Raw genomic sequence first — 72089 nt, forward strand, 5'->3', positions numbered from 1 at the left:
TCCGTCACATGAAACATCATTATTGGGCTCGCATGCATGTCAACAAAGCAAAAATGAAGATTTTGAAAAGGAGGTTGAGCCAAGCACTAAAACGGTGAAAGAGGTTGGATCCACTTCGAGTTTTGGCCAAATATTCTCTAGCTGAGCATAAAACATGATGGAGGGCCTTCACTCCAAATTTGAGCGAATTCGGAGAAATTTTTGTCATTTTGAAATTTTGGTCCCAAAAATAGGTTTTTTTGGCTATACGCGCAGTGTGCCTGCGTGCTCGCTTTTGATTGGGACACTTGCTGGAGGAAAACTTTGTATTTTTGGGTTTTTCATGGTAAGTTACGCATTCTCCGCTATTGCCAAAGCATTTCATCAAGTTCTGGATGGTCAAAAGGCCCAAAAACACCATGAAAACCACCTTGCTGCCACCTTTTGCCACAGCAGGAAGTACCTCTGGGAGAATGCAATTTTGAGGGGGAAAATGAGCTCCAAATTGAAACATTCCACTTGGGTTGGAAAGTAGACTCAAAGACCTTTCCAACGAGCTATCGTGAGATCAATTTGGATGCCGGGAAGTGCCTCAAAATTAGCCTGAAAAGTGCGCTGCGCATAGAGATCAGGGCGCTACGCATAGAGATTTTTTATCCAGTTTTCATCCTCCAGCTCAGGAATTCGACCAGTTATGACCAGTTTCACCTCTTTATGTAATTTTTGGTTTGTCTTGATGTAATTTAATGTACATGATGTAAATTTGGTACTTATTTACCTATTCTAGATGATTCATTCACAAAATAGCAAAAATTTAATGAATGAATCAGTTTCCTAGCATATAGGGGTTAGTTGTTTGACTACCTAGTTTTCAGTTCCTTGTTTAGAATTGGTTGAAATAGCTCCTAGAAGGAGGAGCTAGACCCCTAGAGGTTAGGTAATAGGCTGGCATGATCTATATGATGTAAATTTTCAGTCAGTAGCAGGGTTGGACTCTTGGGAAGATTTTGGCACACTATTGTACATATTTTTCATATTTTGGCTAAGGAAAGATCAGAGATTTTGCAGCACCTGTTGGGATTCTTGTGGCTTTTAGCTCTTGACGGTGTTTTTTTCTCTGTTATTGTAAGTTTATTCATGTTTACATGTATGCCATTCCTTCTTATTCTTCTGAAACTAAATGATTGAGTAAGTGAGGTTGAATTCATTGTTCACAGTGCTCTTCCTTTAAAACTTGTTTAGTTTTACATGTTTTCGTCAGTTTGGAGAGGATCCATGTTCTCCTTTGCCCTCTTCAGCTCCTTGTCATTCTGATCCATTCATACACCTGATCAAAGGCATCAAGACTATTGCCTACCTCGCCCCAACTCGATTTCTGCAAAAATCTTACCTCAATCCCCGCACCCAAAATTGGTTTTCCCATTTCTCCAACAAAAAACTCAAAAATCTAAAACAAACTTTCCTATCTCTTTACTAGCCTAAAATCAGTATTAATTGTGAGTCTTCTCAGCCTCTTTGAAGATCTTTTGCTGAGATAGACCCGGAGAGAGCCCTCTCCTGTCCTCGTAGGGTTAGCTACGAGGCTGAGCTTGGTTTGATGTGGCCTTGAGTTTTGCCTTCCTCAGCCTGAGGCAGATTTGAGCGCTAACATAGTGGCGACCATACTGGGGACAACAAATGGTTTGCTTGTTGATGTCATTTGTTTTATAAGCTACAGACGGAGCCTGAAGTTATTCCAGGTAGCCTTCGAAATGCTTTTGCTTTGCATTAGCGGAAGTAGATAAACGCTGCTTCAGTCAATCTTCGGTCTAGCTTGTAATCGTGACATTTAACTTGTTAATTACCCCAGTACATGTATCAAGTTCAGATCTGATTGTTGATGGTGGACAACGATCAGACACTGGCAAGGATGAAATCATTCACCTGGCGACTCTAAATCATTTTCGAGATCAGATCCAAAGACTCCACTGGAGGATGATCTCGACCAGCAAAAACATGAAAGGACAACATGGACAGATCAGGTATTCAAGTTCGAATTTCATCCAAGACATTTTGTTCTTTGTCATAAATTATTTCTTCTCTTTTCCCAAGAATGTCAAGAAGGCTTTGCAAAATATATTGTATTTGAGAAGAGATCCTCGGCCTGCAGTTGATTCTTTCCCTTTGAAGATTGTGAATACTAAAGATTTGCATGCCTTTGAGCTTGATCAGGATCCTTTTTCTGAATCTTGTGATGACCATCTTCAAATTGATGAACCTCAAGAGACCAAGACTGATTCTATACCTGCTATACATACCCTTACACCTTGTAAAATTCCAGATCGGTATAAACCTCTTGTTTTACCTTCTTTTCTTCATGCTTTCCCCAAAAACTATGATCTCTACTTGCCGAGGTTTGATGGCGAAAGTAAGAATGTCAACGCTGAACAACATGTGAACAATTTTGAGTCTTTTCTAGATATTTTTGAAGTTGATGCAGAAGATGTCAGTATTAGGCTTTTTGCTCTTTCTTTGCAAGCTAAAGTGAAGAGTTGGTTCAAAGCCCTGCCTGATACGAGCATCTCAAATTTCCGGTAGTTCGTCAAAGTTTTTCTTGATAGGTGGATGATCGGACATAACCTTTTATTGATTGTAGAAGAGTATAACCAGCTGAAAAGACTACCAGGGGAGACAGTACAACAGTTTTCGGCCAGATTTAATCAAGTTTATTATTCAATGCTAGTTGAGATAAGGCCTACTCCTAGATCTGCTCTCTTGCACTATCCGGGTGCCTTTGATCTAGAGATGGAGTTTCAGCTGAGAGAAAGGGATATTGCAACACTTCACGAGATGCAAAACAATGCAGTAAATGTAGAGGGCATCGCTGATCCAACGGGCAAGGTTGAAAGAAGAAGAGATGAAAAACATAGATCCGGTCAAATCAACATCTCTAGAGGTAAAGCTTGACATTTTGTAGGTGTAGTAGAAGAGATGATGCAAAGGATCACCCCAAGGAATGATTATGATGTTCAAGCTCATGGCTCACTGATTGAAGAAGAACAAGTTGCTGATCCAAAACATTTTGTTTCTTATCCTAGTTGTCATAGATCTGATAATGATTGTTTTGTAGATCACCGTGGCGAAGAAAGAACTGTTGATATGACCTGCATGCTTGATGATATGTTTTATACCGATGATTTGCCTCAATTTGATCAGTATGATGATGATTATGTTCTCCAAACAGAAGCTAATCTTACAACAAATCAACAGCTAGTTTGTGGGAGGAAGAAGTTCATTTTCAGCAGCTTGAATACAATGTTCAGCCATCACATATCAGCTATGACAGTGACGAGGAAAGTGCAGAAAATTTTGAAGTAAGTGAAGGATCTTTTCCTTTTTGTTTTGATTCATGTCAGTTCATCAAATCCAATTTCCATGCAATCAGAAATCAGCTGTCAACAAGTTTTGACTTGGACCATCTTGAGAGCAATGAAAACCTTGTTCAAGACTTGTCATATCCAGAATTGCAGCCCCCGAATGCCTTTGATTGTCAAGTTGCATATGAAGGCATGGAAGTTGACACATATGATCAAATTATACAAGAAGGTTACCTACCTTTCTGTTTTGAATCATTTCAGCTTTTGAAGGGAAATTTGCATAGTACATCCCCAGTGAAGAATGAGCAGCATGTAGGCAATCATGTAATCACATTGGAACCAATAGAAAATGGTTTGCAGCAGTCTTTTCAAGTTTTTCATGATCCAATAGCTGATGTTTTGGATGAGGTTTGTAGTCAAAGTCTTTCTCCATTGACTATATGTGAGCTTGAAATGTGTATTGATACAAACTTGATCCGGAAGCCGGTTTCTTTGTCATTTTCAGCAGAGGTCTCGTCACAAGGCTCAGATCAAAGTTTGCATTTATGGTATGAGGAAAAGAGAAGTAATCCATTGGATGAGCTAAGTTCCAGTGTGGTTGAATTTCAAGATCCTTATGCAGTGTTTTTGGAGGCGGATAGAGAATTCATATCATTCAACGGATCTGTTTCTAAGTTAACATGGGAGTTGCCTTTCAGTAGTTCTCTCTTGTTGTTCATAAGTGAGCACTTGCGGAAAATTCGAACAGCAGATGGAATACTTACTTGGTTGCACTGGTTGTTTCATTTCACTTGATCAGGTGATGAATGAAACTGTTAGAGTAGGTTTTGATGAATAAGCTCCCCTTTGAGCATAATTTTCAGTTTGTTGGTTGTGTTTAAGTATCGCGTCAGTTTTTAGTTGAGTCATGAGTTATTTGTGAATCAATTTTTAGTTTTGTTCTTAAGTTAGTTTGTCATCAGTTTTCAGTCATGCATTTCAGCTTGAGTTTTTGACTCCATTGACCAATGGATGAAGGCACTGGTCTGCTCTCCCAAAGATCTGCAATTCTTGGCACCTCCAAGGAGCTACAATCCCCATTGGAGCCAATGTTAGTGTTAGCCTTTGTAGCCTTCCTCCAGTGATCAAATATGCTCTTACAAAGTGATTTTAAGGTGTCAAGGTCAATTTTGTCATTTCAAAGAGTCTTCAAACAAAATTTGGTCACTAAGCATTAGGTCTAGGGTTTGTTTTCACTCTTTTCAAAGTTGTCCAAATGTTAGTCTATGTCACTATTCAGCTGAGTCTATCATCATTCATATGGTTGTCATCATCATGTCAAGTTCCATTGGGTCATTTTACAGTGCATTCATGCTTCAATTGCGCCCAAGCAAGTTTTATTTCCCTCTCCTAAGGTTTTGGAGGTAATTTCTCTTGGATGGCAAAATCATCATAAAAACTTGTATCCTGATTTTCATACACCTTCCCCTATCCTTAATGTACCTTATTAAACATTTCCCATCACTGAGATTCCCCAAACTCCTCATGTTGGAGAGGTAAATCCCCTCTACGGATAGAGGCGATCCCTACTAGCCCAGCAAGGGTCTAGCAACAATCACACAATGCTGCCATGCATGTTCCTAATTACAATTAAACAAGAGGTAAAGAGCACCTACTTGGATTCCAGCGCTGTCGTTTGACGAAGAAATGCTGCCTTCGCTCCTTCGCTTTGGCTGGTCACAATCCTCCGCGATCCCCGCGAATGGACACCTGCACACACGAAGAGGAAACAAACGCAAGCGTGAAATCTAATAAAAGCAACCATACATCAGTCAGAAAAGGTGTAATTCACATTTAACCATTGCATGTACAAATGAGAATGGAACAATAATAGCAGTCATCTATTATTAATCAAGACAGAGAAGAGTACAACCAAATGTTCTGACGTCGGTATCCTTCTCAGGAGGGGCCAGTCAGCAAGCGTCTCAAGCATTCACCTTTGGAAATGATTCTCCCAAGACAAGAAACTCTCTCTCACACAAGCAACACAAAAGAACCTTCCCTAAGCTACCAATCACTCCCACACCTAGCACACCAAATACCTATAGTAGCAGCAATCTGAGCACTATAAGCTCTATACAATCCAAGCTATTCCAAAACTAGTTGCTCATGGTAATGGTGGAAGTTTATATAGGAGAAGAAGCCTCCTAAAAAGGTGGGAGGATGAGCTTATCCTTGAGGGAAGTGGTTGCAAAGAGTCGAACAGACATGCCATAGAAGGGAGTCGATACTCACAAGGCCAACAACCAAACCTGGAGTGATCTGGAAGGCTGGCTGTTGGAACAAATTCGCCCAAACAGGATCAGCGCAGATTATAAGGCGACTGACGCGCTGATGTCGCGCCTCAATAACTGGGAAAGTCACGTCAGCGCGACTCAATACAAAGGAGAGATGCGCTGGCTCATAAAATGCGACCAGCGCAGAAAAGTGATGTGCTTCCGCGCTGGCAGCGCATTGAATACACTAAGAGCCGCCGGTCAGCGCGGATATTTTAGAAACAGACGCGCTGATGAGGAAAACTTTGGAAAAGTGGGTTTTGGGCCAGTTCAGAAGGCATGGACTTGATTATTGTGAATCCTTCACACAGTAGGGTGACTAACAGGGAGACAATGACAAATTACTGTGTAACAGATGCCCCCTAAAGCATGAAGACCGAGAGAGTGGGAGGGGTGAAATGCTTTACAACGCTTTGCCGAACTGGAACACCACCAGGAAGGACCGAATATCTCTGATAATCAAGTACATGCAGTCTAGGTATGGGCGCAGCCATCCAAAAGACATGCGAAAAGGTCTGTGGAATGGACGCAACCACCCAGCTAAAGAGACCAGAATAATGATAAGGTATGGTCGCAGCCATCCATGAAGACTCAGGTATGGGCACAGCCATCCATCAATGAGTCATGTAATGATCATCCACAAAATCGCAACCTGGACCATAACAGACAGGGATCCAGGGTCTTGCGCTCCGTCTCGACCCGAACAAAGTACAAGTTCAAGCATGCGAATACATGAGTTGAAGTCGAACATGCACGAACATCGTCTGATTACCAGCCAATGATGAAAACTGTTAACAGACGCGAGAGGTACCACCAATAATGACAATGGCCCTCAAGGTACTATAGGTACAATCCGTGGCATGTGAATCAATGAGCCGGTGTCGAACACCCACGGAATCATTCGATCGGAGGTCAATGATGTAAACCTCACGTCGAACACGAAGAACCTGCCATTAGGGCATGCAGGCTCTAAGGCACCTGAAGGGAGTCTCTAAGTCACCTTCCTGGATAATGAGCTGAAGTCGACAGGAAGTGACCTTGATCGAAGGTGGGCCATAGTGATTCCCACATCATCGACACGAGACAGAGGTCAAAATAATTCGTGTGAGACAGCAGATGAGGTTGTACCATTGCAGAGGTCAACTTCTCTTGAACATATCGGCGGCACCATAATGGATTTGGTAGTATTTGACATCGAATGAGCGGAGGGTATGGTGATGATGGCAATGAGCAGATGAGAGGTCAAATAGGATAACCCAAACCCACGGAGGCCAGCGAAAAACAAGATGAGATGGTCCCACCCAGACACGAAGCAGAGGAGTGCCATGTTCAAGAGCGACATACTGCCGACGCAACTATGATTACAGTTCCATTTTCCCCACCATTTCTGGTAGGTACCCCAGTTATTTTTTGATGACAAGCTTGACGGGGATAGCATATGCTTGAAGAGTGTCATTTCGACAATGCCCGATGTCATCAAGTGTTTAACGAGCCTGACAAAGGAAAAACTCGACGTCTTTTCTTGTTTAGAGTGTCTGAAAAGACAGCGGAAAAGGAGACTCCAAGGGGGTCCTTTTTCGTACAGTTGTGTCTCTCGAGCCCGAAAAAGTATAAAACAATGCTCGAAAGAACCGCCCGACCATTACGATCGAGGAGTACTTTTCATAAGTAGTGACTTCGACCCGAAAAAGTAGAAAAGTGGTCAGAAGTACGTCGTTTTGGAGCCAAATAACGAGTTCGAAACGACAAACACCCGACAATCTTTTTAAGTTAAACGGTCGAAAAAAGAGCTTTAAAAGTGACCACCTCTCATTTTTTTAACAAGTCGAGAGGGGGACTCGACAATCTTTTCATCTTTAAACGGTCAGAAAAGAGCTGAAAGCAGACCTCCATTTTTATTCTTTTTAACGAGTCAAAAAGGGAAAAATACTCGGCAATCTTTTCACATTTTACGAGTCAGAAAAGAGCTTAAAGAAGACTCATCCTAGAGGAACGAGTGGTATAAAGGGTAGCAACTGGTTCCGGTAATGGTGGAACTGTTCAAAACATGTAATGGTCAAGAGGCTGGCTAATAAAACCACTCATCGCTGCGGTTCCTCAGGAAAGGATAAACAACCAAGTGAGAGCATATGATCGGCCAAAGAGATGGTAGCAATGGAATGAAACAACCAAGGCTCATCTAGCAGAATTCAGCAGATAAAAATGGCAATCACAAGATGTAAATCGGGTATGGGTTCATTTTTACACAAGCTTGAACCATGGAGAACTCTGCTTGGATTCGGTTTCATGTTTACACAAGCTTGAAACGAAAAACTATGCTTGTTATAAGTTCGCATGCCCCCAGCATAATAACGCAAAATGAGGTACATGCCCCCCAAGCTTCATTGCATTCAACAAAGTGGATGGAATGAAGGTTCACTCTCGAGATCGATGAAAGACTCGACTTGTATTTTACGAGATCTTAATCAAAAGACTCGATGTTGAAAGGGAGGTGTTTCATTTTTTAATGAGGTTGACACAGTAAAAGAACTATCCTCATAACCCTTGTTTTATGTTTTAACGAGCTTGACACAAGATCAGGAACTATGCTCGGACCAGACCCAATTTCATTTTTTAAGGAGCTTGACATCGGAAAGGAACTATGCTCCAACCAGACCTAGTTTCATTTTTTAAGGAGCTTGACACAGGAAAGGAACTATGCTCCATCCAGACTTCATCATAATGAACGGGAAGTGGAGCCCCCCAAGAAAGTGGCTCCGGAGGGAAGGCCGACATCTCGAAAATCAGGACCTAATGCCCCCAGGACACGATGCACGATGGTGTCATCACTGGGTATGGGCACGGGGTAGGTGGCCACGTAGTTGATTTGCGGCGAGGCAGATGCAACTTGTGGATGAAATCCAGGAGGGAAGGACGAGTGCGCCGGAGGGGCTTGTGGACGAACAAACGATAATTGATCGAACGTCACGATTCTTCCATCGTGTGGAAAACAAACCACACGGAAAAGTGAAGAAACAAGGGCTCCCATGGCATACACATAATCACGGCCAAGGAGAAGACTGAAGTCTAAAGAACCTTGGGTAACTGAGATGTCTATATAGACAGTCTTGCCCCCCAAAGTAATAGGAAACTTCGGGAGGATCCCTAATGGCTGACTCGTTCCTCCATCAAACGCGGTGAGATGCGGTGCAACAGGTACAAGCGATGGGGAACCCAAAGCTCGCCAAGTAGTAACGGGCATGAGACTGACCGACGCTCCTTCGTCTAACACAGTGCCGGGCAGCGCCTTATTGCAAGCATAGGCGGTGACCCAGAAAGGCACATGGGACGGAAGGGGAGGGGCAGTCAAACGACTCCAATCAAAGGAGATGACCGAACTACTTGGTGGGGGAACCATATGGTTGCCCCCCTGCTCGGAAAGAACCGAATCTAAATTCTCCAGAGAGGTTTCAGGAGAACCTTTATCAAGCTCAAGAGAATCTGAGGAGACGAGAAGAACATGAGAATTTTTCTCTTCCTGAACAGAGTGCTTGAGAGGAGATGAACTCGAATCAACACCCTTTCCGACCAATGACGGGTCTGGAACAGGCTGGGAACAGCCAGGTTCGGGAAGAGGGGCCCGGACAAAAGAGGAATCTGAAGCAATCTCTTTGTCAACAGGGGCGCGATCTACAGCTGTAGAAAGACGTTGATAACCAGCGGGAAATGGATTCGGAGGAGCAGCAAGACTTTCCAACACAGCAGAGGCTTTATCCATGAGTGGACAAAGGTGAAGGGGATGTTTGCCTTCACAAAGTCGATAGGGGATTCGAAGCTTCCCTTTCTCCTTACCATTCCCAACTGATGAGGTAGCATCGCCATGATCATTAGTGGACGATGAAGGGCGGGCCGGATCGTGGGACCAAACTTCTAATACCCTGGGAATGCCAGGACAATCACGAAGCAGATGGTCCTCCCTGCATAATCGACAGGGAAACTTAACCTTCCGCGGAGGAGCAGAAGGTGACCCGACTTCAGGTGTACTGGAGTGGATAGCTGGACTCGAGAGGGGGACTTTGTGCGTAGGCTCTCCCTTAGGGGACTTCTTCTTCTTGGTCTTCCTCTTCTTCTTCTTAGCCACCTGGTTATTCACATCGAGAATTTCACCAGGCGAAGTACAAGAGGACGACGTAGAAGTAGGCGTCGAAGGGGAGAGATCCACCTTAGGATCAACATGACGTTGTTCAGGTGGAGGGACTGATGGACTAACAGCCGATACGGTAGGGACCAAAGAGGTTGAAAACAACCACACAGGCAACCCGACAGTTAACCCTGGTAGGGACAATGTCGCCATATACGGAGCACCAACATTCCCAAGAGGAGGGAATTGCCCTGGGTTCCCATCGGAGGGGGAACCTGGGTTAGTGAAACCTGGAAAAGTTGCCATAGCAAACGAAAACGAAACCTACTCAAGCTACACAAGATCTAACCAGGTGATGTTATCGTGGCCGAATAAATTTTAAGACACAAGAACCAAACTTGACCTTTTCATGTTTCGAGAGTCGAGAAAAGGACGAAAAGATGACTCCAGTCTCCTTCGAATGTTTAATGAGCACGAAGTGACAAGACGCTCACAGGCACCTTTTCATTTAGGGAGTCCGAAAAGGATCAAAAGTGACTGCTCTGGAGACTCTAGGTATAAGGTTTACCAAGCGACCCGTAAAACTGCTTATACACCTCAGCAATCATATGAGAGCCAAGGACTTTCCGTACTGCAGTCAATCTTCCCGAATGCTGTGTTCGGTGTGTTACGGTTCACAAGGCGGCAGACTCAGCTTCCTATGGATAAAGGATAAAAGCCTAGTGGGGTCTCCCTATATACGCGACGGTACGTGGGAGCGCAGTCCGTGTTAGACCACTATCGAGTCACAGAAGGAGGAATCACCCAACCATAATGTGAAACAACAGTGACTATGTTTAAAGACGCTGGAACACGTCTCTAACCTAGACCTCTAGATATTTGCGTTTAGTTCCAATGCGTTTTTAGATTTATTCAGTTTATTTTATGGTTGATCTTGAAATTAAGTTTCGATTTCAGGCCCTATCGTATGGTCTCTCACAATTACTTAGATGCAAACTACATGCCAAAGAATACCATTTCGTTCGATGAAGTCTAGCTATGAGAAGGTTAAGAGTTTTCGATCAAACAAAATGAACGCAAGCAATCAAACAATCTAATGCAGCTAAAGGCAAGGAAACGAAACTTTTCTTTTGAAAATGCGAATCAATGAAATGTTCTTTTCCTTTTCAATTCTCGAAAGCAAAGCTACTAGTTTGATTTTATTTCAATGGCACAAAGCATCCAAATGAATTTTGAGGAACAGGAACACCAAGCAAATCACTTAATGAAAGCACACAAAGTTCCCAAGACACCAAAACAATTTCTCCAAATCAAAGGAAAAACAAAGGCTTGTACGAGCTATGTGATCTAAGCCCGACAAGGAAAGCAAGGATTGCAAGCAAAGAGGAAGCGAAAACCACTCGGAAACACAACCCAAAACACTTCAACAATCACTGAACAAGTGCATAAACAAATCTGAAGTTGGCTGGTCAAACAAGAAAACAAGATCCCTAAGGAAGGCTTGACACACACACGGCCACTAGATGCCCTAGGGCTAGAGTGCGAAATCAATGGAGAAAAGCAAACACCCGAAGGATGAGAGTTACAACCAGTCAATTAGAAACTCAACACAATCCAGCAACTGTAAAGGTGATGGTGTGAACACAAATCAAGCAGCGAAAGCAAAGAGGAAGGTATTTGCAAAATCAAAAAAATGAGCAAAAAGAAACCCTGTGGAACAAGACTTCGCAAGCAAGCAGCTCAGAGTTCAAATAGTGAAAAACAAGCCACAAACCAAGTGGAGAGAAGAGGGGAAAGCTAAAGGAACAGGTTCAGGAGGCTGATCTGGACAAAATCAGGTTTTACAGGATCAGCGCGGGTGGCCTTCAGCAACTCGGCGCTGACAGGAGGTGTCCCGTAGCAACTTTGCGACGTCAGCGCGGAAATACACCGGTAAAGCGCGCTGTCTCAGAAAAACGAGGTCAGCGCGACTATTAATCACACAGACGCGATGACAGGGAGGACAAAGAAGCAAGTGTGCGACGTCAGCGCGGAAGAACACGGATAAAGCGCACTGTCTCTGAAAACGAGGTCAGCGCGACTATTGATGATACAGGCGCGATGACAAGGACAACACAAAAGAAGGGACGCGACGTCAGCGCGTCTGTTTTGAATTAAAGCGCGCTGAGGGTAAAAAGCCAGTAAAACCAAAGCGAAAACTTCCCAAACCAAAGATAAAGACCTTTTAATAGTTAAAACACTTCTCAGATGCACCCAGAAAGTTTACAAGCAGAGAAGCAATCCCAGAATCTCGACAAGAGAGAACAATCAAATTCAAACACAAAGATGGACTCAAGAGACAAAAAAGGCTGATCCCCAGCGGAGTCGCCAAATTGTTGGAGAGGTAAATCCCCTCTACGGATAGAGGCGATCCCTACTAGCCCAGCAAGGGTCTAGCAACAATCACACAATGCTGCCATGCATGTTCCTAATTACAATTAAACAAGAGGTAAAGAGCACCTACTTGGATTCCAGCGCTGTCGTTTGACGAAGAGATGCTGCCTTCGCTTTGGATGGTCACAATCCTCCGTGATCCCCGCGAATGGACACCTGCACACACGAAGAGGAAACAAACGCAAGTGTGAAATCTAATAAAAGCAACCATACATCAGTCAAAAAAGGTGTAATTCACATTTAACCATTGCATGTACAAATGAGAATGGAACAATAATAGCAGTCATCTATTATTAATCAAGACAGAGAAGAGTACAACCAAATGTTCTGACGTCGGTATCCTTCTCAGGAGGGGCCAGTCAGCAAGCGTCTCAAGCATTCACCTTTGGAAATGATTCTCCCAAGACAAGAAACTCTCTCTCACACAAGCAACACAAAATAACCTTCCCTAAGCTACCAATCACTCCCACACCTAGCACACCAAATACCTATAGTAGCAGCAATCTGAGCACTATAAGCTCTATACAATCCAAGCTATTCCAAAACTAGCTGCTCATGGTAATGGTGGAAGTTTATATAGGAGAAGAAGCCTCCTAAAAAGGTGGGAGGATGAGCTTATCCTTGAGGGAAGTGGTTGCAAAGAGTCGAACAGACATGCCATAGAACGGAGTCGATACTCGCAAGGCCAACAACCAAACCTGGAGTGATCTGGAAGGCTGGCTGTTGGAACAAATTCGCCCAAACAAATCAGCGCGGATTATAAGGCGACTGACGCGCTGACGTCGCGCCTCAATAACTGGGAAAGTCACGTCAGCGCGACTCAATACAAAGGAGAGATGAGCTGGCTCATAAAATGCGGCCAGCGCAGAAAAGTCATGTGCTTCCGCGCTGGCAACGCACTGAATACACTAAGAGCCGCCGGTCAGCGCAGATATTTTAGAAACAGACGCGCTGATGAGGAAAACTTTGGAAAAGTGGGTTTTGGGCCAGTTCAGAAGGCATGGACTTGATTATTGTGAATCCTTGACACAGTAGGGTGACTGACAGGGAGACAGTGACAAATTACTGTGTAACACCTCATTTTTCCACAAACCCTAGTTTCTTGCTACAACTTGGAAATTTTCTAGGTTGGACCTGTGTTTCGCCCTTTTGGACCCCTTCCCCTCACTCAATCTCTGAGATTCCACTTTCCCCTACTTCCTAACATCCCTCCTTACTCCCCAAAATTTCCTCAAGAATTTAGAAGCCCCCTATCCCCTTCATTTCGCTTCATTTCGACAATTCCCTTGTTCCACACATCAGGATAGGTTTCACTCAAATGATGTTTCAAAGCAATAAAAGATGAATTTTGGAAACCTGAGAGAGGTTTTTGTTCACAACAAGCCAAGGAAGAAAAACCTCCACTTTTTACACAGGTATAATGGTTTTGGAGAGATGTCAAAAATACAATCGTCTCGCCTCTGAAGTGACCTTGGGAAAATCAAATTTTCTCCTAGATTGGTTGGCCAAATAACTTTCTTGATGAGTCAAAAGATAACTAGAGAAAAATATCTTTCCAATGAGCTATCATGAGCTCAATTTGGACTTGAGAAAGGCATTCAAACGTTGACTGCAACAACACTCTGCCTTGAGGCAGCCTCATTTGGCACATTTTTTCCAGTCTTGGGAGATTTGATTTTTGATAGGGAAAATGAACTCAAAATTAAAAATTTCCAATTTTTTTGGAAAGTAGACTCAAGTACCTTTCCAACGAGCTATCCTGCACCTGATTTCGACACCGGGAAGGCCTCCAAAAGCCTCCTGCAAATTTCACTACCCACATCGAGGTGCGCTGCTCATACAAAGTGTGTGCTGCGCATATAGAGGTGCGCTGCACATTGGGCCTCACTGGCCAGTGTATATTTACAAGGGCGCTGCGCATAGAAGGGTGCACTTTGCATTGGGTTTGCGTGCTGCGCAACGGGTAGCAGCAACAAAAAAACTTGGTATATGCGCCCAGATCATACCAAATCCACTCCAAGCTTGCAAGTAGGTATTGTATTGTTGCTTAGTCAATGTTAGGATGTTTGAAGTGTGTTTCAAAAATCGGAATTTGATGTATTGGGTCTTGGAAAATGAACCCTATGTTCATGTCAAAATCATTCCTTAAGGGTTTTTTAAAGAACATGTGGGTGGTTTAGTGAAGATTTCCCATCCTCCATTGATGAAAAACTGTCCCATACTCATTTGTAAACTCTAGTCAACGTTGCAAAGGGTACACATTATATTTTTGTCCATTTGTCAAATAGTGATTGTTTTATGCCAATTCATTGAAACGGAGCATTACCATTATGGCTTGGTTTTCATGATGCTTTGGTAAACATATTTGGGTTTTGAGTGTGCATTGAAGTTTTGATTTCAACACACACTTATGGAGCTGCGACAAATCCGTGAAGACCGGCAGGCTGCTCGAAGATATATACATGAGATGACACCCATTGAGCAGGAGGTAGAAGCTAACCGGGAGATTTGGCTTGAGAGGGTCAACATCCACTTAGAGAAGTTGTTGGCGAAGGCTAATAGAGATAAAGACATGCTCCATCACATGAAACATCATTATTGGGCTCGCATGCATGTCAACAAAGCAAAAATGAAGATTTTGAAAAGGAGGTTGAGCCAAGAACTGAAACGGAGAAAGAGGTTGGATCCACTTTGAGTTTTGGCCAAATCTTCACTAGCTGAGCATAACACATGATGGAGGGTCTTCACTCCAAATTTGAGTGAATTCGGAGAAATTTTTGTCATTTTGAAATTTTTGGTCCCAAAAATAGGTATTTTTGGCTATACGCGCAGCGCGCCCGCGCGCTCGATTTTGATTGGGACACTTGCTGGAGGAAAACTTTGTATTTTTGGGTTTTTCATGGTAAGTTATGCATTCTCAGCTATTTCCGAAGCATTTCATCAAGTTTTGGATGGTCAAAAGGCCCAAAAACACCATGAAAATCACCTTGCTGCCACCTTTTGCCACAGCAGGAAGTACCTCTGGGAGAATTCAATTTTGAGGGGGCAAATGAGCTCCAAATTGAAAAATTCCACTTGGGTTGGAAAGTAGACTCAAATAAATTTCCAACGAGCTATCGTGAGATCAATTTGGATGCCGGGAAGTGCCTCAAAATTAGCCTGAAAAGTGCGTTGTGCATAGAGATCAGGGCGCTGCGCATAGAGATTTTTGATCCAGTTTTCATCCTCCAGCTCAGGAATTCGACCAGTTATGACCAGTTTCACCTCTTGATGTAATTTTTGGTTTTTCTTGATGTAATTTAATGTACATGATGTAAATTTGGTACTTATTTACCTATTCTATATGATTCATTCACAAAATAGCAAAAATTTAATGAATGAATCAGTTTCCTAGCATATAGGGGTTAGTTGTTTGACTACCTAGTTTTCAGTTCCTTGTTTAGAATTGGTTGAAACAGGTCCTAGAAGGAGGAGCTCGACCCCTAGAGGTTAGAGAATAGGTTGGCATGATATATATGATGTAAATTTTCAGTCAGTAGCAGGGGTTGGACTCTTGGGAAGATTTTGGCACACTATTGTACATATTTTTCGTATTTTGGCTAAGGAAAGATTAGAGATTTTGCAGCACCTGTTGGGATTCTTGTGGATTTCAGATCTTGATGGTGTTTTTTCTCAGTTATTGTAAGTTTATTCATGTTTACATGTATGCCATTCCTTCTTATGCTTCTGAAACTAAATGAATGAGTAAGTGAGGTTGAATTCATTGTTCACAGTGCTCTTCCTTTAAAATTTGTTTAGTTTTACATGTTTTCGTCAGTTTGGAGAGGATCCATGTTCTCCTTTGCCCTCTTCAGCTCTTTGTCATTTTGATCCATCCATACACCTGATCAAAGGCATCAAGACTATTGCCTACCTCACCCCAACTCGATTTCTACAAAAATCCGACCTCAATCCCCGCACCCAAAATTGGTTTTCCCATTTCTCCAACAAAAAACTCAAAAATCTAAAACAAACTTTCATATCTCTTTACTAGCCTAAAATCAGTATTAATTGTGAGTCTTCTCAGCCTCTTTGAAGATATTTTGCCGAGATAGACCCGGAGAGAGCCCTCTCCTGTCCTCGTAGGGCTAGCTACGAGGCTTAGCTTGGTTTGATGTGGCCTTGAGTTTTGCCTTCCTTAGCCTGAGGAAGATTTGAGCACTAACACTATGTTTCAAGATCGTTGCAAGACACCAATATTCTGTCTGTGATGATGGACCAAAGTGAACCAGAACCTCGCGACACTGTCGCAAGAGTACATCTGTTCTCTACGATGGTTGGATTTTAGGGATAGTCGCAAGTCATCAGTATCCCGCTTGCGATGATGGCTCTGAATACACTATTGCCTCACGACGTCATCTTTGAGTCTTAGTGTTGGACTCGCAACGACCTAGATATGGTGAATTAGTTCAAATATAATGCTTCTGGGTGGTTCTAGAACTAGTTGTTGGGTCAAGGAAGTTCACCTTTCCTCCTTTGAGATGGTGGTTCTGCCTTTTTAGCAACCTCCCATAAGGATAAGCTCCCTCTCCCTCATTTATGGAGGCTCCTCCTCTTATAAAAGCATCCCCCATTGCTATGATCAATTATTTTTTTGGTAGTGAGCAAATTAGCTAGTTCTTGGTGTTGGATTGATAGTTTGTGGTGTGAATTGCTGATATTATAGCAATTGGTTGTGGATTGTCTTAGCCTTATACTAGTGATTTTGGGTGAGAGAGAGAGTTTTAGCTTTGGGAGACCTTTTGAGAGTGAATGCTTGAGAAGACACACTGATTGGACCCTTCAAGGAAGCTTGCAATGTCAAGGCATGGTTGTAAGCTTTACTTTTGCTCATATTAATACAATCAATGGTTCTTTCCTATATCTTGTATGAAATATATTTGATAGCTTATGGTTCCTTGACTATGTAAGTAAATAGTTCATTTTTGTGCTCTATTATGTGTTTCATTGTTCGCTTATGTTGTTTCAGGTGAATCACTCATCAAGGAGAAGGGAATGATAGCTGGAGCAGCGTAACGAAGACTACATCAAACACTGACATAAGGTAGGATATTTCAACGATGACTATTTAAGGAAATTAGTTGTTGTATTTGTCTTGCTGTGACTAGACCCACTCTAGGGCTAGAGGGATTTCCTTTGTCCGCAGAGGGAACATTACCTACATCACAAAATGGAAACTCCGCTGGGGAGTCCTTCGTGTGTTGTCTCTTGTTTTGCTCTTGATTTGTTTTTGATTGAATTACATAGTGTCTCTTAGTTTTGGGTCTAACCCATCAGCGTTCTGGGTTACTTGAGTAAATCTGGTAGTCCCTCTCACTATCTGAGAGATTAGTCTGGCGTCTTTCAGGTGTTTTTTCTTTCTTTTGCCTCTTAATTGAGATTGTCGTTGTTTAGCTCTTAACCGTTGTGAGGAATCATGCGTGTCCTCTTCGATCAAGATATAAGTCGTGGATATCCCATCATACAGCTGCGAAAATTCCTGAAATCGGACCATCACCAAATATAGGTGTACTCTTGCGACGATGTCGCCCAATTGATAGCTTTGTGCCTACGACAATTTGGCTTTTGTCTCAGGTTGCTAGTTTTACCCCTGCGATGATTCCTGTAAGGTTGTTTTTCACAGCCTTACCTCCTGAATCAGCCAGTGTTTCTTGTCCCCTACTGTCTCTTGTATCTTATCAAGCTTGTTTTGACTGTGTTTGTTAAGGCACTTTCTCCTTGGTTTCATTTGTCTGAGTCTTGAGTTTTCAGGCTATGTGACCTAAATATTTTTAAGGTTTCATCAAGAAGTCATTTGTTTGGGTTGCTTGTCCTTCCAAGATTCATCCACAACCATCTGATTGGTTTATTTGACGTTGTTCTACTGCTTGTCTTCTTTCTGATTGGTCTGTAGTGATTGGTCATCGAATTAGTTTGATGTGTTGATTTGATTTTCGTTCGCTATTCAAACATAGGTTACATTTGTTTTGATCAGTCAGGCTTGTAATTTCTTATTTGTCATTAAATCCAAAAATTCAAAAACATTGCACTCGTTTAGCATACAAAAGTGAAAGCATTTTGCATTAGTAGACTCTTCGTGATTATGAATTGAAAAAGCAAAATTTGCATCTTTCATTTTTTTGTCATAAGTAGTTGCAAGATAAGCGAGATTGATGTCTTTTGTTTTCTAGTGATTGGATTGCTTGCATGCACTATTGTTCTTGCATTTTCTTGTTGTTGTTTTCATTTTCTTGGAAATGAACTCCTTACCCTCATTTAGGTAGTTGTTCATCGGAAGGAATTTCTTTTTTACTCATTGTAGTTGCATCCTAGGAATTTTTGAAATACATTCGGTAGGGCCTTGAAACCGAGACTTAATTCAAGATTAACTATTAAAATCTATTGAATGAACTTAAAAATGCATTGGAACCTAATGCCCACTTATCTAGAGGTCTAGGCTAGAGATGTGTTCTGACGTCGTTAAACCTAGTTACTATTGTTTTCACTAAGGTTGGGTCATTCCTCCTTTTGTGATCCCATAGGTATTAGTACGGATTTGTGCTCCCCGTACCGTCAAGTATATATTGGGATACCCCACTAGGTTATCATCCTATTATCCATAGGAAGCTGAGTATGTCACCTTACGAATCATAACACACTGAACATAACATTCAGGAAGATTGACTGCCATATGGAAAGTCCTTGGTCATTTCTCTTTCGTTTGATCACCAAGGTGTATATGCAGTTTTCTGATTTGTCTAGTAAACCTCTTGTCTAGTATTCTAGAGTAGTCAATTTTGTTCCTTTTCAACTCTTTAAGAGTAAAAGGATCATCTAATCACTTGTCCTTTCAAGCTCATTAAACCTCAAAAGAGATAGAGTCACCTTTTGTCATTTTCTCGACTCTTAAAATATGAAAAGACGCGGTTTTGTTCAATGTTGTAAAATTAACTGCCCACGAAATATTCTTGGTTACAGTTAGAGTTCCTTTCAAGGTCAATCCCAATGGCAACATTCCCAGAGTCTACCAGGCAAGGTCTCCGCCCAGATGGGAATCTTGGTCCTTTTCCTTATGTTGGAAATGTTGGTGCTCCGTATATGGAAACGTTGTCCTTGCCTGGGTTAACCATTGGTTTACCCGTTTGGTTGGTTTCAACCTCGATGGTCCCGAGCATCATGACTCCTATTCCACTGTCTCCCTCGTTTGAATCACAACAAGGTGATTCTAGGGTTGAGCCTTCACCTTCTTCCACTGTTTCTTCGCCCTCCTCTCCTACTTTTCCTGGTGAAATTTCCAAATCCAGTAACTAGGAGGCTATGAAGAAGAAGAGGAAGACAAAGAAGAAGAATTTAGATAAGCAAGAGGCCACTTGTGCAAATATTTCTCCGAGTGCACCTCCGGTCGGAAAATTTCCGATCCTCTTCGGAAGGGTAAATTTCCTTGTAAGTTGTGCAAGAGTGACCATTTTCTTTATGATTGTCCTGGTATTCCTAGGATATTAGAAGTACGGTCTCACGATCTGGCTCATCCCTCATTGCCCTTTAAATCTCATGTCGATGCTACACCCTCAACCAGTAGTGGTAAGAAGAAAGGGAAGTTTAGATTCCCCTGTAGGTTATGTGAAGGCGACCATCTCCTTCACCTTTGTCCGCTCATGGCTAAAGCTTCTGCCATTTTGGAAAATCTTACAGCCCCTTGGCTGCAACTTCTAGTTGGTTATAAAAGGCTTTCTTCTGACCCTCTCTTGGTTGAAAAAGAGATTGACTTGGATTCATCTCTTGTCCATCCTACTCTTCCTGAGCGTACCTGTGTTATGTCTATTTCCAACCAACCATTAGTTGAAAATAGTGTCGACTTGGTTTCACCTCCAGTTTTTCACTTTGTTCCAGAAGAGCATCATGATCACACTGCTCATGTTCTTTTCGTCTTGTCAGATTCTCCTGAATCAAAGAGTGACCCTCCTATCCCGACTGATCAAGAGATTCCTTCTCTGATTCCTGTAGAGCATGGGGGCAATCATACGATACCCCCACCAAGTAGTTCGGTCGTTTCCTTCGTCTGGAGTCACTTGACTGCTTTCCGCCTTCCATCTTATGTGCCTTTCTAGATTACAGTACATGCCTATAATAAGGTGGTACCTGGCACTCTCTTGGATGAAGGTGCATCGGTTAGCCTCATGCCTTCCACTACTCGGCAAGCTTTGGGCTCCCCATAGCTTGTTCCTATCACCCAGAATCTGTTAGCTTTCGACAGAGGAACTAGTCAACCTCTGGGGATGCTGCCAAAGTTCCCAGTTACTTTGGGAGGCAAAACCATCTGTGTAGATGTGATGGTCATGCAAGGTGACTTGGATTTTAGTCTTCTCCTTGTCTGCGACTATATTTATGCCATGGGGGCTCTTGTTTCTTCGCTTTTTCATGTGGTTTGTTTTCCACATGATGGAAGAATGGTGACTATAGATCAATTGTCATTCTTTGGTCGCCAGGTACCTCCTGTACAACCATCATCCCCTATCGGTTCTTATTTTCTAGCAGTGCCTTCCCCGCCACAGGTCAATTATGTGGCTACCCATTCCGTCTCTGCATCTGTTGATGATCATGCAGATGGTCTCGTACATCATGTACTAGGGGCATTGGAACCCAATATGTAATTGGTACCCAATGACATGTATCCCTCCCAGAGCATGGTTTTTCCCTCTAGTGAAGACCTCTTGGGAGTCATGTTCTCGTATGGCCCATGAATAGGAGTTGCCCAAGGACAGTTCATTTCTTGTGTCAATCTTGTTAAAAAATGACACAAGGGATGGAGGATAGTTCTTTTCTTGTGTCAACCTCATTTAAAAAATGAAACAAGGAGCCCGAGGATAGTTTGTTTCTTGTGTCAACCTAGTTAAAAAATGAAACAAGGGTCCAAGGATAGTTTGATCTTGTGTCAACCTCGTTAAAAAATGAAACAAGGTGTATGGAGCATAGTTGCTTTTCTTGTGTCAAGCTCATTAAAAAATGAATCAAGGAGTCCCGAGGATAGTTCGTGATCTTGTGTCAACCTCGTTAAAAAATGAAACAAGGAGTCCCGAGGATAGTTCTTTTCTTGTGTTGACCTCGTTAAAAAATGAAACAAGGAGTCTTGAGGAGAGTTCTTGATCTTGTGTCAACCTCGTTAAAAAATGAAACAAGGGTTATGAGGATAGTTCTTTTACTATGTCAACCTCATTACAAAATGAAACAACTCCCTTTTCCAAATCGATTCTTTGATTAAGATCTCATAAAATCCCAGTCGAGACTTTCCTGGATCTCGAAAGTGAACCCTCATTACGTCCACCTGGTTGAATGCAATGAAGATTGGGGCATGTACCTCGATTGAATCATTTAGTTGGGGGCATGTAACTTATAACAAGCATATTTTTTCATTTCAAGCTTGTGTAAACATGAAACCAAATCCAAGCAGAGTTCTCCATGGTTCAAGCTTGTTTAAAAATGAACTCACACCCAATTTTCACCCTTGTGATTGCCATTTTTATCAGTTAATTTCTGCTAGATGCGCCTTGGTTGTTTCATTCCATCGTCACCATCTCTTTGGCTAATCATATGCTTTCACTTGGTTGTTTTTCCTTTCTTGAGGGACCGCAGTGATGACTGGTTTTATTAGCCAACCTCTTGACCATTATGTGTTTTGAGCAGTTCCACCATTGTTGGAACTAGTTTCTACCCTTTATACCACTCGTTCCTCTAGGACGAGTCACCTTTAAGCTCTGTTTTGACTCGTAAAAAATGAAAAGCTTGCCGAATATTTTTCCCTTTTGACTCGTAAAGGAAATAAAATTGGGAGTCAACTTTAAGCTCTTTTCTAACTGTTGAAACTCAAGCCCTTGTTGTTTCAAGCTTGTTAATGGTTACAAAACGTCGTTCCCAAGTAAGTTCTTTACTTTTTTTGGCTAGAGGCACTATTTACGAAAAGTACTCCTTGACTGCAATGGTCAAGTGGTTCTCTAGAGTATCATTTTATACCTTTTCAGGCTTGAGAGACACAAACATATGAAAAGGGCCCCTTTGGATTTTTCTTTTCTGTGTCTTTTTCAAACTCTCTAAACATGAAAAATACTCTGAGTTTTACCTATGTCAGACGCATTAAACCCTGACGACATTAGACTCATCGCCATGATGAGACCCGAGCTTCTCCTCCCTACGGCTCGTTAAAATTTCGCTAGGTTGGATTTTTCTGAAGGAAAAACTTATATTACAAGCATATGCTATCCCCTTCAAGTTTGTGTTTCAAAAATAATTGGGGTACTCGCTAGAAATGGCGGGGGAAAAATTTGGGAATTATTCTGTTGATTAACTACGGCAGCTTATCGCTCTTGAACATCGACACCTTTGTTGCTTCTCGCCGGGTTTGGGACATCCTCACTTCATCATTGGCATTCCGGATTTGGGTTCTTCATTTTGCCTCATTCCATTCGATCCTTGCTATCTCCACATGACCTTCGATCCCTTGGTACCAAAATGCTGCCACATTCCGGAGTCGTGTTGCCGATATGTTCAAGAGCTTAATCCTTCTGCATTTTCACCTTTGCATCCTCCTCTGATTCTTTGTTGCATCCATCTACATCTTGTTCCTTTGTCTCGCATCATTGATTTGGGAAACATTATGGCCCTCCTGCGACAGATTTCTTCCTATCAACATCAACTCATTATCTAGGAAGATCTAGAGACTCCTTTTGGGTACCTTGGAGCTTGCATGCCTCAATGGCAAGTTCTTCGTGCTCGATGATAGACTAACATTATTGGTCTTCGATTGAGTGATTTCACAAGTGTTCAACTTCGGCTCATTCTTCACACTTTGTGGATTGTACTAGCAGTAACTTAAGGACCATTGACATCACTGGTGGTCTCTCTCACGCTTGTTAATGGTTCACATCATTGGTGAGTAATCAAGTGATTTTCTAGTATGTTCGACTTCGAAAAATTTATTCGCATATTAGAAATTGTACGATGGATAGGTCGAGATTCAAGACCCAAGACTAAGATTACATACGTTTGGGTTGCGTGGATTGGTTCATGATTGCATACATGAGTCTTTCTAAATGGCTACAACCATACCTGTATTTTCATATGGTCTTATCGACTGGATGGCTGCATCCATACCACAGACCAATTCTATATGTCTTTTGGATGGATGTGTCCATACCTAGACTACATGTATTTCTTTCATTGTCATAGATATCAGTTGTACTTGCATCTGTAGGTTCTCTGCGATGGTGTTTCGATTTAGTTATGGTTTCATAAAGCATTTCAACCCTCCCACTCTCTCGGCCTTCATGCTTTAGGTGGCATCTGTTACATAGTATTTTGTCACTGACCCCGCATCCCCTAATCCCAGGTAGAGTTGGTCCCTAAATGGCATCTGTTTTGTGTCATACATCAAAATATGTGTCCATATCTTCCACATCACTCAAGAAGATCAACCATGCTCATTAATCCTAAAGCTGACCCCTTTTGCCTATGTTTCAAGATCGTCACAAGACACTAGTATTCTGTCTGCGACGATGGACCAAAGTGAACCAGAACCTCACGACACCATCGCAAGAGTACATCTGTTCTCTGCGACGGTTGGATTTTAGGGATCATCACAAGTCATCAGTATCCTGCTTGTGATGATGGCTCTAAATACATTGTTGCCTCACGACATCATCTCTAAGTCTTAGTGTTGGAATCACGACGAACCAAATATGGCGAATTAGTTCAAACAAAATGCTTCTAGGTGGTTCTGGAACTGGTTGTTGGGTCAAAGAAGTTCGCCTTTCCTCCTTTGAGATTGTGGTTCTGCCTTTTAAGAAACCTCCCATGAGGATAAGCTCCCTCTCCCTCATTTATGGAGGCTCCTCCTCTTATAGAAGCATCCTCCATTGCTATGATTAGCTAGTTCTTGGTGTTGGATTGATAGTTTGGAATGTGAATTGCTAATAGTATAGCAATTGGTTGTGGATTGTCTTAGCCTTATACTAGTGCTTTTGGGTGAGAGAGAGAGTTTTCAGCCTTTTGGGAGACCTTTTGAGAGTGAACGCTTTAGGAGACACACTGGCTGGACCCTTCAAGGAAGCTTGTGACGTCAAGGCATGGTTATAAGCTTTACTTTTGCTCATATTAATACAATCAATGGTTATTTCCTATATATTGTATGAAATATATTTGATATCTTATGGTTCCATGAATTTGTAAGTAAATAGTTCATTGTTGTGCTCTATTATGTGTTTCGTTGTTCTCTTATGTTGTTTCAGGTGAATCGCTCATCAAGGAGAAGCGAATGATAGGTAGAGCAGCGTAACGAAGACTACATCGAACACTGGCATAAGGTAGGCTCTTTCAACGATGACTCTTTAAGGAAATTAGCTGTTGTATTTGTCTTGCTGTGACTAGACCCACTCTAGGGCTAGAGGGGTTGCCCCTGTTTACAGAGGGAACATTACCTACGTCACAGAAGCTACTCAGCCTGCAACTGGATGAAGTCCGGGTAAGCAGCCTGTGAGGGGAATCGATCGACTGTGATCAATAGGTTGCCTTTGTGCAAGGGAAACATTGAAGCTTGAGTACTTGACGAAGCAAGATAAAGTGTTGCATAAGGTTGGTAGGGAGGCTCGAAAATAGGCTAAGGAAACATTTTGGAGGGTTTTTGTAGTTGCTACAACAATAGGTTATTTCAAGAGCATGTATGAGGATCCTTGTTTGAAGATTTTTTTATGGTGCATGCCTATTTTAATTTTTATTTTTCTTTAGTATGAAGGCATGTGGTCCAATAATCTTATGATGGCCTAGCTCTATTGGAGAGTTGAACATACTTAGCTAAATTAAGTATTGTGCATAAGTAGGATTGTGCATAAATAAGCTCACCAGTTGAGAATTTACTTTTCAGTTGTTAGAATTTTTATTATCTACATTTTATATTCTGGAGGAAAGTCCCTTGAAGATTTTGATGATTACAAAGTTCATATACTACTAAATCCATGCCTAATGGTGAAGGATACTGGTTTGCAGGTTCTCAGCACCTTTCCATCAAGTTACTATCCCCGATAGGAGCCAATGTTGTCACTCACTGCTTCACAAGTTATTAGTTGCCTCAAGTGCCAAACAAAAGTGAAGTTAAAGTTATTTTTTAGGCCACAAAATATATTAAAGCCAAAGAAAACCCTCCCCATCACATAGTTCTTGGAAATATCTTTCCAACGGTATATAGATGTCCAAAAAAGGACTCCTGGATCAGAAGTTAGACCTTGTTGAAGATTACCTTCGAAAATCCCAACAAATAAAGAAAAATGACTAAGTATGGATGTAAATCGCAATCGGGGTCTAGATTAAATCGCAATTGGTCATCGGTAGAGTCCCAAGACACAGGTATACTATTATCGGTGATTTTCAGCACCAAAGGCCACTATCTCAGTCCTGTAGTCCCGTGATATCAGCGATTGGTGGAGGTCAGCAGGCAAGGAACAACGACATAATTAAAAGCAGTGATTGCTGATCGTCAATATCGCATATCGGCAATTGGCGGGGCACACTTTTAATTTCATGTTGGCACATTGCGGTCCCAAACATTGATATCACATCACAACAGTCCTACAGTTTGGCATATCGATGAGTTATAAAACTTTAAAGAGGCCAAATTTCAAATACAAAGGAAATGCCTGTAAAAACAGGGCCAGGAGGGCCACTTTATCTCTCCTCCCAGAGGCCACTTGGTGGCATGCGATTGGTCTTCAGAGCTGACAGGGCATCTCATGTCAGCAGTGACGTGACAATACGATTTATGACATGGTAGAGGACACATATCACCCAGTTTCAATGTTTTTGGGGGTAACATGGGACCATTTACAGGTGCCACGTGTCACCACTAACAGGGTGACATGTGGTAGTAATGACATCACCCCACAGATCGACGATCACAATGGCTAAGGGGAAGAATCTTAATACATTGGTGCTGAGCGATTGCGCTATGCCGGACTTCCCTTCCAGACGCAATAAAGTATTATGGCATGATAAATAAGGACCTCGCATCTGAACTATCGGTTTGCTCCAAATAAAAGGGTAAGGGGCCTTCTCCTCTAGCAGGCGATTGCGATATGTGGGAACTCCCCCCCAGATGCAATGGAGTATTACACCATGGTCTATATGGACCTTGCGTTTGAACCATCAGCCCAACCTAAGGAAAAGGGTAAAGGAAGGTTTAAAGTGCTGATATGCAGGATTTGCGATAATAAAGGAAAAGACCTCGGATGTGATAGGTTATGTGTTTTATTGTATAGGTATTTCATGTCCAGGATATTTGCTATTGTGGTGCAAATGGAAAATAATGATATTTCAGGTTATAAAGGAAAAGGCCCCCAACGTGACAATTGAGAGCCTTAATGCCCATAGGGCTAAGAACTTGGTCCAGGCCCTTGGTTATATAAAGAAATCTATATAAAAGGGACTATGATAAAGGGAGTCGAAGGGGACACAGCCCTATCCATCGAATTCCACTTTCTGCTAGAACATTGCTGCCTATGATTATGTTTGTTACAACCCTATGCATCTATTTCCATCCTTCCTTTCCTCCTCTCCACCATCACTACAACTTCAATTTTAAGCTATCTCATTGTTGTGTGTTGGCCACCAGAAGGAGAAGTCATTTCTCTTTGAGATTGTCCAAATATTCCCCCAGCATTTGGATCCTTGAGTTGGCCTGAATCTACCTCATTGAAGGCTTATTGGACCAAGCCCCTCCTATTTCCTTTTTTATTTATGTAACAATTGGAGTGTTACAACCCCCTCACATATAAACTTACAAACACTCCTCTATTTAAGATGTCTTAGGCATTAGTCTAGAATCAACCCAAAGGTTGTCTCTAGGGATCTTTCCTTGCCTCTTGATGCACTTGTAATGCATGGTGCAAGATTTAGCCACAAGATAGGTCATCCAGGATATCATAAGACATTGATATCTTTGAAGAAGTTCTACCATTGGCTAGATTTGAAGAAGGAAGTGGTAGAGTTTGTGGCTATATGCTTGGACTATCAATAGGGAAAGGTAGAGTGTAAGCATCAAGGTGGATTATTACAACTGATTCCAATTCTAGAGTTGAAATGAGAGGTCATTTCCATGGATTTCATTAAAGGTTTCCCGAGGACTTCTAGAAAAAATGATTCTATTATGGTTGTGGTTGACAGGTTGACAAAGGTAGCACACTTCATTCTAGTGAAGTCTACTTATTCAGCTAATGATGTAGCACAGGTCTTCATCATGGATATAGTGAGGTTGAATGGTGTACTAAATAAGATCGTATTAGACAGAGATGCCAAGTTCACTTATTGGTTTTAGAAAGAGTTTTTTTCTGGTGTTGATATAGAGTTTGACTTCAACACAACTTATCATCCATAGATATATGGATAGACAAAGAGTGTCAACACGATTTTTGAGGACATGTTGAGGATGTATGTGATGTATCAACAAAGGAGATGGGGGGGAGTACCTTCTGTTAGTTGAGATTTATTACAACAATGGGTATCAAGAGTCATTGAGGATGGGCTTGTTCGAGGCACTGTACGGGTAGAGTTGTAATCTCCCATAAATTGGAGTGATCCAATGAACATGATGTTGATAGGACCAGACATGTTTGTAGATATGGAACAGGAAATGCAGGTAATCAAGAAGAATATAAAGACAAGATAGGATATACAAAAGAGTTATGCAAATCAACATGGGATGTTTAAGGATTTTTAGATTGGGGAACAAGTGTATTTGCGCATCAAGCCCAATAAGAGCTCCTTGAAGATTGGATCATGTGCCAAGATGGAACCTTCTTATTGTGGACCTTTCAAGATTCATGAGAGGATTGGACCAATAGCCTATCGACTTGCAGTACCTACGACAATGAAAGTACATGATGTTTTCTATGTATCATTGCTTAAGAAGTATGTTAAATATGTTGATCATGTGATTGACTTGTCTATATTGCAGGTTGATCAAGAAGGAGAATTCCGGTTTGAACCTTAGTGAATTTTCCAGAGAAATATGCTCATGCTTCAGAACTGATAAATTGAGCATGTTAAAGTGAAATGGAAGCACTTTGAGCCTCATGAAGCTACATGGGAGATGGTTGATCAGATACAGGCTATGTATCCTTATCTATTCTTCGATTGAGCAGATGTCTTTTGGTATATGTTTTTGTGTGGTGTTTTGGTATATGTATATATGTATATGGATGTAAATACTACCATGAGCTGTGTTATAAAGCTCCAATAAGAAGTATGGTTGTCAATTCATTATGTTTGTCATGATTGTTATGTTGGTTTTGGTTTCAGTAGGTTGACCATTGTAAATACTGCAACATGCCAAGTTATAAAGCTCCATGGGAAGTATGTTTTTATTTTCAACAATCTTGCTAGTTGTAGGTCTCATTGAACACCAAGGATGATGCTTCCCTAAGGGGGAGTGTTTTGTGACTACCATGGTCAAAAATCCATGTAATAAAGTTAATAAAGGAAAAATAATAACCAAGGTCATGAGACACATATTCCAAGCTAGATGTTGGGAAAAACATAGTGATGAGGATCACTTGTGATCAATAAAGGACTATGGAAATCGACAAAGGAAATGGAAAACGTTTTTGAAAGGAATGAGGAATTTATTAGCATTTTATTTATGAAAATAATGGAAATTAGCAAAAAAGGAAGGTGAAAATTCGCATATTGCATGTGAGGAAGAAAATGAAGAAAATAGAGGCCTCATTGATAAAAAGTCTTATGAGGATCAGTTCATGGCTTTTTGTTAGTTTTAGCTTGGATGTTCTCTCTTATATTCTCTCTCTTATACTCTTGGACACTAAAGAGTTTTCTTTGAGCACTCTTGGAGGAGTGTGGCATACTTGGGATTTAGAGCAAGAGGGAAAAATAAGAGCAGGAAAGCACAAGAGAACATCAGGATCGACAATGACAATGAGTTTTGCTTGCAGGTACCGCATTGCATGTATGATTTCCTTGCTAGCTTTGGAATGCATGGAAAATGGATGTGGTTTCTTGGTTATGATTTTTCATTAGAATGGAGGATTGCTTGGATTGACAATGATTTTTCCTAGTCTTTCCATTTCATGGATAGCCATGGTGTTGTGGGTTTCTTTCCTTTTGTTCATGGTTGCTTCTCATGTTCCTTATGGTTGTGGGTTGAGTTACTAGTTCCTGGAACTTTGGTTGGACAAATTCTCTGGAATCCGTGTAACAACTTGGGTTGAGTTACTAGTCATGGAAGCCTTGGTTGGATGAACACTCTCGATCCATTGGTGGGTTGAGTTACTAGTCATGAAAACCATTTTTGGACAAACATTATGTAGATGACAACAACTATGGGTTGAGTTACTAGTCCTCGAAGCCTTGGTTGGAACAAACACTCTTGAGCCTTGGATAACTTGGGTAGAGATTGTTGGGCACAACCCAACTTTCTCCAAGTTTTGGGTCAAAGACTCCACATTTTGAGGAGTGGAGTGTGTGGAGCCGACAAATTTATACTCATCGCATGATGTTTTAGGGGTTTTAGGGTGGGTTAAAGCCCCTTATTTTGTAATGGGTTTTGGGTATTAGTTCATTTTTTTGTTAGATCCATGTTATGTGGACCATGGTCTTGTAGTAAGGAAGTATATATAAAGAATATGTAATACTTTTCAAATAGGATGATACGATAGAAGAACTAAGCATAGATTGTTCGTATTCTCTATCATGAGTATATATTTTGGAGAAGGCTCCATAGTTGAGTGCGCGGAGGCCTTGAAGAGTCTACAACTGAGTGCGCAGACCACCTGCAGCTCGGTGCACAGGTTAGGGAAGAGCATATATTGAATATCATTATTAATAAATAAGAAGTTTGGAGAAGTGTTGTATATATTTCTGTGTTTTGTATTCATTATTATCTACATTGTTATGCATGCCTTTTATTGTATTTTGATAAGAAATATAAGATATTGTTATCTATTAATGTAATGGGTTTGATGTAAATCTGTTAAATTAATCATCTGTGTGAAGTTACTTATGCATGTGAAGTTTTAGAACAATTTAAAATATAAGTGAATACACGAGTGTCACTGTACAGATATCCCTTCAGCTGCAGAAAGCTAGTTCTGCAACCTCCCATAACCACTTCTGGTGCGACTGTAATTTGCTTGCAGGTCATTACCGAAAGGGCCAGTGGTTGAGGGCTTTATTGGTGCGCAAAATGCTCTGAACCTAGGTCAAGCCCCCTTAAACCAACAGAGACTAATCTAGTGATGGATAGTGATGTATGATTGTGAGATGGAATCACTGGTTGAGGGTTGAGGTGGTGTGGCCTATGGAATCCATGGTTTGGTTTTTTGTAATTTGTTCCATGAGATCCCACATTCATTCTTGGAATATGGCACGGGGGTGATTGGCTGAAAGAGAGATTTGGTTCAGCCAAATCTATGGTAAGGTGGTATGTGGAAGTCCCTGACTTGGTTGGATTTGCATATGTTAATAAGAGCTCCTTTTACCTTAGTATTTTCATGAGTAAGTCTACTTGTCATTATGTGGCTTTAATAATTGTGTCATCATTGATATATCTTTGGTTATTTGTTGGTTATGAGCATGTTTTATGATAATCTTAATGTATGGTTTTCATCATGTTTTGGCTAGTAGATGAAATAATAATGAATGAATGGCCTCTTAGATAACACTAAAGCTATTGGAAGGAGATACCAATCGTCCTTGATGATTCTTAGATAAGTATGAGACTCTTATGTTCAGATACGTTGTTATGACCTATAGATTTCATGTTTATGATATGTTTAACGAAATGCCTGTCATGGCTAGTAGGGGTTAGATCAAGTCCTTATTCAATTTTTCACATTAGTAGCCTTGTTTCAATGTTATTTATCAATTCTAGAAGTTTCATGAAGTTCTGGGCAATGGCCTGAGTCATGGCCCTGGAGAAGTGGCGTAGAATATGAGGTCGTTGGCACATAACTTCCTAAAAGGGACCATAGTCACATGCATTCCTTACTATGGGAGCGACTATAGGGTCTCATTCACATGCATGGCTTGTCATGGTAGTGATTGGGTTCTAGATCAGCAAAATATAAAGTTGTGTCAAGGGTTGGGAACCTGGAAGGGTTGGTTGTCTCCTGAAGGTTTTGTAGCTCTTAAGGAAGGTCAGATTGGTCTTGTCTTATTGGTTCCACTTCCTTAACTTTATTTGGGTAGTTGAACCACATAATAGTAACTCCTCATCACATGTTTAACCTGGTGGACTGGTTAGCTTGGGTAAATGTGGGAGGAGGGTGTTACAAAAATTATTCTGTCAACGTATGTCAACATTCATGTCCCACCACAAAGGTTCCTAATGAAGTAATTAGTGCAATGATAGTTTGCTACATAGACTCTAGGAGATGGAGAAATATATGTTAGCAAACGTGAGATATTATGTCCCACTGTGGAGGTCCAAGTAGAGACACAGATGAAGGGTACATCGTGGTAGACATAGTCCACTAGACAAAGAAGTTCTCCAGCAATGGGAAGTACAAAATATAGTGTAAATTTCATGCCCAAGGAAATTTTTGAATAACACTGGAAAATGCTACAAAACATAGTCCTCGAGCTTCCCTTTTGTATAGGTGACATGTGGATGACAAATGGCAGTGACGCAACAAGAAAGACAATGTGACCTAATGATCAAAGGACATGCAACATAATGGAATGACATGACATAGTGATGACATGGTGCCTTGAGAGCGTGACACATGGAAGGTGGTTTTGGCTCTATTGAGTGTCCAAGTGGCCTATCTCCATATGACATGTGACACAACTCATAGACCTCAACATGTCATGATGATGTCATTATGACTTGGGCATGACATTAGTGCATTGTGCTAGTTTAAGTTGTAAAGGTTAAGAAGACTTGGTGAGATGGGTGCAGTGTGGAGACAGAAAGATGGGAAGTTTACTGTTAGCAAAAATTGTGTCAAAAATGATATAAATGTCGATGACTATGGCCAGTTGACATAGTAGAACAATTAGAGGAATACAAATGGTAGGCTAGTGACATGGCATATTTTTTGGATTCGCACTAGGGGGCCATGTGTGTAACCTTTTTTGTGTGATATTGATTTTGAGTGCTTGAGTCAAAAAAGGCTTAAGGATCCTCTAGGCTTATTATATAAGAACTTCTGGTGGAAAGGCAAGGCTCTGGTCATCAACCATATAAAACCTAAGAAGTAAACTTAAAGGCATGAAAGTTTTAATTGTGTTTAATGTTAAGCAATATTTTCACTTTAGTTAAGGATCCTGACACCTAGTATTATGCACTATGAGATAAAATTTTAGGTCACAACGCTATTCTAAATTTGGCGTTCCAATGCCAAAATTAAAACATGCTAATAGACTGTAGATCACATGCATGAAAAAAATGAAGAATCAATCCAATAGAGTTAAACTAAGAATAAATCTTGAAGAGAAGTATAGTCAGACAAAATAAAACACATAAAATCTAATTAAACTGAACAATAGTATGAATAACAATTAATCTCAAGAAAAAATATGTAGTGAAACTAATTGAGAAACCCAAGATTAACAAATAAACTGAGAATATAAGAATCTCTAAATGTATATAAACAACAACAAAATTGCATAGAATGTGTCTAAAAAGATAAGTTTGATGTATCTAAGAAGTGTGCATCTTGAGAGAGCGATGAGTGGGTAATTGAGTGAGCATAACAAAGAATTTATCTATGAATGTATGTCAAAGAAGCCTTTTGATTTGAGTTTGAAAATTATATGAAATAAGTACATGAAGGGTTGTGTAGGTAGGTGTTTTCACAATAGGGAGTTGGCGCTTCCTTTTAGTTCGTGCTTATAAATAGGGAGTTGGTGCTTCCTTCAAATTGGTGCTTATAGAGAGATATAAGGTTGAAGCATTTTGTAGGTTGAGTCCTGCGCAAAAATATATGTAATTTGAAGTTGAAGCTTCATTTTGCATCAAAATAAAAAATAATTTGTGGTTTTCCCAATTAGGCTTCCAGGTTAATATTTTGTGTCCAAATTTTATGAGATTGGAGTGCTATTGTTTATTACTATTTTCCTAAGTATTCTTACTTTGAGAAAGGAATTACTTAAATTGTTAAGATACTAATTCAACCCCCATCTCTCAATATTTTCTTAGTTTCTAACAATTGGTACCAAATCCAAGTTCATTGAGGATCAATGTAATAACTGGAAGGAAGATCAAGGACAATGCCTAACTAGGATGGATGACACATCAAAAAGGATCCTATGTTCACTAGAAAAGAAACTATACATTGTGGAAGGTAAGAATGAATACTTACTTATAGTCCCTTGGTGCAGATGTCTAGGACATAGTGCAAGATGGGTATGAAAAGCCACTAGTTATAATTGTCAGTGATCATAAGCTTGATTTCACATATAATGCTAAGGAAATGATGGCACTTCTTGCTGGACTGCCTAAATCTGGATTGGTCAAAGTTATGGGTTGCACCATTGCTAAGGAAATACAGGAAAAAATGAGCAGTTGTTATGAAAGGAATAGTAAAGTAAAGATGGATAAAATCCAAGGATATAAAATGTAGTTTGAATCCATAAAGATGCACAAGGATAGGGAAATTCCTAAATTATTCCTTCAAGTGGATGAAGTAGACAATACAATAAGATCACTTAATGAAATTTTTGATGAGTCAGAGGTAGTTCAAAAAGTGTTGAGGTCACTCCCTAAAAGATTCAATCCCAAGGTGTCATCTATTGAGGAAAAGGCAAATCTCAATTCTCTAACGCTATATTAATTGCATGGAACATTCATTTCATATGAAATGAGAATTATAAAAGGAAGAACTACAACAAGGGAGACAACCTTCAAAGTAGACAAAAAGACCAAAGAAGATCAAGATGATGCATGCTATGAATCATATGAAGAGAATGAAACATTTTTTTCTTCAGAAAATTGAAGAGAAGATCAAGTAAATACAAAGGTAAGTTTCCTTTCAAGTGTTTCAATTGTAGTAAAGTAGACCATTATTCTTCTAAGTGTCCATAAAATAAATAAAGCAGGCATGAATAAACAGATAAATATAGATAAATATAGAAGAATAAGAATATCAAAAGGACATGTTTATATACTTAAGATGATAGCAGTTCCTTAAAAGATGAAGATTTTCAATCCCTTGGTGAGGACACAGCTAAAGGAGGTACAAAGGAATTCATGTTCATGGCTTTAGAAACACTAGAAGAAGAACATGTAGATTATGATGAAGAAGTGGTTGAAGTATAATTGGAAGGTGAATTAATTAGTGCTTTAGAATAAATTCAAAGGCTAAGGAAAAAGAATAAAATGAAAAAAGAGATGTTGGAAAACTTAGAAAAAGAAAAAGGTAACTTTGAAAATTTGGCGTCTCTTCTTCTTAAAAATGAGGAAGTAAAAAGAATTGAAGATACTTTGTTGGAGCAACTTCAAGAAAAATACAAGGCATTGGAAAAGCTTGAGGGGAAGGTTGTCACCCTTAGAAAATAGTTAGAAAAGGCTAAGGCACAACCCATTCTAAATCAACAATTTAACAAAGGAAATAGTATATTGGATGAAATTTTGAATTTTCAAAGATCCCCTCATATCAAAACTGGTTTTGGCTATGAAGGAGAGTCATGTTCAACAACAGTTAAAAGAAGGGAACCCATCCACCTTGTTGAAGAATTCAAGGGACCATATTGTGGTAGAAGTAAAGAGCCTTACCACAAATAGTAGGAGTAATAAAACATAAAGAAGAGCATCTAGATAAAAACGAGTGAAAATAAAAATAATCAACAACAATTAAATGTAAGAAAGGACCATAGAGTTCAATAAAGAACTATTGTGCCTCCAAGGACAAGACAACAAAAAAATTCAACAGGCAAATTGCTCTTAGGTATGAATATATTTTTTGTGATTATTTATTTACATGCATGAACTATGGACATAAAGCTACAAGTTGTAGATTCTATTTAATATATAGGTAAATCATAATACAAATAAATATATTATATCATTATATATCACCGAAGAGTTTATTTTACATGCAATGTGTATTTGTTTCAATAGAGACCCCATTAGCCCAAGGAGAAGGCACATGGATCTACAAGTTCTCTACAACCTGCAGGAGGAAGCAGTCCGCAATTGGAGCTGATGTTGTAACATGCTTTATTTTTGATAAGCTATTTTTTTATTTATAAAAGAGGGTATAAAAAATAAAGAATAAAAATGAAAATATGAAAAAATAGAAAATAAAAAAGAGAGATGAAATAAAACCCCATCAAAATAAAATCAAAATTTGTATAAGTGAGCTTGTTTAAATGCCACTTCAAAGAAATAAATTTGATTGTAATATATTAAGGTTTTTTGTGCAGCTTGTTTAAATTCCACAACCTTTTATTGATTTGAATCATATTGTTTAATCATGATCAAATCATTTAAATTTATGTTTTAGATTAGTGAATAAGTTCGCCAAATTATTTATTCTTGGTGGAGAATTATTAAATAGGATAAAATAGAATAAATTATGGCCTAATATGCTCAAAATTTGGCCAAAGATGTATTAGATTAGGGTTACAAATGAATTAGACAAAATAATGGATGCTAGTCCAAATGCGCTAAAAGTTAGATTAAGATTATATTAGGACTTAATTACCTTTTATGGGTGAATAATTTTTTTACAAATAAACATTGTAAAGTTTTAAGTCAAATTCACAAAATGACAAAAGGAGTTTGTCACGGAGCGCTAAAGAAATTGTACATTTGGAAAACGATCCTCTTCCCTGCCCAAATCAATGGTAGGGAAGCCATTTCGCACCCCCTTCCACCATTGTGCGATAACAACAAGGGGGTCCAAAAAGTGGTTTCATCCTGCGCAAGCCCCTCACAACATGGCAACTCCTCCACACTTCGCACCCCCCCGCTACTCATTACTGCTTACCGCCACCCCCCTCCTAAATCAGTTTATCCTTTGCCGCACCTTCCATTATCACACCAATGGTAACTACCTTCCCAGACCATCCATTCCCAATCATTACATGCCTCATATCCATATTTGTTGTCACCTATTTGCCTATCATTTTTTCTACTGTTAATTGTTCTTTCTTCTGCCATAAATGCAAATCTTTCTATTCAACAACTACTTTTCTGTAACGGAAATAAATAATCCCTTCATCCCCGTTACGCGATTTCACTAACTTGTCTTATATTCTGATTCACTGGTTTTCTAAGTTGCACTATTTCCTATTTCTGTTTTATGCCACCACTAAACTTACCATTGGAACGACAAACCTTGAGGTATTTTTCTCCCTATCCTCTACTATCTCTTCATCTTAATTCTGCAAATTATGGCTCCTAAGAGAAAAGACCAGCCCTTTGCTAGTCAAACTTCATCACAGGAAAATCCCAAAGCCTCTGATGCCTTAGACCTTGATCACATTCCATTGCCTAACTAGTTCTTCAAAATCACAGACATAGAGTACAAATTCGGCATGTTTGAATTGCACCATTGGTTAAAGTAGACTTATCAGGAGTCTGGAGACAAAAGAAACTTATGGGAATCCTTATTGCCCATGTATATGTTTCCTCAAACCCATCCTTTTCCTGACTTAGTCATGTGGTGTCAACCTAAGTATAATCCCTTACAGAGGATTGTGGTGGCTCAGATTGGAGACATTCTGATATCTATCACCCCTGAAACTATCAACAAGATGATTTTGATCCCTGCAAAAAATTCCCTTATCTTTTTCTCTGTTGTTGTTTTAATGGACCTATGCCATAAGCTCACTGACCCCCAAAGAGCTCAAATTTTTGAGATCTTCCTCCTAGAAGATGCTGAACTTCCTAAAAAGAACCATCCCTATCTAGAATCCATGTTCCCTGAGAGAGCTAAACACATCATTTCCCTAGTTTCTTAATTTTCAGGCTACCAAATAGATCAATGGGTGAATCTATCCTAGGTTATCTATCCATTTTCTCTAAAGAAAACAAACCTGATTTCATGTATAATTACAGTCAATTTTTGGCTGAAACTATGCATGAACAATTGATGCAAATTACGACTGAAGGAGTATTTAAATACTCTTCTGTACTAATGAATATGATCCTTTTTCAACAAGGAGATAGGTTGCCGATAATTTTGCAAAAGCAGGATAATAAACAGGTTATTCATCCAGTCACATAGTGGACTTCATTGATGAGGAGGAACTCAACTAAGTTCAAGTTTTCACATTTCATTGAGTGTTTTATACATTCAATTGCACAGATTCTCAGTAGCCAAAGAGAGCCCAGGATCAGTCCTAAAATTAAAAGGATCCTGCACCGTAGTGACCAAGCCAAGACAGGATACTAGTATCTTTACCAGAATTATATCGAGATTAGAGTGTATGACTATGAATTAGCTCCATATAAATTTCCCAATTATGTTCCAATAAGATTTTTTTCTCTGGAATATATTAGGCAAATGATTAATATGGATGAACTACATTTCATTTCAGGGAAAAGGAAGTCACAGGTAGGATCACTTATTTGTAATACCAGATCAACAGGTATTGAAGCATATTCAATCCTCAAACAGATGGGATTCCAGCCAAGTTTCACCTAGTCTTATGACCCATTCAACATAATCTCCAACTTAAGGGTGGAACTCAAAACCACACCTTACAATCATATTCCAAGACCAAAGATTGAAAAGTACAGGAATCAAGAACAGTGGGAGGAGAATACACTTCAGGAAGCAAAAGAATAGACTTTACCTCCCTCTACCCTCCAGACTCCCACTTCTCAAAGCAGGAAGGACAAGAGATCCAAAGAAGAGTCTTCATCATAAACAAAGGTGAAAAATAATTCATTCATTACTAAAAGAAATCAAGGAATGACTCCAAAGGCACTACTACTCTATTGACAACTTAGTGAAAAAGGCAGGATGAAAATGGAATTCCTACAAGCCCAAGTGCCTTTTCCAAAGGCTTCTTCAAATTATAAGAAGACTATATTTTCTTTTGATGCCAACAAGATACATCCAATTGATCAGATGGATACACATAGGTAGTCTGATGAGATGTTTTTCTCTACCATGACCAACACTGCTATGGCATTATGAAAACTCAAGGCAACTCTTTCAAATGTACAGTCACAATTGAAGATATAATAGATATTATCTTTGGCAAAGGATAACATAGTAAAATAATTAGAAGATTTAGTGATTAAAATTGGATATGATCCCATTGATGTTAAAGCTTCAAAGGACATTATTAGAAAGAAGAATACAGACATTTCAGCATTAAGGAAGCAGATCAAACTACCTTCTACAAAGGATCCTCAAACCAAGGAGATAGCATAAAATGAGCAGCACAAAGAAGAGATGTTCAAGCTAGTCATTGAGCAAAATGTACAAATAAAAACAATGGAAGAGAAAATTGAGAAATTTATTAAAGAAAAAGAGAATATGCTCAAATATTCATAGCTCCAATTACAACTATACCTATTACAGTGTCAATCACAACAGGGGAATCGACATCGTCTTAAACAGAGTCTAAATCAACAGCAAGAGATTTGAACAAATTCAAATAGGAGTTGTCTCACCAGAGACAAGAGAATGAAAGACGTCACAAGAAATTTAAGAATCTGGAGACTCAAAAGATTAAAAATGACACTCTTTATGTTGAAGTGTTGCACAAGACCCATAGATTGACTAGAAGGATAGAATATTTGGAAAATGATTCAGTAATGGCTCAGAGCTTGGCCTAAGCCAAGGAAAGTATTTGGGCAGACAGCAGTCAGGCTATAACTGAATTTTGGCCTTCCATACAAATTATTTTTGAACTGGAAGAGCTGATAGATAGGTGCCAAACAACTATATAAGAAGTTAGAGAAATTCTTAAGGATAAACCAAGTGAAGCCACAAACATGATTAAAATTATAAATTCAAAAAATAGAGCCGAGTTGGAGAAGATGTAGATTGTCGACAGGACTGAAACTATTTTGGAGATTAAGAAGGTTTTGCAAAAAAATAATCTCATGACTTAGTTAGAGACCAAGTGCCAAGCCTTGAAAACTATTGTCAAAAATTTTCATTTCAATTTCAACTTACTCAACTAGAGAGGACTACCAAGATTAGTGGCACCAGATGACAGGTTGATCAGTTTGGAGGAATATTGTCAAAAGCTTTATTCAATTACAACTGATAAAGCTAGTTTTGCAAGTATAAAGGGTCATCTTACACAGAAACAAATGTTAGAGGCTTTAGATTTTGATTTAACAATCAAGCATGAAATTAAACACATTTTTATTAATAAGCCTACTTTTCAAAAGTATGTTGTGGTTGATGAAGTTTACAAGAAATTGGTTAATCTTTCTATACCAAGTCAATATAGGTGGGATCACTTATGTGAAACTATAGAGTAACTTTCTGTTGTAGTGTTTTCTTCTCAAAGATGTACTAAAAGAACCCACTTAAGATTATGGACAACAAACAATCTCAATGATATAAATAGCTTCTAAACATTGTTGATCTACAACAACGGATAGAAACAAAACCTACCAAAATTCTGATCTATGCCATAGTCATAGTTAAACAACAAAAAGAAACAATAATAACTCCAATCATCTAATGGAAACCAGATATACAAAGAATATTTTTATTATAACACTTGCGAAGGGAACAAATAAATGTTACCATTCCCCCTCTATGGGATGGGTTCTTGGCTATCCTCGAACGTCTTCAACTTGTGTAGAGTCTCTCTCCTCTATAATGTGTAAACCCAAAAGAATATGGTGTGTGGCAATGAAATGATCAGATTTACAACAATGAGTGCAACAATGAAAATAATCAGAAGTGAATAATGAATGGAAAACCCTTTTATTTATAACAAAATATTGAGTTATCCTTGAATAATGAGCAACAATAAAATATCATTAACCCCATTCTTAGAATATTTTATTATATTTGGTTAGGAGGGAAAAAGTATTTAAACTTTTATTTAGAAATAATAAATAAATAAATGATTTATTTATCATCTCAAGAAATTGGTTAACGAATAATAAAAAAATAATGTTTTATTTAATTATTCCTAAGGGATTTAGTCAAATTTAACAACGAATAATAATTAATTAGTTATTAATTAATTATTCTTCATGGGTTTAACTATAAATTACTTAACAAAGGTGGTTTATTAAGTAATTTCTCACAGTGAAAGCAATTTTACTATGGTAAAATTGGATTTACATGGTGTACTTCAATCCATCTAGTAAATTAGTCTAGATGATCATTTTTTGGTGATAACAAATTGACCCCCAATGTGCGAGTGTTAGGAGAAAAGCATATGACCGAAGTACGTTGTAAAGACACAATCACTAGACAACACAGGGGAGTCAAAGAGAGAGAGAGGGAGAGAGACCAATAAAGCTAAAGTGAAAGTGGATAGGGACAGAGGGGGCAAGACTAATGAAGTCTCCTTTTAAGTTGGGGTGCTAGACCTAAATGAGGTGGGGGAGGCATACCCATACACGCCAAGATAACTTATGACAAAAATATTGGTGCGCCAAGAAACATAAAACTCAGCGATGAAGTACATGTTGAATGGTACATGACATGTTGGCATAATAGAGGCAGAAAATAATACAATGTGTCATACATAATGCACCTAGAAAAACATGAGCTAGGACTGAATACAATAATATCTGAGTACATGATATATAATGACCCTTCCGTAAAAAAATGGGCGGGAGGGAGGGTAGAACAACTGGAGAAGCCCTGTTGAACAGAGAAGGGGTCTGTAAAACGAAATGGATCATTTGAAGGAGACGTGCATGCTATGGACACTGCGATCAGTAGGAACCAAACCATCAAATATGTGAAACTGCATCTGAGGCTGTAGCATAATAGGAATGCATCCAGGCATGTGGGGGGATACCTGAAGGGCCACCCCCTCATGAGGTCTGAAACATCTCACACACACCAGGGAATCACTGGTACAATTTGCTGCATCACTAGACCATCAAGTGTATGGATCATGAACATGAAACAACCAAGTCAAAGGGTGATAATGAGTCCCTCTGCTCGATCTGAGGCACCAAACAAGAATGGAAGCTGGAACCATGATACACCACTCTCTAGGTCGTTCTTTTGGAATAAATGAGCTGATGTAGATAGAATAAGGTAAGCGATAAGTGAGGCAATGAGGATACTCAACTGATGCATGAGGGAAAATAGTAATGTGACTGATGGACTGACACCAGGGATAATGGAAAAAGTGGTACAGAGGGACAAACAAACGACTTCGCTTGTCAGAGCATCAAGTGCATGGTTGACCTGGCAGCGACTAACTCAACTCCAGAGGGGATGGGGACAGTATGACTGGAGGCCAAAATGAGAAAGATAGGATGAACGGTATGATAATATGGATGGAAACGTGAAACAGACTCCATGGATGTAAGGGTGACTCATCGCGGATGCATTGAACAAGGGTGACTCGATGACACTGCCACACAGTCTAGGCCCAGTGGGGACCATCAAAACATGAGTAAATGATGGTTACTCATGTGAAAATTGACACGTGGTATGAAAAGTACTAAGAGGAAGTGGACCTCAAAGTAAAAGTATTGGATTTGGAGAGGCAACAAAGGAACCCTTCTTGGAAAAATGACTTCCTGGTGAAGTTTCAAATCATTAAAAACCGAGGAAGACCCATTATAGAGCTCGATGAGATATTTCCAACAGTGCTGACATTTCATCAAATAGAGCTATGGTTTGGTCACAATGGGCGACAGAAAAATTATAGATTTTTCTATGAAAGGACATTTTCCCTCCAATTTGGATTTATTTGCTAAGTGAGTTGTGGTGAATTTGGAGAGGAGGAAAAGACCCTAAATCTTGTGGAGATCGTAGCAGACAAACCGACCATTGGAATCTGGATCTGCGACTTTCAGGTAGGTGGCCTTACTCATCTCTTCAATTTCAATGGTCTATTTCCTAATTTTTGGCACATGGCAGCTCCTTTAGAGACCCTCACTCTTGCTCATGGTCACATCACACATTTTTGGCCCAGAAGTGCAATTTGGCTCATAGGAAATAGCTAGAAACCTGTGAGCTCACACTTTCTTAGCAGAAAACTATGATTTCGGCTGGAGAGAGGGTTGGTCTATTGACCTAGTGGGGGTTGTAGGTTGATCAGTGTAGACCGATGTTTTCTTCTCTGAACTGACAAGACATGTGGTGTTTTGCAGGCATGGCAGAGATGAAAATAAACTTGCATGAATGAGACTTGGATACCTTCGAGTCAAGATTTAGAGGGATTGGGGGTTCGAGGGGCATTGGCTCGTTATGGGGTTCTCAAATTGTTAGAGAACCCATTGATGAGGGTAGGTGATCCTTTTTTATCAAGAATTGTGAGCTATTTGGATCAAGACCAGGAGGTCTTCATCATGTAGGGGCACAAGATTGAGTTCACATTAGAGGATATTTACTTCTTGACCGAACCACCTCCCCTCGGAGTGGTGGGGGATATTCATCCAGTGTTGCCTTGTGGGAGTAACATTACTAAGTTTTTGGAGTGCAATTGTCCATACGATGTACATGTCAAGGGCACAACTATCCCAACTGGTGATCTAAAGTGGCCAGAGACATGGGTTGTTTCCGCAGCTGTGCTATAGATCTTGGGAAGCCACACATATCACCGCATCAGTGGTGGGGAAATGATGCTAGTTGAGAGTGTTTTGGTCGGGACCTACTATGGGTGGGCCTAGATGATGTTTTCGTTGGTGAAACAACAATTAAGTCTAAGTAGGAGGCAGGTGAACCATGATTGGGCTTTTGGTATACTATTGTACACATTCTTCTTTGAGAAGATACCCACCATCCATCCTCATTTACAAATCTGATATGGGGGCCCTCGGGAGCCCAGGATGCGCCATTGGGGTCAGCTACTACAGAGAGGAGGAGGAGGGGGAGTCAGACAGGTGTTCTGACCCGAGTTTTTTTCACATCAGGATTAGATGCCCCTCTACATTGACGACTACCCTTATAGCGGGATGAGCTATTAGGGAGATCCTCACTTGCCACTTCTTCCTAGGCGAGCATGGGGACCAGAAATTAAGCATTAAGTTGCTATTTTTATGACACATTTAATATTTTTATCACATGTATATAGTACTGAGTGTAAAATATGTTGTATGTAGACATAGCACCCGTAAAACCAACAAGATATGTAGGACGAGCCGCAACACCTGGGGCTACATATCGGGGAACATCATCGTCACATCAAGGTCCAGAGGACTCGCTGATCTACATCTTAGATTTGTGTTACACTTAATTGGAGTTTTAGAGTGTGGATGGCATGAGTTGGATGACCGATACACAGATGAGTGTACCAACCTACCGTCAGAGTGGCGGGGTATCATGTAGTGCACGACAATGATTGGTCAGGCAGTACATGATCTTCATGTATGTGGAGCAAAGCCTTTGGCGTGGGATCCGCCAGACAGTGACTAGGTGTAGGGACATGTGGGTCCCTTTGATTTTGATTTTGTAACATGCTATTGGCATGTCAGATTTATTTAGAGCTATTGGCTCCAAACACTTATATGATACATAATATGATTATGCATTTTTATATGACAATGATGGCTCACCACGTGTTATGTTTTATGGTTGTCTTATGTGGTATACATGTGATAAATCCCAATCTAGAATATTATTTGCAATGGTATCTACATAGTTATTTTGGGCTCTAGGAACATGACTAAACGTAATGGTTTAAAATGCACGTACCAAAAACTTAACTCGTAGATATTTTCTAAATAGGACTTGGTTACATACATGATACACACCATTCTATTGCATGACAAGTAGCAAGGAATCTAAACGAACATGAAGATGAAGGATGCAATGAGCAAGGGGATCGACTAACAAACCTATCACTACATCATATTCGGGCTGATTTTTGGTGGCAAATCCAATGCACACTTCATTCAAAAAGAATAACGTATTCAAGGGCGTAAAAATGGCCTAGGCTACCGATGCTAGATTCCGAGAGAAGCGACTTGCACCGTTGGCATGAATGATATACGATGTGGATGATGGATCCATCTGAAAGGTGCAAAAGACAACATATGAGATGATGCAATCTACCTAACTTTATGGAAGAAATAAAGATACTAAAATCAAATGGATGTGTAATGAGAAATATTTCTTGAAGTAGAGTGAATTGGGAGAATTAGGAAGGAAATGGCCTTCAGAATCCTCCAAAAGGTATACCCCCTACCTAAGTGCAAGGGTAATCAAGGGTAGATGAAGCTTCCATGATGTCTTCATCACAATGGAAGATGGATGGATGGGAGGAAGATTGACTACATGATGCGGCGATGGTACCTGATGCATCAACATGAGAGAGAATTTTCACATATGCATCATCTAGAATGGTAGACGACGAGCGAGTAGATGGAAGATCTATGGATGTTGAGACTTGCGGTTCTATTGAAATAGGTTCGATAAAAGCACGTGCAGAAACCTCAGAAATATTTTCCTGCAAGGAACTCAAGGATGACGAAATGTAAAGGATATGTCTTGCGGTGTCCATCATCTCGACATTGGGGGGAGGGATCACGATGGTGAGACCAGAGTCCCCTGTTCTAGTTTACTAGTGGAACTGGAATCCATGGGTAGAGGAGTAGATGTTCCACTATGAGTGGTCTCATATTTGCGAAGCACCTCTAGGAAATTGCAAAATTCATCGAGACGAAGGAAGTAATGGGAATATTGACCATGTTAATCACACAGGGCACAAGGGTGATTTGTGCGCAATATTCTGAGTTTCTTGGGTGGACCCGAAAAGTTAACATGGACTTCAGGGATATTTGACTTAGGGAATGTTTCATGAATCAAAGGTTTGAGATGAGGAAGCTCAAGACAATTATTGGTGGTGTGCCCAACAACTTTACACAAAGACGTGGTGCAAGTAAATTCTAATTGCAGACATAAACAATTCCTCTAGGCTAAGAAAGCGGGTCTAGCCACAAAAAAACAACCTATGGAAAATCTCCTTAAGCTAGAATCAAATGAGAGGGCCTACCTCTTAGAACGCTATTAAGCTTGGTGATGATCATGCTTCTTTACTCCAGTTATCTTTCATTTCCTTCCTTCCAATACCCGAAACAAGCAAACAAACAACAACAACAAACGTGATAGCATACAATATTGTATTCATATTACTTAATAGGTCAAGGAACATTAAGCCATAAATATGTAAGATAACACTTCATGTAGGAAAACAATCAATAGTTATATTCATATAAATTCAAAAAGAGATTAAAACCAATGCCTTGACATTGTTGGTCTCCTCTAACATATCCGGGTTCCCACACTTCTGCTAGCATATCATGGATACCCCAACAATGGAAGCTTTAAGGCCTCTTCCCTTTAGTCTCAAACCAAACCAAACACACTATTCTCCCTCAAACATACACTGGAAAGCTACAAGAGATAGATGTCTTGCTGATCATTCAAACTCGCTCCAAAAACTCATTGAGCTTGGGAAAAGAGAGGTTGATATAGCTTGGATGGAGGGGAGATGGTTCCTCTCATCATGGGAGAAGGTCTCATATCTTGGGTTTGTTCCATCCTAATAGGGGAAAGGAGCCCAAACTGATTTCCTCAGCTCGATCCAGCCCAACCATCTACCAGACTTCTGTTACAAAGCTTCTAGACCTAGAAGCTTCAACTCCATATTTAAAAAACTTGCCAAAAGAGGATCGACGTGACTGAAAAAGGGCTTAGTCACTCTGTAAAATGCTAGTGCTAGTTTTAATCTCTAAAAATCGACGCGAGGAGGAAATTGGTCAGTAGTGTCAGTCTTGTAAACTGGGATAAAAGGAAGATTCTTGGGAAATGATGTAAAAGGGAATTATTATGCTCATGAAGAGGGACATACTGGGAGTTTCTTCATGATGGGGAAGCATGTAGGGTTCACTGTAGAGGTCCTCCAGGATCTTGGACAAGGAGTACAGGGACAGTGAAAAATGTTGTGTAACAGATGCCCCCTAAAGCATGAAGGCTGAACTAGAGTGAGAGGTGAAATGATTTACAAGTGGATGCAGGAGAAATGCTTGACAAGTGGATGTAGGGAACCGAAGTCCATCGATGGGAAAATTGCAAGAAAGAATAGATACATATATTTCACTAAAAACTCTGACAAATCATACATGAATCGTGGTATGGATGCAACCATCCAGAGAATGATCATGTAAAATGGATCCAAGGCATGGGCACAACCATCCAATAGAAAGGATCATAACGAAACTGAGTTATGGTCGCAACCATCCCATAATGAGAAGGATCACATATAGCAACTCATGGTATGGTCGCAGCCATCCATCTGAAAGGGACATGTATATTAACATGATCATGTCACATCGCCTTGCAACTTGGACTAGTATAATCTAAGCCCAGGGTCTTGCACTCCAACGACCCGATCAAAGTACAAATCCTAACATGTGACTGAACGTTTTGAATTCGAACATGCTAGAAAGTCACTTGATTACCGGTCAATTATGTGAAGCATTAACAAGGGCAAGAGAAACCACTAGTAATGACAATGGATCTCAAGGTACTAGCAGAACAATTCATTGAATGTGAATAAAGGAACCGATGTCGAACACTCGCGAAATCACCCGATCGAAAGCCAATGCTGTGAACTTGTCATCAAGTGCGAAGAACTTCCCATTAGGGCATGAAATCTCTAAAGTACTAGAAGGGAGTCTCTTGGCCAGCGTCTTGGATAATGAGCTGAAGTCGATAGGAAGTGACCATGTCGAAGGAGGGCCATGATGTATCCCACATCATCGACAAGAGACAAAGAGATGCAAATGATTTTAGATGATACAAAGAATCAAGAGTAAGTGTAACTGCAGAAAGACTAATTCTTGAACATATCAATGACACAACTCCAAAGTTTGGCAACTTTTGGATCCATAGGATCGGTGGTCATGATGACATGGCAGAGATCAAATGGAAGGAAAAAATGAACGGCCGAACCCAGGTAGGTTAGTGATGAAAAGGAGGATATTCCCAACCTAACACGAAGAAAAAAGTGTCATGTTCAAGAGTGAGTTTCCAACACAACTGATATTGTCATGCGGAAAGAGTCGTTAGTGCGGACACAACCGACCTCCCTAGAAGCCTAAGACTTTCTAGTGACAAACAAGACAAATAAGAGCAATCCTTCTCTAAATATGCTTTTACAATATGAGAAATCAAGTGTTTAGATCCTACCTGTAACCCAACGTTGTTGTAGTAGTCTAGCTTCGTTGATCCGGATGAGCTCCTCCTTCCCTTCGAAACATGCATTCACTAACAATCAAACGATTAAATAGCACCTAAATATCACATAAAATAAAACATATTTAACATATAGACCAAGGAGTATATGAAACAACTCATAAATAACAAATTGTTGAGAAGAATGGACTAATTTGTATTAAAAGGTAACAAAAGGAACCATTACAACCTGAGCCTTGGTGTTGTGCAAGTCCCTCCCAGGGTCCACAAGAGTTCTCCTTTACTCTGATCAGCTCACCCACTTCCAAATAGAACAAGCAAAGATGGTAATCTCTCCTCACAAGCTTCTACAAGGAAGTCCTAATTCCAGCAGCATCTACCCTTAGGAATGTTCAGCTTTCAACCTCCCCTCCCTTTGGCCCAATGCCTATATTTATAGTGCTCTAGAGGAAGTTATTCAAGTCCACCATCAATGGGATAAGCCCCTCTTTGGATGGGATAGCTCCCCTCTTGATGGGATAAGTTCCTCTTTGGTAGGGATACATGAACCATCTGGAGGCACTTCATACACGTCAAACAAGCTTCTAGAATGCTCTAGAAATGACCACAAGTAACTTTTTTAGAGTGAAACTTGCGCCTTTTGACCTTTACAGGAGTACGCACCCACCCCTTTACATACAGAGCGTACAAGTACGCAGGTATTGTGAACTTGGGTTGCGTACACGCAGGTAAGGCTAAGAGAAACTGCGTACTAGAGATAATTGACTTTAAATGACTTTTCTCTCTTTCTTGAAGTTTGACATGAAGAGCAGAGGCATGAGACTTGCCAAGGAGGATAGTATGAAAGTGGATGGAGCCATACTAACTGTAAATAGTCATGGTGACATTTTTTAGTGTAACAGATTGCCCCCTAAAGTGCGAAGCCTGTAGTAGATTAGGGTTTTTATGATCTAGGAAGGGTGAAGTACTTTATCATTTCAAGGAGTATCTTGCAGAGAGCCGGTCAGAACCTGCAAATATTCAACACAAAATACATATATAAGATGCTATCATCGCTGAGGTAGGCATTCCCATACTCAGATTGAAAACTTTAACTAACAATCTAACTACTGCTCTGATATAAGAATGATTTTGCAGTACATCACAATCGTAGACTTTTGTAGACACAGTATGGACGCAACCATCTGTTTATGGTTAGTCTACTATATAATGAATACAAAACTCCTCGCAGCCTAGATGGTGGAAACTAGATCCAGGGTCTTCATCTCTACTTCCTGAATTGGTACGATTCTATCCATGCGAGTAAATGAGTTGATGTCGAACATGGTAGAAACCACTTGATTACCAGTCGATGATGTAAACTGTTAACAAGTGTGAGAGAGACCACCAGTGATGTCAATGGTTCTCAAAGTACCCAGTACAATCCATGAAATGTGAATGAATGGGTTGATGTCGAACACGTCACGGAATCCTTTGATCGAAAGTCAATGATGTAAACTGTCGTCAAAGGCGAGAAACCTGCCATTGATGCATGCAGACTTCAAGGTACTGACGATTTCTAAGTCATCTTTCTAGATAATGTGCTGATGTCGATAGAAAGCGACCCGTTGCAGGCAAGCCCACAACACGAAATCATTGTTCAAGTTGAAGAAATGTTGCTGTAAGGACTGACTCAGGGATGGTCAAATGGATGACAAGTATTTTGCATATGAATGGTTTATTTGCAGAGACCTCTTGAACACATAACGACACGACAGATGGCTTGGTGATGATTGACCCAAAGTTAATACCCAGAAACGGTTGAAGACTTTCAGAGTGGTTTTATCAGCTTTAAGGTAAAGGATTTCCCAACCCAGGTGAATGAAACGTGTCGTGTTCAAGAGCGGTGATAAGGTTCTTCTGTAACAAAGGATAACAAATAGGTTCATTCTTCTCTCTTTTCCCCCACCATTTCTGGCAAGTACCTCTTTATTTTTTACAAGCTTGAGGAGGATAACATATGCTTGATTATAAGCTCATCCTTCGGATGAGTCCAACTTAGTTTAGATTCGAACCCTAAGAAGGAGTGGTCCGTTCCTGTTTGTAATCGAACAGGTCCTTTACTGTGAAATTTTAACGAGTCCAGTATAGGAGAAATTCGGCGTTTTTCAATTTTAGAGAGTCCGAAAAAACTAAAGAAGACTCCAAGGTGAACTTTTTCGTAAATTTGTGTCTCCCAAGCCCGAAAAAGTATAAAATAATACCTGAGAGAACCGCTTGATCTTGCGACCAAGGAGTACTTTCATGATTAATGCCTTTGACCTGAAAAGTAAAAAGCGATCAGAGGCATGTCGTTTTATTTCCAGTATCGAATTTGAAACAACAAAAATCCGGCAATCTTTCCTTGTTTTTACGGTCAGAAAAGGGCTATAAGAAGACCGTCTTTTAATTCCATTTTAACGAGTGTAAAAGAAACGCTTGGCAATCTTTTCATGTTTTAGGAGTCAGAAAAGGGCTTAAAAGATGACTCTGATGTCTTGGTTCGTAAAAAATGATGATTTTACCCTAAAGTCCTTTTGTCCTGCACAAAAACAACACATTACTCATACCTGTTTAAGATGGGCAAAAATACATTGAAAAATATCCCTTCATGGTGAAAAATAAACAAACTTAGCATTCATTTATCCAAAAAACCTATAAAAAGACTTTTTACCATGTCATTTTTACTGTTGAGGGTGAGAAAAGGGCTTTTGACAAGAAACTTCCCGTGGACTTTGCGGAGAATCCGACCGTCGGAATCGAGCGCTGTCTCTTTTAGGTATTTCACAACATCCTCCTCTTCAATTTCATCCGTTTAGAATTCCATTTTAAGTTTTAGTTTGATTTTTTGGAGGGTTTGGGGTTTTAGGGTCCGCTTTTCGGGGACGCAGGTGCCCCATGGGCGACCTGCGTACCCCGACATTTTCGTATATGGGAAAAAGGTCGGAGTACGCAGCCCACCTTCAGAACAGCTGCATACCCACGCTCTGTTTTCTGAACGCGGGGTACGTACTCCGCGCAAAGCGGATTTTCAAAACCCAAACTCAAAACCTAACCATCAAAATTTGATTTAATGAATTCTAATCAATGTTTTTTGGTGTGTAGATTGCCCACCATGCTAGATTGGTGTGAAAGAGAACACGAAGATGTTGATTTGGCCGCAATAGGTCATCAACCTTCCATTGATGCTTTAAAGGCATGCGGTCTCTACAAGTACTGGGCCATACCTGGCATGAGGGCCCAGGTGCCATTCTTAGAGTGGCTGGTTGAAAGGTGGAACATTCAGGATCAATGTTTCTACATCGGAGAACACCAGCTCGAGATAGAGTCCTCCGACATATATTTTCTCACTGGCTTGCCTAACAGGGGCGAGCAACTGTCTCTATTCGGGACTAGGCCGGGTGGCCAATCCCTTGCTAGTCTCCGGCTAGAGTGGTGCAACAATCAAAACCAGGATAAGGGGATAGAAATCAAATACATATCCCGACCTGAACTTATGGTAATTGCCTTTACAGTTACTAGACTTTGCGGTGCTGCCGCTTTGCACATAGCCACTGGTTCCCAAATGCGGATGGCTATAGATTGCTTCCGAGGCACCATTTTCAACTGGTGGAATGCTGTGTTGGCCAATATGAAGGGCCAACTGACTAGGGCAAAGAACGGACAATTGAAGACCTTTGGATATGGGCCTTTAGTTGTCAGCTTTGCCCTAGAGAGAGTTCCAATGCTGATCCCCCAGCATCTTACTGTCCCAGCTGGGCCTCCTCGGGAGCCTAAGTTGACGCGGTGGGTTTCGGTAATGGCCCGGCATCCTGATGAGGGAGCGGGAGTTGTCCGATTTCCTGCGGGTTACTTTCACTGGTTGGAGAGCCAGGTCTTTGCGATTCAGGATTTTCCTTATGCCGGAGTAGATTTTCGCAATGATCCGGACATGGTTCTTCCACAGGGAGAACAATGGGACGACAGAGGTACTTCATTTTTCACAAGTTTTTAAATTATCTATTTTTTTGTTTTTTATATATCGTCTCAAAACTGACAACAATTTTTTTCAAAATGCAGATGTAGGCCCACGGCGTCCGGCCAATCTCCGGGCTTTTGAGAGAAGAGTACCAGTTGCACCAGCACCAGCCCCACAGGATGCAGCCGCAGAGACCTTAGCCGAGCTGGAACAGGACCTAGAGCGTCTCACGGCGGACATACCAGAGACGACTATAGATGATATTCCTATCCGACTTCAGCGCTATGTGGTCGCAGTCCCAGGACCTTTCAGGAGGTTCCTGTGTAGAGTAGCGCGGGCAGTGGTCTCATATAGAGAGCACCACCAGTGATTGGCTAGTCACTTTTTGTAGACACATGTGACATTTTTGGTTTTTTGTACTTATCATTTTTGTCGATCATAAGGTGTTTTTCAACCTATGATCGAAGACGATGTATATTTTTTGACACACTCCTATCTATATATATATCATTATTACTGGCTTATTTTGTTAAACATATGTGATGAAATGTTTATAAATTTACATTTATGATTGTTACAAATGTCTATTTAACATTCGAGATGCCATTGCATCTGCTAATGTATTTAAAGACCTTGGAATATGCTGATATTCAATGTAATCAAATTCACGTTCCAAGAGACGCACCCTCAAAAACAATCTTAATAACACTGGATTTCTAATGGCATAGACTCTATTAAGCTGTAATACAACGAGTTCAGAATCTAACCTCACTATCAAACTCTGAATCCCAAATGAAATAGATTCAAATAATAGTTCAATCACTGCACTGTATTCTGCAATGTTGTTTGTTGTTTGACCGAGGCTCACCCCATGCATAGAAACTAACTCGTCAGAGGGCGAATAGATAACCCAAGCTGCGGAAGAGATATTCCGTGTACTACGACAAGCACCATCAGCAAATCCAATGTACGTTTGGAGAGGTGTCGGCATCTGCAATATCAAGAGTAAAACCAAGATAAGCCAGAATAACGACGAAAAACACACTCTCTAAGCTAAGCACACTGTCTAAACTAAGCAAACATACTAGCTAGAAAGAAAAATTAACCTAACTTAAACTAACTGAATCTCCATACCCACCATTTAAGCATAATACCTCTTTAGGTAAAGTCCATTTCTGGGCTTACCCAAAGAGTCCCCATCAAAATCTACCAGCTCATAGGCCCCTTTTGCTAGCTTTCGCTTGACAATGTAGGGCCCATGCCACATAGGAACGAATTTTCCAGCACCTAATTTATCGTTAGCTTGATCATATAATAGCACTAGGTCTCCTTCCGAAAAATTACGAGGGGTCACGTTGCGATCATACTGAGCTTTCATCCTTTTCGCGTGAGTCTCGATTGCCAAAGCAGCATCACGTCGAGTCTCATCTAATTTAGCTAAGTATAATAGACGCTTCTCCTCTTCTGAAGTAGCTGGGAGTAATTCGATAGCCATTTGAAGTGATGGGATTTCGCATTCAATGGGCAACACTGCTTCCAAACCATAAACTAGTTGGAAAGGAGTGAACCCTGTTGATGTTTTCACTGAGGTTTGGTACGCCCAAAGCGCTGAAAATAACATGTTATGCCAATTCGACCGATGAATACCAATGATTCGTCGGATCATGATAACTAGAACTTTGTTGATGGATTCAACCAAACCGTTTGCTTGAGGATAATAAGGAGTAGAACTATCATGGCGTAAACCAAGCTGGCTTGTAAGTTCTGTCATCATAATGTTTCGAAAATGGCACCCATGGTTAGTGATTATCGCTTGTGGGACACCAAACCTAGCAATAATATGATTGAATACGAAAATCGCAGTTGTCTTGCCATCTGCCTCGAATGTAGGCATCGCCTCGGCCCACTTAGTAAAATAATCAACCGCAAGGATGATATACGCATTCAACCGTAAGGATGATATACGCATGCCCCTCGTCCGAGTGAGGGTTACATGTAATAAAATCGATACCCCATTTAGCAAAAGGACCAACGGCAATTATAGGGTGGAGAGGAGCAGGTGGTGCGCGCATCTTGCGATCAAACACTTGACAGTTGTGGCATTTTCGGACCGCAATGATACAATCTTTAAACATGGATGGCCAGAAATAGCCAGCACGCAACACCTTCTGAGCTGTGGCATACCCAGACATATGACCGCCACATGTTCCAGAATGACAGTCATTCAGAACCCTTTCTGCCTCTTCATGAGTTAAGCAACGACGAAAAACCAAGTCCGCCCCACGACGATAAAGAGTATCTCCAATAATTTTGTACTGTTGGGACTGGAATCGAATTTTTCGACGTTCCGACTTTGAAGCTTCGGGCCGAAAGGATTGGGTTTGGAGATAGATGATTATATCCCCATACCACGGATCTAAAGTGCTGATGAGAAACAGAGATTCGTCCGCAATGGGTTCCTCTGCCACAGTTTCCGTGTCAGCACGCGGAAAGTCACACATCAATTCCGCAAAAACTAAGGATTTCTTAGACTTAGACTTCTCGAATTCCAAATCGAACTCCTGCAGGATAACAATCCATTTGGAGTACTTGCCCCCTAGCACTGTTTAGTCAAAATATAGATCATAGGGTTGCAATCCGAAATCACTGTAGTTTTACGGAGAAGAATGTAATGACGAAAACGTTGGAGAGCCTGAACAGCTGCCAGGGCCAATTTCTCCACATGCGAATATTTTAGCTCAGTGGGATTTAACGTCCTACTAAGATAATATATCACATGTTCCATTCCGAATTCGTCTTCCTGAACTAAGACCATTCCAATGGTGGAGTGGGAGGCGGCGAGATACAAAAAGTAGTCCTGGTTGTAGTTGGGAGGATGCAGCAACGGTGCATGGGTCAACGCGTGCTTTAGTGCATCAAAAGACTTCTGAGCTATCTCATCCCAAGAGAATTGTGCATTTTGTTTCAACAACCGGGTGAAACCTTTTGTAATCTCGGCGTAGTTAGGAATGAATCGACGTAAAAAGTTTGCTTTCCCCTGCAAACTTTGGAGTTGGCGCAAACTCGAAGGAGGAGGCAATTTGATGATAGCTTCGACCTTCGAGGGATCGACGCGGATACCGGCTTTTGAAACGACAAATCCTAGCAATCGTCCCACTTCTATGCAGAAGACACATTTGTGTGGGTTCAACCGAATTTGATAATGCCGACACCTCATAAAAATAGCGCGTAAGTGGACAAGGTGATCAGCTCGATGTAAAGAATGAGCAGGCAAATCATCGAGATACGGTTGCACAATGTGCTTGATGTCGTGAAACGCGTAAGACATTGCCCGTTGGAAAGTGGCTCCGGCATTCTTAAGTCCAAAAGGTAATTTGCAGTAAGCAAATGTCCCCCAGGGACAAATGAAAGCCATTTTTGGTTGATCGGCAGGTAGAATATTGATTTGGTTGTAACCGGAAAAACCGTCCATAAAGGAAAATATTTCATTGCTGGCACAATCATCAATTATTTGATCGATATAGGGCGTGGGATAGTTGTCTTTTGGACAAGCACGATTTATATCCCTATAGTCGATGCATATTCTTATTGTTCCTTGTTTTTTGTTAACCAGAACAATATTTGATACCCAATCCGTTAACGGGATCGGATAAATGAAACCTGCTTTCAACAGCTTCTCGACTTCTGCTTTAATCGCAGCCGCTTTCCTAGGGTGTATCTGACGCAGACGTTGCCGAACGGGTTTAGCGTCCGGGTAGGTCTTGATTTCATGAACAACAATGGAGGGATCAATTCCTGGCATTTCCTCATAGGACCAGGCAAACACGTCGCCGAATTCTTGAAATAGGACCTTGTATGTTTGAATTTCGTCATCTGTACACGAGGCACCTATATGAATGTTTTCAATAACTCCGGTTTCGACTGAAATGTCAATGGCAATAGTTTGGGAAATGTTTCCCAAATTCAACTCTGAATCAGGATGTTTCATGGGATTTTGAGCGTCCTTGACGTATTCAGCTGTAAAAATTGATGAAAAATCATTTTCAAAGTCATCACCCTCAGGTAAAAACGAAGATCGATGATGAAGATCTTCCCATGGTAGATCATCTACACTTAGGATTTCGCGAAGTTGTTCGTCAGATGACACAACTTCAGGAAACGTTATCCGTTCTGAGGTTGATGTGAAAAGTGATTCCTCACGGACCACATTCATTTGGTCGATTTGGGTTGAACTTGAGTCGGAAAAAGACTGCACGGCCTCATAGGCAATTTCATATGGACTCAAAGGCATTGCATTACTGAATGAGTCTATCTCAGATTCAGATGGGACAATCCAAGGATCATCATAGATAATAGTGTCTGAAGTAATCATATGAATGGTTGCGAATGAAGGGTCTGCATTGATTGGAGGGAAAGGAAAAGTTCCCAGTAAACCAGAATCTTTAACTAATCCTACACCAACATCCTTGTAAGGGATAGTCGTTTTACCGACATGCTGGATACTCTCTGAAGAGGCTGGGTCGGATAAAAAGTAAGCCATCTGGTCTATCGTCACGATCTTACCATTTTGTGGAAACTTTATAACTCTGAAGACCGATGACACGACCGCTGTCATAGCGTAAGACCAACTGCGACCCAAAAGAAGGTTGTAGTCTAGAGGGGCATCAACCACCTCCACATCCAGACTAACGGTTTTTCCTTCAACCCCTATAGGCAAATCCTGTAGAATGCCAAACGGATGGAACCCACGGCCATCAAAGGCCTTAAGAATCGTCGGGGATTGGTTCAGTGAAGGAGAGCCAAGCGATCTCCAACACTGAATCGACATAATACACGTAGAAGCTCCTTCATCAATTACAGTCCGATGAATTGGCCTGTTTTTGACTATCACTGGAATCTGGAAAGCCATCTGATGAGGGAGACGCGGTGTACTATTTTCTAGATCAAAGATTATTAGGTTCGGGTCCTGAACATCAATAGCTCCTATCGCCGACAAAAGTAATTTTCTCTGTGCTGGGCATGATTGCAGCACTTCCAAAGCCGACATTGCTGAGGGTGAAACAGCTAAATCCTCAACAATGTTGTAATTCTGGCCGCTCTCGCATGTGGATTGAAAGCAGACCTTCGAAGTACACCCTTGGCGGGCGGTTTTATTACTAAGTCTGGGTTAGGTTTCTCGATCTGTAGTGGATCGGAACCGGGAGCTGAGGTTGATGGATTTGAACGAGAAGATTCTGCTTCTTTCGATCCATCAACAGGACTTTTACTACCATAATCTTGTGATCGAGTCGCAATCCGTACATGAGACATCATCAATATGGGTTCTTCACTGGCACTCGAGGAAGAACCTATCATTTTTCTCTCCTGCTTTGGAAATGGATCTTTCAAAACATCAGGAGTTGGGGAACATTTAACGATTTTCACAACCTCTGCCCGATGAGGGCAATCTCTTGTGAAATGATCTTCTTCACAAATTAAACAAGGATAGCGAGGTTTGCGCTTTTCGTCGTTAGATTCCGACTTCTCTTTTTTCTCCTTTGGAGCCTTGTCTGCTTTATCCTTCTTCTTGCCTTTCTTCTTACCACCGTTTTTTGATTTAGCCGTAGATGACTCTACAGCGTGAATGTCGGCGGTAATTTCAGGAGAAGACTCTCCTGTCGGGGAGTCTGGTAAGGTTATTATTGGAGAAGAATTCTTTGAGGATTTCTTCTTACTTTTAGTATTCACCGTACCAATCATGCCATCAGCAACATGAGACCCCGAAGGAGCAGCAGTGATTTGATTCGACTTAGGAAGATCTGGGATCTTCTCGTGTAACGTACCTGACTGAGTGTAAACTAAGTCAAGGTACTAGGCTTGAGCAATGACTTGCTCCTCAGTAACTACTCCAGCCTTAGATACGTCTTCAGTAATCTTCGGTAATAATGATTTTACAAACCATTCAGCTAAGATTTGGTCCGGGATAAAAACTTTCACTAAACGTCTTCGACGTCTCCATTCATGGATATGATCGGAAATATAAGTGGATGCCGATTGTTTTAATGAAGTTAATAACTCGGTACCATTATCGTATCTGACCGGCAACTGAAAATGAGTTAGGAACGAGGTAGCTAACTGGCTGAAATTGTAAAAAGAGGCCCGTGGTAACTCAATGTACCACTTCGCCGCGAGACCAATGAGCGTACGCTGGAAAAGACGTAAGCGGATCGAATCATCCGAGATGGAATTTGAGGCACACCAGAGGTGGTAAGTCATCACGTGATTGGACGGATCCTCTCCAGACTTACCTTCGAACTTAGGTATATCACTGGGCAACTTATTTGGCATTGGCGGCCAGAATGGAAGATATTGTATTGGATCGTTCGTTAGGCGCGTCAAGTCGGGTAAATCCAAAGTTATGATAAACGGTAACTGCCGGTTAGGATCTCTAAAACTCTGGGTCACAAGACCAGTCCCAGGAGGAGGATATCCAGGATAACTTGGAACAGGAATCGCATTCGGGATATTATATCCTCCTGGAAAAACAGGATTAACCGGACCGTACTGGGGTTGTTGAGGTTGTTGATAAGTGTACCCAGGATACGGTTGATACTGGTAAACTGGTTGTTGGACAGCAGGACCGAATTGGTACTGTCCCTGGTACTGCTGATAGGTAAATTGAGGTTGATTTGTTACAACAGTACTTAAACTAGGCTGCCCTACAGGCATTTGGACCGTGGTTTGAATCGTAGATCCGGACAACGGTAAAGATGACTGAGGAGTGGTTGCAGAGACAGTAGAAACCAGAGCTGTCGATACTCCAGAAGTAAGTGCGGTAGATGTTGCGGTAGTTGCAGCAGTCGTTTGAGATGGAGTACTAGGTGCAATTGGCGGCTGAGTAACTACCGAAGTTACAGAAGTTTGAATATTTGACTGGACAGGTTGCGGTTGCTGGGGTGAACCAGAAACTACGGGTTGTCCAGTTTGAGGTAACAACTGTATACTTGGCTGCAACACCTGTTGACCTTGTGATGGATCCCACACTATCATTCCGGGGTATTGACCCGTAACAGGTTGAGGATACTGAGATATATAACCAGATTGAGGATAGGATTGATAACTGAAAGGCACAGTTCCCATACCTTGAACATATGACTGACCTTGAGGTGGTTGATAACCTTGACTCGAGTATTGACCTTGAGGTTGATAACCTTGGGGTAAATACTGATACTGGGGTTGACCTTGACCTTGAGGTTGATACCCTTGAGGTAAATATTGATACTGAGGTTGACCTTGGGGTACATATTGAGGCTGGGGTTGACCTTGAGGCATGTATTGTACTATGGGTACATACTGTCCTTGAGGTTGCCCCCCAGACGCAATTTGTGTACCTTGAGGTTGCCCCCCAGGCGTTAATTGAGGCTGCCCCCCAGGCGGTAATTGGCCACCTTGAGGTTGAGAAACGGGAACTGAACCTGACATCATATAAATGTCCCCTACACCCAACGGTTTATTACCATTGTTTCCAGCTAATAACCCATGATCAATGGGTTGAGGAGATGCCCCCGCAAAGGTACCAGAAAGTGACTGATACCCGGTAGGAACAGAAGGACCGCCGTGCAAGAAAGATTCAGGAGATTGAGTGAACACGGACGACTGACCAGACATATTTACAGGAGTATAAATACCTCCAGGTGGAAAAGGAGTACGAGGTGGAGAAAAACCTATCCCTGAGTTGTCTAAATAATTGGTTAACGAAAGGTACCAAGTAGTACTTCTAGGAGGACTGTAAAAGATAGATTCACGCTCCCTTAGATCAATAGTAAGTTGATCTTCAAGGATAGATACGCCTAATTCTTCCTCTGGAGCAAGTTCCTCAATAGATACCAAACCAGCAGGAAGATTTTCGGTGATGACTCTTTCTACCCTAGGTGAATCTGGTGCACTAGAAGTTGGAGTAACAGGTTCAGATACTTCAGGTTCTTCGCCTATATCACTAGTAGATGAAAAACTACCAGCAAGCTCAGAAACTGCAACAGCTTCAGGATTATAACCTGTTTCTAGACCTTGGTAATCTGGATGGACTACCAATGACGACTCTCCTTCTTCAGGTGAACCTACTTTACTGCCACTAGGAGTTACAAGGACCTTTAAACCTTCGTAATGACTTGGGACGTCTTGAGGAGGTTCACCCCGAAGTCTACGGGATTTCCTCAACAATTCGGCCACAGAAACAACCTCAGGAGACTTGCCCCGAAGTCGACGGGACTGTCTCGGTAATTCCGCCACAGTTAAAAACTTTTAACTACTGCACACGCAAACAAAGTAAAATCTCAAAGCAAACCTCCTAAAGTCTCTAAAGAACCAAACAAATTTGAAACACACGCCTAAAGAATCTAGGGCGTCAAACCAAGCACAAACAGTAGCCTTCCGGACCAAAAACGCTAGTTGGAGATGAAACCCAACATCGCCGGATTCAGTACAGAAGTGGCGGGTGGAACAGTTACCCCGACAACCTGCTTAATGAATAGACCGGCACAAGTTCCTCCACTTTAACCGTCTCGAGTGAAGTGAACCCCCCGGAAAATCCAAGTGAGTCTAGCCGACGTCTGCTCCATGTACAGTGGGATCTTCCCTCCACCGTCACCTCAGTAGAATCCTAAAGATAATGGTCACTAAGGTTACCAACAGCAACAAATGCACCTGGGGGAACAGTCTACACTCCGACAGCACGCAAGGGCAGAGTATCAAGCTCAATCCCCTTGCCGGCTCCTTGACAATAATCCAAGGTTTACCGACAAGTGACCCCTGGCTCCTCGACAATGGTTAATCCGAGGTTTACCGTTTGTAATACGTGCGTGTCTGGCGTCGTTCCCAATGAGGGAGGATTGATCCCCTCATTGGTTCGGACATGAGCTCGTGCTTCTCCTTTAAGAGGAGCTTTCCCAGAGTACAAATGAAACAATTGGATTTATTCTATCACAAGATAAGCTACTTGTTTGGTTTTGTTGTCTTGGAGAGTTAATTACTCTCCTACTCCAAGACACTAGCCTGATCTATATTGGTGTTTCAGAGCCCTAGTAAATAAAAGTTACTAAGTTGATTTTACTTTAAGCGTTAATTTTATGGTTTTTCTTAAAGACAAAAAGGTAGTGGAGATGAAACTGGTGGTGTGTAGACTCGACTCGCAACCACTACAAAGATGCACCTAAGATGATTTATACTACTTTTCTTTTTCAATGAATCTCCTAGCTAAGAGAGTTGGAAAATGCAAATTTTATAGAAAACAACTTTCTTGGCAAAGACAATCAAAGAAACAATCTCTTTATCTTTTCAAAACATACAACTCATGACCACTAATTACTTCACGAAATTTCCTTTTTTTTTTCCAAAAGACTACAAATGCTACCAAAGCAAACTTTTTCCAAAAGAATTTTTTGTGTTTTTTCTATATTAATAAAGCATGTAAAAACTATTTATCAAATGAAATTTAACAAATCTAAGACAATCAAATCAAATTCACTCAAAAGCAAATTAAAAGGAAATTTACCTAAAAGCAAAAAATAATGAGGACAAAAGCCTACAAGGATAATTCCTGGATGTTTTACTCAGTCAAAATGCAACTAAGGATCAGTTCATGAGGAATCATAAACTAATCAAAAAAACAAAATCGAAATCTTTTGTTCTTTTTTCTCAAGAATGAAATTCAAGGTTTTAACAAACAAACTTTTCGAGATTCGCAAAGAGAAGACACAAAGGTAGGTCTCTCACAAGGGTGACTTCTATGACAGGCCCGACTCCTAAGAGGACTGACCAAAACCAAGGAGATCCAAAGTTTGACAACCTCTAACGCCAAAGTCACTACAGGACCAGTTAAAAATCAAACCCTAAGGCAAAATCCCTATGAATTCCACCAAAACCCTCGACACTAACGGGACAAGTTCAGGTGAAGATCTCTGACAGTAAACTAATGGATCTGGGCAGTAAAAACAAAATCTAAAGAGCAAAAAGAGGAAAAATGAAATTTTCTCAAATTTGACAGGGGTACGCAGGTGATCTGTTGACACAGGCGCGGGTACGCCCTGTGCACAAAGACGCAGTGCGTACAAGTACGCACTGTGCCTAACTTAGAGACTGCGTACTGCTGGCAAAGCTAAGAAAAATAAAAATCTAATTTGACTCTAAGCTAACCCACCCAAATACACAGTTAGACAGCCAAAAATCAAAAAACAAGCGATGTTTCTCAGACCAAAATATCAAATCAAAAAGAACACAAACACATTCATGGATTCCCCAGTGGAGTCGCCATTTTGTCATGTGGAAAGAGTCGTTAGTGCGGACACAACCGACCTCCCTAGAAGCCTAAGACTTTCTAGTGACAAACAAGACAAATAAGAGCAATCCTTCTCTAAATATGCTTTTACAATATGAGAAATCAAGTGTTTAGATCCTACCTGTAACCCAACGCTGTTGTAGTAGTCCAGCTTCGTTGATCCGGATGAGCTCCTCCTTCCCTTCGAAACCTGCATTCACTAACAATCAAACGATTAAATAGCACTTGAATATCACATAAAATAAAACATATTTAACATATAGACCAAGGAGTATATGAAACAACTCATAAATAACAAATTGTTGAGAAGAATGGACTAATTTGTATTAAAAGGTAACAAAAGGAACCATTACAACCTGAGCCTTGGTGTTGTGCAAGTCCCTCCCAGGGTCCACAAGAGTTCTCCTTTACTCTGATCAGCTCACCCACTTCCAAATAGAACAAGCAAAGATGGTAATCTCTCCTCACAAGCTTCTACAAGGAAGTCCTAATTCCAGCAGCATCTACCCTTAGGAATGTTCAGCTTTCAACCTCCCCTCCCTTTGGCCCAATGCCTGTATTTATAGTGCTCTAGAGGAAGTTATTCAGGTCCACCATCAATGGGATAAGCCCCTCTTTGGATGGGATAGCTCCCCTCTTGATGGGATAAGTTCCTCTTTGGTAGGGATACATGAACCATCTGGAGGCGCTTCATACACGTCAAACAAGCTTCTAGAATGCTCTAGAAATGACCACAAGTAACTTTTTTAGAGTGAAACTTGTGCCTTTTGACCTTTACAGGAGTACGCACCCACCCCTTTACATACAGAGCGTACAAGTACGCAGGTATTGTGAACTTGGGTTGCGTACACGCAGGTAAGGCTAAGAGAAACTGCGTACCAGAGATAATTGACTTTAAATGACTTTTCTCTCTTTCTTGAAGTTTGACATGAAGAGCAGAGGCATGAGACTTGCCAAGGAGGATAGTATGACAGTGGATGGAGCCATACTAACTGCAAATAGTCATGGTGACATTTTTTAGTGTAACAGATATAATTTCCAATTTTCCCCCACCATTTTTGGCAGGTACCCCAATTATTTTTTATCACAAGATTGAAGGGGATAGCATGTGCTTGCACTGCAAGTTCATACTTTAGACGAATCTAACTTAGTAAGTTTAATGCACACTAGGAAGGAGAAGCTCATGCCCATCAGATGACAAATCCAATGTCGTTTAATATTTTAACGAGTCCGACAAAGGTGTAACTCGGAATCTTTTTCATATTTAGAGAGTTTGAAAAAGACACGAAAAAGAAAACTCCACATGGTCCCTTTTCGTACATTTGTGTCTCTCAAGCCCGAAAAGGTAGGAAATGATACTTGAGAGAACCGCTTGACCATTTCAGTCAAGGAGTATCTTTTTCGTAAATAGTTTATCCCAACCCAAAAAAGGGGTAAATGTATACTGAGCAAACGAATTTCACAGCCTTTAACAAGTTCAAAATGACAAGAGCTTGGCAATCTTTTCGTGTTTAAAGAGTCGGAAAAGAGCTTGAAAGAAGACCCCCCTTTTTTATTCTCTTTTACGAGTCAAAAATGGAAAAATAATTGGCGATCTTTTCGTTTGAGTATTATGAGTTCGATAAAAAAGCTTAAACATGACTCCAATACCATCATCAACAATCCGTTACCTATCGCTGCACAAAAGGTAAATGCATTATCTAGTTTCTGAGGCAAAAATAGGTCAAAAATAATTTAAAAACCCTTATATTTCATGAAAAATGAATAAATGGAGGAAAAAGTAATTATTTTTTACCACTTTACCATTTTAATTTGTGTGGAGCATTTTTCACCCATTTGTGCCCTAGATTTTCAGGAGCAGATTGAGGGAGATCCGGGAGACCATTCGACGATCCGTCAGTTGCAAGTAAGAGCCAAGACCTTTAGCTCCATTTTCATGCTTGTTTTTCTTGTTTTTAATTGTTTTTGGTTTTTTTGAGGAGATTTTAGTAAAAAAATTTCTCCCTCGGTCGATGCAATTTTTGGGCACGAAATTGCGCCGATCGGGGGTTATTAAGACTGTCAAGCGTGCCGTCAATGCTACTATTTTTAAAATAGTCGTGCTAGCGCTGCGAACATAAAATTTCCAAGTTTTTTCCTAATTTCTCTGATTGGATCCAAATTTTTCTAGCCAAGGATGTTTATTTACTTGATTGTATGGTTTTTGCAGGGAAAACATCGCAAAAAATGGTGGATTGGAAGGAACGTGAGCATGAGGACATTGACACACAAGCAATGGCAAACCCAAATTTCTTGAATGCTCTGAGGAACTATGGGCTCCTCAAATTCTTCCTCACACCAAGTCTGCAGGCTCAACCCAAATTGCTACGGTATCTGATCAGTCTCTCGTATGTCAATCGGGAAGTTTTATGATCCAGGGCCAAGAAATGGAGTTGGAAACTTCTGACATTTATTTCATCACAGGACTGTCTCGAAGAGGGGAACCAATCAATCTATATGGGTCAAGGCCTATTGGGGAAAGTGTGACCATGTTACTTGCAGAATGCTGCCAGAAGCACTAAAATCAAAGAGCGGCAAGATAAAGATCATGATTTTTTGGGATCTTGTCCTGAAAGTGTTATTGTTGACCATAAATAGAGTGGCTAGGGCTCAAGCACAGCATGAAACCAACAAGTCGAAGTTTCAGTATGCTATCAATTATACGGCACCGACTATCTTCAACTAGGTAGAAACCATGAAGGTAAATATGAAGTGCTAGCTATCAAAAGCCAAGGCGGGAAACCTGAAGTAGTTCTACTATGGTTCCATTCTAGTGACCTTCTTTCTGGAGTGGGTCTCGCTATTTCACTACCAGCTTACTGAGGTGGAACCTCCATTTCCACGAGACCCACAGATGGTTCGTTGGAGTTCATTGATGCCTAGGATTACTGGGGGGCCAACACATGTCCTATAAGTGCACCTTCTTCTCATGGCTATGGTGACAGTTTATCATAGTAGAGGATTGTCCCTATAGCGGTACTAACTTCCATGGTGATCAAGATATTTTGCTCTGAGAGGGAGAGGATTATGACAATGGAGGTAAAAAAAAAAACAATTTTAATTTTTGATTTTTTATTGTTTTTGAAATATATGCATTCATGACATTTTGATTTTATAAATACAAATGTTGAACCAGAGCGTCCCGTTGGGATATCCCCGATTACCAGGCGCATTTCTTGGCAGTTCGATGTCACTCCTTATCAGGAAAGAAGTGATAATGAGGAGGAGATTGTGTGAAACCTTGAGGTATTGGCCCACAATATCCCAAAGTATGCCTAGGTGGGTGACATCCCATGCCATTATCAGAGGCACACAATCGGGGTATCAGATCGTATCCACTGACTTCTGACTCACGTAGTACGAGCAATTACATGCTACCATGAGTATCATGTCGATTAGTTCATAGGTTTAGCATTCCACATTTTTGAGCCCTGTGAGCCACAGATGTACTTGAACACACATATTATTTTTTGGGGTTTTGATGTATGACAAACATTATTGACATATATATATATATATATATATATATATATATATATATATATATATAGATGCTATATTTCTTTTCTTACTATGGTACAAATTCTTTGTCTTTGATTTTTTTACATGTTTTGCAAATGTCTATCCAACACATAATTAGCTAATGCATTTGTCAATGTATTCATGTGCCTAGGAATATGATGATATGTAATTTAATAAAAAAATTCTCTCCAATAGATGAATACGTAGATACATTCTCAATATTTGAGGGTTTCTGACAGAATATTGCTCGTTGAGTTGAAGAACAACAAGCTATGAATCAAGGTTGACAAACAGTTCTCGGATATCAAGAGCGATAGATTTTGACAACAATTCGATAATTGTGCTATACTCAACAATGTTATTAGTTGTTCGACCTAGACAAATACCTTGAAGATCAATCAACTCACCATGGGGGTCATAAATGGCCCAAGCTATCGATGATATATTCTGGGTACTACGGCAAGCACCATCAGTGAAACCAATGTGAGGAGACACCGACATCTGCAAAGAAGGTAGAAACATAATAAGTAGGAAAGTTGCTTGCAAAAAAACACACCAAACCACACTATACAAAAATGAATAACACACTATTGTACAAAAGTAACCATGCAATATGACCTAAGCATAATACTTTTTGAGGTAAAGCCCATTACGAGGCTTGTCTAAGGGATTGCCGTCATAGTCAATAAGCTCATAGGTCCCTTTCTGTAACACACTTTTAACAATGTAGGGCCCATGCCACATAAGTTTGAACTTTCTTGCCCCATATTATCATTAGCCTGATCATATAGACGAACTACTTCACCCTCAGAAAAATATCGAGGAGAGACAAACTAATAAAAATGGGACTTGACCTGATTTTTTTGTGCTTCGATGACCAAAGCAGCAAGACAACGAGTCTCATCTAGACGTTCTCGAGAAAAGTAGACATGACCGTCGGGCCAGGTAAGAACAAGGAACGATGATGAGTGTCGTTATAAGGTACTTCCTCCAAAGACATTACTTCCATGATACTCTCGTAAGAAATAAAAGTCTTAGCTAAGGGATCGGGAGATTCCGAAGAATCAAGCCATGGGGATTGAGAATATGCATCAAGAGATGTTCTCGAAATAGGATGATCAGAGGATACCAAAGGTGAAGCTGAAACAATTTTCACATAATTAATTTTAGCAGGACTTAACAACATAACCTCGCCTCATCTATTAACAAGATCTAGTGAGGGAATGACCCAAGGATCAGACTTGACCGAAATCATGTTGACAGAGGCAACATGAGGAGGTGGGAGTGGAAAAATACCCATCAAGGTGGGATCTTTAAAGCATCCTGCCCCCACACTCTCATAAGGAGCACCGGTGTGCTTGACATACGGAAAATTTCCATCCAAGGAGGAAGAGGCAAAGGAGGACAATTGGTCAACTGTGACTATCTTACCTTGATGGGGAAAACAAATCACACAAAAAATGGAGGAGGCTACAACATGCATGGCATGGGTCTAGCTCCGTCCGAGTAGAAGATTGTAGTTAAGATTAGTGTGAACAATCTCTACTTCGACGTGTATTGTCTTACCCTCCAAAGTGATGGAAAGGTTGGGAAGGACACCGAATGGTCGTGAATCACGTTTATCAAAAGCTTCCAAAGTGTTATGGGACTAGTTCAGAGTAGGAGAACCAATTTCCTTCCAACAAGCGACATAAATGATATAGGTAGAAGAACCTTCATCGATGATGGTCCTATGAATGGTTTTCTCATTTATGATCACTTGAATGAGAAAGGCAATCTGATGAGGTAAACACAGAACATGGTTTTCTAGGTAAAAAAAATGAGATTAGGGTGAGTCGGATCAATACCCCCAATAGTCGACAGTAATGATTTCGGCTGAGAAGGAAAACTTTGAAGGACCTTGAGGGCAGAAATAGCTGATGGTGCTTGAGCCAAATCTTCAACAATATTATAATGTTGAGTGGCTTGAGCATTGGATTGTATGAGGACTTTCATAGCACACCTCGAGAAGGTGGTCGAATGGCAGAATTAAGATTAGGTCGCTCTATATGGAGAGGACCAGAACTGGATAAGGCAGAAGAAGAAGGGTTACCTTATTTCTCTTTCCTTGCTGTCGGGCAGGAGTTTGATAATATTTTGACTTGGTAGCCAGGTTAATCCGTGTATTCATCATGAACACTTGTGAATCTGTGGAAGCGGATGACTAAGGTTGGTTTACCATTTGGGTCTCTTGGGATGGAAAGGGCTCTTTCAGGACAACTGGGGTCCCTTTTCAGCAAACGAATAACTTCAGATCATCTAGGACAATCCTTAGTATAGTGATATTCCTCATAGATGAGGCATGGATATTTGGGCTTCTGTTTGGAAGCATCACCAACAGGTGACTTAGGAGGGCCCTGTTTCAGGCATCATCTTTACCCTTGCCTTTCCATTTCTTGTTACCTTTAGAGGATTTTTCCACTACGGTAGACTAGATAGCATGAACCTATGAGGTTTTAGGAGAGCCCGATGAATCGCGAGAGGAATCATTGGAAGCAGTGTTGGAGACCGATTGATTTTTGGAAGAAGATTTCGAAGGGGTCTGAGTCACTGAAACAATTATTCCATCAACAGGAGGTGTCGCCAGAGACTTAGATGTTGTCAGATCAGATGATGGTCTAGGCACATTAGGGAACACATCATATATTGTGTCAGATTGTGAATAGACGAGGTCTAGATATTGGGCATGCGTGATGGCTTGTTCCTTGGTGACGAATCCACCCATAGCAATGTCCTCAACAATTTTGTTGATGAATGATTTGGTGAACCACTCGGTCAACAACTGATCAGTAATCTAAAACTTAATTAGGTGGTGCCTACATCCCATTCATGGATGTGATCAGAGATGTGGGTCACAGTGCCTTCCTTGAGCGACGCTAACAGATGGGTGCCAGTTTCATAGCGAACCAACAACTGGAAATGTGTGAGAAAGGCCATGGCGAGAGTGTTAAAGTCATGATAGGTATTTAGAGGTAGCTCGATATACCACTTAGCTACAGCACTTGTAAGAGTTCATTGGAAAAGCTAAAGACAAATGGAATCATCGACGTAGGAATTCGAGGAGCACGAGAGGTGATATGTCATCACGTGGGCTTGTGGGCTTTTCCTTCAAACTTCAGACAATCACTCGAGATCTTGGATGGAACTGGGGGCCAGTATGCCGAATGAAGAATCAGGTCATTCGTGAGCCTAGACACATCTGGTAGTTCCAGTGTAGCAGAGAACAGAAAATTGGGTATTGAAAGGCATTTGAGGTCGATAAGGGAACCCAACTAATGGGGCCCATCCCTGCTGGTAAGGATTTTGTCCCTATAGTGGAGGATTTTGTCCATATGGAATTTGATTTTTCCCCCACTATAGGTTACCTAGCCTAGAGGGAGGATTCTGACCTTGCAAGCCTTGAAACAGTCTAGCCATAGGAATATAGTTACAGATGAAACAAGAACTATTACCTCAAAATGGGTACTCGAGCAAAAAAACCCCAAAAAAACATGAAAAAACAACCCAAAATTGAAAAGTGTTTATTCCATAACGATGTTTTTTTTTTAAGGGTAAATTTTCAACATGTTTTTTAAATGGAAGTAAAAACCATTTTTTTTTAGAAAAATGGATCAAAAAAACCCTTAAACAAACTGTTTATTCTAGAATAACAAAAAAAAAATAGTGTTACAATTTTGACATTTTTTAGCAATGGAGTTAAAGAGAAAATTTCCGGACTTTGAAAAACTTTGAAATTCAAATAATTCTCGGACATGATGTTAAAGATAAAAATATCATGTCTCGAATCCTTATAATTCCAACTATTTCCATCCATGTTGTTAAAGATAAAATATCTTGACTCTAAAAAACCTTGAAATTGTAATTGTTTTCAACCATAGAATTAAAGATAAAATATCATAATTTAGAAACACCTTAACATTTTGACAACTTTTCAACCTTGTAATTAAAAACCTTTAGTTTATAACACATTTGAACCATTAAATTATGGACAAATTATATGTCTAATTTAAAAATGAACAAGTAAATGAAAGATTCATTATTCGAAGAGTGATTTTTATCAATGGAGTTAAAGATAAAATATCCGGATTTTGAAAAACTGTAACATTCCAAGAATTCTCGGACATGATGTTAAAGATAAAATATCATGTCTCGAATCTTGATAATTCCAACTATTTCCATCCATGTTGTTAAAGATAAAATACATTGACTCTAAAAAACCTTGAAATTGTAATTTTTTCAACCATAGCATTAAAGATAAAATATCATAATTCAGAAACACCTTAACATTTTGACAAATTTTCAACCTTGTAATTATAAAACTTCAGTTTGTAACACATTTCAACCATGAAATTATGGACAAATTATATGACTAAAACAATTTTTTAAAATGAACAAATAAATGAAAGATTCATTATTCCAAGAGTAATTTTTAGCAATGGAGTTAAAGATAAAATCTCTTGGCTCTAAAAAACCTTGAAATTGTAATTTTTTTCAACCATAGCATTAAAGATAAAATATCATAATTCAAAAACACCTTAACATTTTGACAAATTTTCAACCTTGTAATTAAACCTTCAGTTTGTAACACATTTCAACCATGAAATTATGGACAAATTATATGACTAAAACAATTTTTAAAAATGAACAAGTAAATGAAAGATTCATTATTCCAAGAGTATTTTTTATTTCAAAGGATAAAACTATAGCTCTTTTCAAATTTTAGCCTAAGACAACTTATCCTATTGTAAGAAAAACCTAAAAATCGACCATTTAAATGAAGTGTTATTTTTAATGAGGCATTAAAATTTCAACAATTTTAAAACTATCTTATACCAAATGATAACAATAAATAATATCATGACAATATCGTTGTATAATTAAAAAAGTTAACATTAGTTTCTAATATTTATTTACTTTTAATCAAAATATCAACTTTGCTAGATTGAATATCACATCCATTAAGGCATATATTCCAAAAAACATATAAATGACCCATAACTTCAAGTAGGATCATATGGAAGTCAAAAATATTTATTTCAAGTTACCATGCAAACATCTCTAAAGACATGAATTTATTTTAATTAAAAAATTAAATCCAACAAACATAGAAATGACTCATAAATTCATGTGAGATCATGGAAGTCAAAATATTTATTTCAAGTTACCATGCAAACTTAATTTACATAAAATTTCTTAGACATTTATTTAAAATCATCCATAGGATCTGGCACACCATCAGAATCTACATCTTCAGATGAATGACTGGATGTAGATGAAGATGACCCATATTCGTTTCTTTCATCAACTAGAGCCCCATGTGAGTCAACATTCATGCCCACCATTTCAGGTTTCAAATTGTTCTAGATCTACGAGTAGGTTCAGTAGACTCCCATCTCAACACTGTTCCTTTTGGTAGCAACTTCTTCAAAATATGTATGGTATTGAAGCGAAGAGTTCCTCTCTTTGTTAAATTGAAGTCATAGACAAGTATGTCAACATCCTCCAATTTTAATAGGTTTGTGTGGCGACGATTTATATTTGTACCCTTTCTTTTTCTCTTTCTGCAATTTTTTTTATCAACTACCATCTCTGGCTTGTACACACCATTGAATGGGTGGGTACTTGTGGCATACCAATGTACCTCAACAGCTGTAATATCTTCATTTTCTTTAATGACTTTTATAACCTTCGCAACCAAAATGGATAGCCAAGTGGATCTCCATCTACTAATACTGCTATCATGCAACCCTCCTTAACATCCTGCACAGAACCCCTGTAAAGGTCTTCCATGGCTTCACGTTGTGCATGTAATCTTCTAGAACCAATATATATTTCTCTTTCCTCTTCCTGTTTAGAATTAATAATGACTTGAGATTGTTGTTGTTCAACAATATGTCTTTCCTCATGTTCATTTGGCATATTTTGAGGCCAAATAAATGGAGTCTTCAAAAGTTTATATTCATTTCCTAATATTGAGATGATATCACTTTGATCCTTGAAAAAAGACTCCCACCAAACTGAATTAGCAACATCAAAGTAGTCATATGTATCTCTAATACATTTTTTTATTTCTTCTAGACATTCAGAATAATTTATCTCTCTCTTATGCCTTTGTGCATTATTGAGTTCAACAAATGATTGTAATAATATTATCTTTGATGAAAATATTGGATGATCTGGAATGAAATTCAAAAATGCTAAACCTAACGACAGCCCCCATTCTACAATAGTTGAATACTTCTTGCCCCATATTAGTGTTTTCCATCAATTTTTATGATATGAATTTGATGCTAGAAGCTAATGTTATTAAGTTTTTCAATGCATTTATCCTCACCATGTGATTCCAAAATAAACCTTTGCATGTCAATAGTTTCCTCCAGCACATGAAAAATTGACTCTGGAATATATGCTTTCTTAATACATTCAATTAATGGTGGAAGGCTCCCAACATTCTTCCTCCTGAATGTTACTGAAAAATGACTAAACATCTGATTAATATGGTCATGAGTGTGCCCAACAAGAAGGAAACCAACCTTTACCTTATTAAAAATTCCCAATTTAACAAGCATGTTTAGATATCCAAAAAGAACTTGATTTTTATTTTCATGGCTTGTGTTGTCCAATTGCAAATACAAAACTTCAGGAAGAATACCATACCAATGAGA

Source organism: Pinus tabuliformis, chromosome 7, assembly GCF_031772625.1.
Source record: "Pinus tabuliformis cultivar Carrire ecotype Pingquan chromosome 7, CPIR1, whole genome shotgun sequence".
NCBI lineage: Eukaryota > Viridiplantae > Streptophyta > Pinopsida > Pinales > Pinaceae > Pinus > Pinus tabuliformis.